At 44.1% G+C, this 61,374-nt stretch overlaps 1 protein-coding gene across 2 annotated transcripts; it reads right to left on the bottom strand.

The window, feature by feature from the left end:
* Positions 1 to 4,393: 4,393 nt before the first annotated feature.
* Positions 4,394 to 30,181, bottom strand: LOC112255939 (leucine-rich repeat transmembrane protein FLRT1). Of its 2 annotated transcripts, none has more exons than XM_042325951.1 (4): positions 30,088 to 30,181; positions 13,699 to 14,726; positions 6,440 to 7,327; positions 4,394 to 6,241 (listed from the first exon to the last, which is right to left on the bottom strand). In XM_042325951.1, the coding sequence occupies exons 3-4, from the start codon at positions 7,314 to 7,316 to the stop codon at positions 5,034 to 5,036; spliced, it is 2,085 nt and encodes a 694-aa protein (XP_042181885.1). In that variant the 5' UTR covers positions 7,317 to 7,327; positions 13,699 to 14,726; positions 30,088 to 30,181; the 3' UTR covers positions 4,394 to 5,033. The 2 variants fall into 2 exon arrangements, with proteins under 2 accessions (XP_042181885.1, XP_024284562.1); XM_024428794.2 differs by lacking the exon at positions 30,088 to 30,181 and adding an exon at positions 28,262 to 28,623.
* Between the last annotated feature and the right edge of the window lie 31,193 nt (positions 30,182 to 61,374).

Below are 61,374 nucleotides of genomic sequence, written 5' to 3'. Positions count from 1 at the left end.
GTTGTCATGTCCCCTTAGCAGAAAAACACCCCCAAAGCATAATGTTTTCACCTCCATGTTTGAAGGTGGGGATGGTGTTCTTGGGGTCATAGGCAGCATTCCTCCCCCTCCAAACACGGCGAGTTGAATTGATGCCAAAGAGCTCAATTTTGGTCTCATCTGACCACAACACTTTCACCCAGTTGTCCTCTGAATCATTCAGATGTTCATTGGCAAACTTCAGATGGACATGTATATGTGCTTTCTTCAGGGGGACCTTGCGGGCACTGCTGGATTACAGTCCTTCAAGGTGTAGTGTGTTACCAATTGTTTTCTTGGTGACTATGGTCCCAGCTGCCTTGAGATCATTGACAAGATCCTCCTGTGTAGTTCTGGGCTGATTCCTCACCGTTCTCATGATCATTGCAACTCCACAAGGTGAGATCTTGCATGGAGCCCCAGGCCGAGGGAGATTGACAGTTTTTTGTGTTTCTTCCATTTGCGAATAATCGCACCAACTGTTGTTACCTTCTCACCAAGCTGCTTGGCGATGGTCTTGTAGCCCATTCCAGCCTTGTGTAGGTCTACAATCTTGTCCCTGACATCCTTGGAGAGCTCTTTGGTCTTGGCCATGGTGGAGAGTTTGGAATCTGAATGATTGATTGCTTCTGTGGACAGGTGTCTTTGATACAGGTAACAAACTGAGATTAGGAGCACTCCCTTTAAGAGTGTGCTCCTAATCTCAGCTCGTTACCTGTATTAAAGACACCTGGGAGCCAGAAATCTTTCTGACTGAGAGGGGGTCAAATACTTATTTCCCTCATTAAAATGCAAATCAATTTATAACATTTTTGACATGCGTTTTTCTGGATTTTTTTGTTGTTATTCTGTCTCTCACTGTTCAAATGAACCTACCATTAAAATTATAGACTGATCATTTCTTTGTCAGTGGGCAAACATACAAAATCAGCAGGGGATCAAATACTTTTTTCCCTCACTGTACATCGCACAGTTCGGGCTTGATGTGATTTATCTCTAGAGAAATTGCGCATTGAGTTCACAGAAAAAAACGAACTAAATGGAATTCAAATAATTGAACCATTTTAAAAACCAAAAGATAACTGAAATGCCAGTTAATCGCTCTGCACTACATTGCCGAGATGGAAACAAGTAAGAATTTAGTTGGGAGTTGTATACCAGTGGCAGTCAGTGCTGTTCCAGATTAGGGAGCCTTGTTTCTTCTACAGGATATTGGATGACTGTCATTTATATTCCATTCACCCAGTTCAATGTAACAGTAATAGGTTTAGGCTGCTACATGATACTTTCATTTTCCCTGTACCCATCATGAGATCGCTACAACCTAGCCTACAAATGAACGTTTATAACGTAGGTCCAGAAACAAATTGGAGTAATCAAGGTGACAGACATTGACACATTCAATACCGTCTTGCCTGCATCTAGCTGATCTAGGATGTAATCATTAGTCCAAAGGTTGCAAACAAGAGGTTCTATTGGACAAATTCAGCTAGGTTTACACACACACACACACACACACACACACACACACACACACACACACACACACACACACACACTGTGTTTCACATACTGTTTGTCTGAGATAGACACTTACACCCTCCCTGGCTTGTTATATTGATTTGTGCTTACAGCATTAGTACTCACTTAGAATGGGAGGCATGTCCTCACGTTAACACACAGACAGACCATGTAGACCACACACACACACACACACACACACACACACACACACACACACACACACACACACACACACTCACACACACACACACGTCTCCAGAACATGTTGATACACACACATACACACACACATACACACACACACACACACGTCTCCAGAACATGTTGATACACACACACACACACACACACACACACACACACACACACACACACACACACACACACACACGCGCGTTTCCAGAACATGTTGATACACACACACAAATTGATAGGGAGTAGGTTCCTAAGGCTCGTAAATCTAGTCAGTAATAATAACACAGCTACTATGTATTCAGAGAGTATATTTAATAAACATCACTCTGCCTCATTATGTATTTATGTTGCTATTGATTCTTTCTAATATTCTGCCACTTTATTTGTATAATTTAACATAACCCACCACCGCCTCCCACTAAAACACATACAGGATAAAAACATTTTCACTTTTACCAATCCATTTTTATTTGCATTTAAAAACAAACAAACTGAACCAAACAAGCAGTTCTCACCGTTTAGATTTACAAGTAGGACTTTATTCTTTGTGAAAAGCTGAGAGTATTTAAAAGAAAGGTTTCTAAGACCGTAAAGAGGGCTCTAGGTCTTTTCCCAGTGGAGTTCTGGATTGGATAAAGACATAAGGCTAATGAAGTGTATCATGGTTTATTAAAACCTATAGTCTATACATAACTCACTCTAACAATCTCTTTCTCTTTTCCTTCTCTCCCTCCTTTTCCCATCACTCCCTTCATTCTACTCTCCATGCCTTGTTTCTCGCTATGCATCCTGTGTGTGTGTGTGTGTGTGTGTGATGTGTGTGTGTGTGTGTGTGTGTGTGTGTGTGTGTGTGTGTGTGTGTGTGTGTGTGTGTGTGTGTGTGTGTGTGTGTGTGTGTGTGTGTGTGTGTGTGTGTGTGTGTGTGTGTGTGTGTGTGTGTGTGTGTGTGTGTGTGTGTGTGTGTGAGTGTGATTAGAGTGCAGCGATGCACAGTGCTGCAGTTTGGTTCATCCCTGATTTCTACAGAACTCTCTGCCCCCTACCTGTGACCTGTCTGTCTATGATGTACATAGACAGACAGATAGATAGATACTACGGAGCTATATAATGGGGAGCTATCATATAGTATAATAGCTCCATATAATGGTAGTTATTACAGCTATTACAGCTTGCTGTGTTCAGATGTTTGTGGGCTGAATGGGTGCATCACTGTAAATGCAGGTCTTTTTCTACATCTTTCCTGATAGCAACCAATAGAAAATGCCTTTTACTTTGGGTTGGTTTACGTAATTTGATTGGAGACATTTCTCTACGATGACATGTGATAAGCAAAATACTCTATCCTTTCATACATTCCTACCCTTTTCACCGTTTCCCTCTTCCATTAGTTCTCTCTTTACTCTCCCTCTTCACTCTCCACCTTCTCTCCCCATCTCCTCTCTCCCTCTCTTCCTCAATTATTGTCTCTCTCTTAACCTCTTTTCTCTTCCTCTCTCTCTCTCTCCCTCTCTCTGCCTCTCTCTCTCTCCCTCTCTCTGCCTCTCTCTCTCTCTCTCTCTCTCTCTCTCTCTCTCTCTCTCTCTCTCTCTCTCTCTCTCTCTCTCTCTCTCTCTCTCTCTCTCTCTCTCTCTCTCTCTCTCTCTCTCTCTCTCTCTCTCTCTCTCTCTCTCTCTCATTAGAGTCCAGGGGCAGGCGGTGGTGGGCACTTCGCTGCAGTAGGAGCCCCTTATCTGCTGTTATCATAACTGTCACCTCCACTCAGCTGCAGTAGGAGCCCCTTATCTGCTGTTATCAGAACTGTCACCTCCACTCAGCTGCAGTAGGAGCCCCTTATCTGCTGTTATCAGAACTGTCACCTCCACTCAGCTGCAGTAGGAGCCCCTTATCTGCTGTTATCAGAACTGCCACCTCCACTCAGCTGCAGTAGGAGCCCCTTATCTGCTGTTATCAGAACTGTCACCTCCACTCAGCTGCAGTAGGAGCCCTTATCTGCTGTTATCAGAACTGTCACCTCCACTCAGCTGCAGTAGGAGCCGCTTATCTGCTGTTATCAGAACAGCTCCACTCAGCTGCAGTAGGAGCCCCTTATCTGCTGTTATCAGAACAGCTCCACTCAGCTAGAACAACATTTTCATCTCTCTCTCCCTCTCTCTTTCTCTCTATTTCTCTTCTCTCTCTCTCTTTCTCTCTCTCTCTGTATTTCTCTCTCTCCCACTTGTTCAACTTGTAGAGAAAGTAAAAAATCTACCTCTAAACTTTATCTCAACAAGTCAAAATACATTTCTATTTACTCCTCAGATACCCTAAAATGTCATCAAACTATAATATTTATTTCAGGAAAGAAGTATGTTCAATAGGAAACCAATTTTAGCAGGTGCGTAATGTCTTCACGGCGCGCGCAAACACGAATTTCCAAGACTATGTCCCTTTACTAAAACTGATAGTTTCTTATTTGTTTTTGAAGTTACAAGCCTGAAACCAAGGCTTCTAATCTCCTATATATATATATATATATATATATATATATATATATATATATATATATATATATATATATATATATATATATATATATATTTATATCTTTTTTTTTGTCTCTTCTATTTTTCTCTCTCTCTATTTCCCTCTCTCTATATATATATCTAGTTCTCTCTCTCTATAAATATCTCTCTCTATATATCTCTATCCATATCTCTCTCCCTCTCTCTATTTCTCTCTCTCTCTCATAGGAACATGTCTCTAAGATAGGAACATATATTTGTTTTGTCAGTCAGTGATACTGAGTTGTTGTTTGTAGGTTGTTAATGACTAGTTCCATCAAACCCTTACCTGTGTGTCTACACAGCGTAAACAGAAGTATTTAGTAGTATAGCCATCTACACAAGTGCTTCTTTCTGGTATATATTTGCCTATATCATCTACCTAGGCCTAAACCTCCACCTCAAACTACTAACATGGTTTTATGGAATAGAAGGAAGAGTGTAGTAGCTGTAAAGACCTCTAAACGTTTAAACATGAGTCATGGGTCAACATGGGTCAATACCCAGCATGGTACGACTTGACTGGCACTTCTGTCACCTAGCTAACATGTATGTCTGGTTGCCCTTTGGGGACACAGCACCCCAAGCCAGTCAGCTAAGTAACAGACCAATAAGATTCAGAGCAGAACTGAGGAGGCACAGAGGATACTTTGGAACCAAGAAGACCAACCAACCAACCAACCGCCTGCTAGAACCGTATCCTTAGAACAGCGTCCAAACGGTGGGGGTGGGAGAAGTGTGTCTTAGATGATGTCATCACGTGTAGGTGTAGTCTATATCCGGGATCATCCCTTGCTCCCGGTAACCCCGGTTGGTCCCGTAGCCCGCCGTGTGACCCAGTTGGGTGATGATGCCGTTGTGACTCTGGTTGCTCCGGTAGGTGCCGTTACCGTGCGATGAGGGGAAGATGGTGTGCACGTAGGTCACATCTTCCCCTCCTTTAGGTTGCAGGGGCTGATGGGTCATCATGGGCGTCATAGCCAAGCCGGGGTTCCTGATCTCCAGGATGGAGGTGTCCTTCTTAGTGCCCGACTCCACGTAGTCATCGTATGGCTTCCCCATTCCGACCCCGCGCTGTCCTTGGACCCCATAGGAGTCTGTTTCCCCGGAGACATACCCGGCGCGCTGGCCGTACCAGCAGAAGATACCGAAGATGAGTATGAGGGAGACCAGGGCCGTGGCTCCGCCAATGATCTCGGCCAGGGGGAGGGCTGCCATCTCTGTGTCTGAGTCATCACCCCCGTCTCCCCCCTCGGGGCGCAGAGCCTCCCCCGTCTCTATCTGAGCGCAGACGGGGGTCTGGTCTGTTGTGTCCTTTTCCTGCTGCTGTCCTCTCTGCAACCCTCCAGAGTGGGAGGAGGTGGAGCGCAGGGGGAGCAGGCAGACGAGGTAGTGTGATCGTGGCGTGAGCTGGGTTAGTAGGTACTGCTGTCTCTCCCCGGGGACCAGCGTCTCTGTGATGGAACCCAGAGCGGCGCTGCTGCCCAGCCTCAGCCACGACAGCCGGAAGGAGGGCGCTGGCTGTGGGCACAGCCACGTCACCTGCACGCTGTCCGCAGACAGGGGCTTCACCGTGAGTTCTAGAGCGTTGTGTGAGGCCTGCCCCCCCGCCTCTCCTCCTCCCGGTGGCATCACCAGGCCTGGCCGCATGGCCCTGAGGGTAAACATAGAGCCCTGGCTGGGGGGGGAGGTGGTGGTAGTACTAGAGACAGTGTTCACCCCTCCTGGTGGGCCTTCACACTGGTCCATGAGCCCAGAGAGGTCCCTGAGGGCCTGGCCTCGAACCACCTCCGGCCCGTGGCAGGTCAGGCCCCGTACTGTCACTGCTGCCCCTCGGCCATACAGCCAGGCGTGGAGCCAGAGCAGGTTGCAGCCACAGTACCAGGGGTTCCCCCGGAGCAGCAACAGCTCTAGGCCGTCCGTGTCCCTCAGCAGCCCCCGGGGCAGTGTGGTCAGGTTGTTCCCTGCAGGGATGGAAATGGAGTAGTTCACTACAGTTACTCTGCAATACACAGGCTGCCTTTTAGTCTACAGTGCAGAAACTCAGCAATGTAAAATCTTAGGATTTTAGCTATGGAAATTATGGGACAATGGAAACTCTGTTCCATTGCGTTTCCCCCTACTACCTCCCACCCCTCCAAATTCCACCCCCGGCTGGTTACCTGACAGGTCCAGCCTCTGCAGCCTCCTCATCCCGTCCAGGGTCCCCCGGGGCATGTGGATCAGCCCGTTGTCCTGCAGGTGCAGCCTTAGCAAGTGTGTGCTGGGAAGGTTGATGGGCGGGGCCTGCAGGGCATTGCGGACCAGCGACAGCTCCGTGAGGTTGGCCAGGCGGGAGAAGGTGTCATCGGCGATGCGGGTGTTGGCCAGGAGATTCCCGTCCAGGACCAGGCGTCTCAGTGAGGCCAGGCCCCGGAAGGCGTGGGTGGGGATGGTGTTGATGCGGTTGTCGTCTAACCTCAGCTCCTCTAAAGAAGCCGGGAGGCCGGCTGGAATGCTGGACAGGTGGTTCCGGGAGAGGAAGAGTAACCTCAGCCGCGGCGTGCCGGAGAAGGCCCGCTCCTGAATGCTCACCGTGGAGATGGAGTTGTCGTCCAGGTGTAGCCTCTCTAGCAACGGTAACCTGGCCAACACCGTGCGCGGCAACGTCCGAATGTTGTTGTCCTGCAGGTGTAGTTCCCGTAGCGACGGCGGCAGGTGTATAGGAAACTCGTCTAGTTGGTTGGCGTAAAGGTAGACCACACGGATGCTACTGCTGCGCTCTAATGATGGAGGCAGGCCGGAGTTGGCCAACCGGTTGCTCTGTAGGTAGAGAACAGTAGCTGTTAACGGTAGAGGAGGGATCATGCTCAGGCTCCGGTCGTTACAGTAGACAAAGCCTTCGTCACACCGGCACACCAACGGGCACAGGAAGTCTTCCTCGCCCTCCTCCATGGCAACTGCTGCCGCCGCCAACTCCAGCATCTCAGCCAGTAGAGTCAGGCACAGGAGGAGCAGGAAGAGCCAATCACGGAGCTCTGCCAGACTCTCGGCAGCCATAGTCCCAGCCTCTGTGTGAGAGAGAGAAAGAGAGAGAGAGGGAGAGAGAGAGTTCATGAGTTTCGAAAGTCCTTGTACTTCAGGAAAGAGAAAGAATGAGAGTTACAGGTCATTTCTATTCCAATGTCCTTCAAATTCTTATGTTGTGTAAATGTGTTTTCTTCTTCAAGTTTTACTGATGTGATGTTTTTTGGACAAAGAAAGTGCTTGAGATAGTGTATGAATAGTCCCTGGGCCCAACTTAAGTGAAGCTGGCAGGATAATATGGGTCACTCCTACCAACCAGAAGCTGTCAGGATAATATGGGTAGACCCGGCACCAGAACGAATCTGTTGGACCGGCATTTGATTTCCAGAGGCGGGCCCATTTTTGGACCTCCTATCTGTGCACTTACATGCATTTTTTAAATTGGTGTAATAGTAAAGACCATAGGCAGCTCATGAGCTTCAAGTTTGGGGAAGTTTACAATTTATCCTACCATTTCTACCGATCTGTGTGCCAGTTATGAATATTTATATATGCAAATTTTCGTGGAACAGTTTAATTTCAATAATAAAGTGTTTTGTTTCTCAAAATCGATGTCACGTGGTTAATCATAAAAATCTGAAGTAAAATGATACAAATCTAAAAGTTAAAATTTGACTATGGCGAGAGCACTAGCCCCTGCCACATGGACACATTGATACACTGTAGTCCATTGGCGAGCATAGAACTCAGAGATAGCCTATAGGCCAATGCAGCAGTAGGCCTATAACTTCCACCATCAAGTAAGTGTAATACAGTACATTCGGAAAGTATTCAGACCCCTTTCGTTACGTTACAGCCTTATTCTAAAATAGTTTCAATGTTTTTTTTCCCTCATCAATATACGCACAATACCCCATAATGACAAAGCAAAAACAGTTTTTTAGAAATGTTTGCTACATGTTACGTTCCCCAGTTTCTGTGTTATAGCTTGTGTATTTGAGTGTGTGTTTCAGGAGACGGTTTCCTGAATTCTCCTCAAGCAGCTGATTGGTCGACTCCATTGCTAATTGGAGAGCTGGCCCCGCCCCCTCGTCAAGACGCAGCTGTCTCCAATTACCCATTCCTTCTGAAGCTATATAAAAGCCAGTGTTCTGTTCAGAAGAGAGATCATTGCTGGGAGGAGATAGCAGAGAGATTGATTGTGATATAGATCATTGCTGAGAGAGGAGGTTGATGGCTGAGGGGTATAGCATGTTGGTCGTTAGTATGTACTATGTTAGTTGTTGTTGGTAGCAGCTTTGGTATGTTCTGTGTTTGTTGCTTTGTCAGAGCTTCTTTAATGGCCTGAGTTAGTTTTTTCTCAGTTTTATTGTGAAGTGGATTGCTTAATATTCTTTGTCATTTGTTCCCAGGGGGGAAGGGGAAGGCACCTTGGGAGTGCTTAGGCAAGAGGCCCGCGGGCATAAATATACCCGTAGTATATTCACTGTCTAGGCACACTAGGTAAGACCTGGGCGGACCACCCCCTGTATTTTGGTTAGGGCACCAGGTGGTGCTAAATTAGGTAAGTAGTGGTTAGGCAGGTTAGATAGGAGCTGGGGCTTTGATATTTACTTTGGTTCCATACAGACCCTTTTCCCCATATTACTGTGTAAAGGAATAAAGTCCTTGTAAACGGTACCATATTCTGCCTTTTGTCATCCTTACTTACGCCTACAGTCCAGATCCCTTTCCCTTCGCGGGGAGTTGAGTTGTAGCAGGGTGTTGCGTTTTCACACAGATTTTAGACGCTTTTCACTGACAGCAGCAACTCAGTCAGCCACGCACACTACCCAAATGACAGGCTTCCCACACGTCTGATTTGAAACAATCCGCAGCAACAAAAAAAATGATAGAAGCTAATGATCCTCTGTGGGTAAGTCGTGCTCCCTGGTGGAGTATTTTGAATGATTTCATTTAGAAAGGAGTAATTATATAATTTTGGCGAAACATCAATTTACTTTAGAGAAATCCTGCCAACTTTCCTTTCCAATTTGCAAGAGGCTGAAACCAAAGATCTGTATAATGACGAGATGCTCATGTCTCCGCCCTAACAATTGGAGTCTTTGTCGCAAAGATGGGAAGGCAGGCAACAAGATTATGTCTGCCTATTATTCCCATAGAAACGCATTGGGTTTATGCTGGACAGCTTTTGGTGAGAGTGAGCCCTCTCACTTCGCCTCTTCCCCTCTGCTTAAACTACTGTATATCACCAGAGAAAGCATCCGACCGAGCGAAACCACGCCCCTCTACATGTAGCCCATGTATCTGATGCTTTCTGGAAAGAAATAGTATGACAGGACATACATCAGATACATGGTCTACACAGTGAGTGAGGGACCGACATTGAGGGGAAGTGAAGAGTGTGAGAGGAACACAAAGAGATTGGAGAAAGTTTAACGAGAAGAACTGGAGAGAGAAAATGAGTGAAAGGATTTTAGATTTTTTTACCTGCTAGAGTCCATTGACACACCGGTGCGGTGAAAGGTGGCAGAGCTAGAGCGGTGTTTGTCAGACCATGAGACCTCCCATCTGCGGTGAAAGGTGGCAGAGCTAGAGCGGTGTTTGTCAGACCATGAGACCGCCCATCTGCGGTGAAAGGTGGCAGAGCTAGAGCGGTGTTTGTCAGACCATGAGACCTCCCATCTGCGGTGAAAGGTGGCAGAGCTAGAGCGGTGTTTGTCAGACCATGAGACCTCCCATCTGCGGTGAAAGGTGGCAGAGCTAGAGCGGTGTTTGTCAGACCATGAGACCGCCCATCTGCGGTGAAAGGTGGCAGAGCTAGAGCAGTGTTTGTCATACCATGAGACTCCCATCTGCGGTGAAAGGTGGCAGAGCTAGAGCGGTGTTTGTCAGACCATGAGACCGCCCATCTGCGGTGAAAGGTGGCAGAGCTAGAGCAGTGTTTGTCAGACCATGAGACCACCCATCTGCGGTGAAAGGTGGCAGAGCTAGAGCAGTGTTTGTCAGACCATGAGACCACCCATCTGCTCCCATCTGCGGTGAAAGGTGGCAGAGCTAGAGCAGTGTTTGTCAGACCATGAGACCGCCCATCTGCGGTGAAAGGTGGCAGAGCTAGAGCAGTGTTTTGTCAGGTGGCAGAGCTAGAGCAGTGTTTGTCAGACCATGAGACCTCCCATCTGCGGTGAAAGGTGGCAGAGCTAGAGCAGTGTTTGTCAGACCATGAGACTGCCCATCTGCGGTGAAAGGTGGCAGAGCTAGAGCAGTGTTTGTCAGACCATGAGACCTCCCATCTGCGGTGAAAGGTGGCAGAGCTAGAGCAGTGTTTGTCAGACCATGAGACCACCCATCTGCGGTGAAAGGTGGCAGAGCTAGAGCAGTGTTTGTCAGACCATGAGACCGCCCATCTGCGGTGAAAGGTGGCAGAGCTAGAGCAGTGTTTGTCAGACCATGAGACCCCCCATCTGCGGTGAAAGGTGGCAGAGCTAGAGCAGTGTTTGTCAGACCATGAGACTTCCCGATCGGTCTGAACGGTTTGACAAACTATTATGACCACTCTATTGAAAGGGGAGATACTCACGAACACGATGATGATATCCGTTTTGCTTTACGATCTCCACAAGTGTCACAGAACTTGTCTGGTACCGGTAGTTTTGTGCCTACCCAAAAAGGGTCTAAATATGTGTTTAAAAAAATCCGGAGCTTTCTTATATTTCCTAGATATAGGACAAGCACTTTTTGCCATTTATGAATGTGTTGTTATTCAATATGTTTCTCTTAGCTATAGTAGTAAAGGCCAAACTCAATATTTGATACAATTATTTTTGCATATATCCTTTGATACCTTAAGGGGTCCTAAAATTCCAAGTCAAATAGCTAAATGATGCACCTTCTAAAAGAAAAATCCATATGTCAGATTAGAACCCCCCCCCCCCCCCACACACACAACAGTTTAGACTTTGAAGAATTCTAATGATGAGAGAGAAACATTGGGGGGTCAGATTAGACTAGGTAATATCGGTGATGTTGATATTCTGTAAAACATCTTTCTCTCAATGCACTGTTGGTAACCCCAGTCAGAAATGACCCCCCCTGGAAACATTTGAATAAATCCACAATTGATTCGAATACAGTCTGTAGTTCGTTATTGAAGTCTGAGAGGCAACGTAACTGTGATTTGGGATTTGGAAAAACCACAAACATTCACTCACCACAAACTGACATGTACTGTATTATGCATGCTGTCTCTCAGTGTGTCTGTGTGTCTGCGGTTATTGTTCTCCAAATGTGGTATACATTATTCAGTGAAGATCTTCCGAATTCCCAATAAATAGTGAAGTTTGTGTTTTACATATCCATTAAAAACATTATTTTTTAACATTTATACATTCCTCGGTTTACATTTCTCTGCTTGTCCGTTGGTGTTGAATCTTTGAGAGCGCCATTCATTTACAATTCAGATAAACAAAAAGGAATGTCAGTGGCGTTTTAGAGTATTTATATGACACCAAGAAATGTGATGATACATTATTGTATACAGTGCAGTATATTCTAGGGGGTTCAGACTTGGACATGTGTTCTCCCATCCTCTGAAATGCTTGACATGATTTGACAGTACATTTGACAAACAAATGCTCTGCAGGCAAGATTTTCCTTTTGTTAAATTGTGTGTGTGTGTGTGTGTTCTCACTCTCAGGACAACATGCAAAATTGCCCCTCGGCTCCAGTCAAAATACATGCAAAGCAAACAAGAGATGGACAGACTGAGAGAAGGAGATGAGGCTGCCTCTGGCAATGGGTTGTGAGATAAAGAGTCAGCATTGAGCCAATTGGTTTTAAAAGGACCATCATTAACAATGATGTACTACTGCTGTGTATCTGGTGATGTCTTCATATGGACGTCCCGTCTCAGAGCCTTGTGGAGGAGTTTTGGCTGGATTATGATAATGATGGATAAAGTTCTATCCTGAATAAAGACTGGATCTTGATGTGTTTCAGAGTGGATCTATTTTTAGCCCAAAACAGATGACTTCTAAGGACTGCCTATGCCAGTGTTCACCCAACAGGGACAGATAGAAAGAGTGAGTGAGAGAGAAGAACATAAGGGAGAGTGTCAAGGTGGAGGATATTTTTGGGGGGGCGAGTCCCCACTATGAATATCAAATAGCATGTACCTTTCTGCGACACCCGCCTTCTTCCTTTCATGATCATACCTTTTGGATAAGGTGTGTGTCTCAGCGCCAGACTCGCCTTTACACATTTCCTCTCAATGATTTTACATTTTTCGTTCTTCCTTCTCTTTTCCCTGAGCCTTCTATCTTCCTGAGCTCATCTCTCTATCTGAGCATCTCTCTTCCTGAGCTCATCTCTCTATCTGAGCATCTCTCTTCCTGAGCTCATCTCTCTATCTGAGCATCTCTCTTCCTGAGCTCATCTCTCTATTTGAGCATCTCTCTTCCTGAGCTCATCTCTCTCTTCCTGAGCTCATCTCTCTATCTGAGCATCTCTCTTCCTGAGCTCATCTCTCTATCTGAGCATCTCTCTTCCTGAGCTCATCTCTCTTCCTGAGCTCATCTCTCTATCTGAGCTCCTCTCTTCCTGAGCTCATCTTTCTATCTGAGCATCTCTCTTCCTGAGCTCATCTTTCTGAGCTCATCTTTCTATCTGAGCATCTCTCTTCCTGAGCTCATCTCTCTATCTGAGCGTCTCTTCCTGAGCTCATCTTTCTATCTGAGCATCTCTCTTCCTGAGCTCATCTCTCTATTTGAGCCATCTCTCTTCCTGAGCTCATCTTTCTATCTGAGCATCTCTCTTCCTGAGCTCATCTCTCTATCTGAGCATCTCTCTTCCTGAGCTCATCTCTCTACCTTTACTCCATCTTTCATATCAACTCTTCCTCACTCTTGTGTTTGTGTACATAACTGTCCATGTAGTTATTTCTGCCATACCTCTCTCTCCACCCCCCCTCTCTCTCACTCTCCATCTCTTTCCAACCCCTCTCTCTCCATCTCTACCTCTCTCCTTGGATAATCTATTTCATCTGTACAGCTCCTCAGCCTTTTGTTTCTTTATTCACTCACTCCATTCCTTCACACTTAGATTGGATCAATCAGATTGGATCAATCAGATCCCAGCTCTCTCCTCCTCCAATCACCCTCTCCTCCCCTCCCTAGTGAGTTTGTTTTCATTTCTGTCGTTTAATTTGGATCCTATTCTTACTACCTCACTCACTACTGTTTTCTCTGAGGCATCGCTCTAAGCACTTCAAAACATTTTTTGAAATGACACAAACGATCTGTATTTCTCAGTAGAATATAGAGAAATTATATAGCAGTTTATGTTTTAAGATATTTCAGAGCAACATGTTGAACCTCAAATCTCTAAAGATGATGCTTGAGAAACCTGTTTAACTTACCCTCTCAATGCTGAGTCTCTCTTTGCCTTCTGTCTTCTTCTGTCTGTTCCACAGCTGAAGGGGCTGTTCGTGTGTGTGTGACAAGTCAGTGTGTGTGTGTGTGTGCGCGCGTACGTGTGTGTGTGTGTGACGACAGTTCCGGTCCACTCTGTCCGTAGTAGTTCAGAGGTTCAGTCAGTTCCCTTTGAGCCACCGTACTTCCTGTGGCATTGGTGAGCGATGAAGATGACGATGATGATGTTTGCAGCCTATAGGTTTCCAGGGAGCAGCATGGGAGAGGAGGAAGGCACAGGGAGCAGCATGGGAGAGGAGGAAGGCACAGGGAGCAGCATGGCCTAGCTAGCCTAACAGCCTACAGCCTCCAGCCCCATCCAGAGTAGCATCTGGCAACTCAGTCAGTATCCAGGAGAGTCAGTCTTCAAGGCCTCTCTGCTGGTTGGTTTATGTTGTCTTCATGTTGATTTACATATGTCCAGATGGTCATCCAGTCAGTCTGTGTGTGTCTGTATAGATTGAACCAGCTGGGGGGAATAGAGAACGTTACACACCTCAGAGATTAGAAGAGGTTAGAGAAGGTGGAGGAGGAGGAGGAGGAGGTGGTGGAGGAGGTGGTGGAGGAGGAGGAGGACAAGGAGGTGGTGGTGGGATGGGAGGTCACAGGAGTCTGGGCCACTTGTTATCCTTCACTTTGAGGATTATAATGAATAATCTCTTATTAAAGCCTATAGTGACACTGCTCGCTATCCACCCAGACACTTTTTCTCTCCTCAAATTTTCGGGGATTAGCGTCTCTAAAGTTGATATTGCTTGATAATTGGCCAGTGTGAACTGCTCAATTTCTGCTGCGGGCCACATGTGCGTGAGATCATTTTTACGTGTGTGTGTGTCGTGTGAGAATGTTTGTGTGTTGTCTGTGGATTTGTCAGCCTCAGTTCTTCAGCTTGTTGGTGGAAGGAGTGATGTCCTCCCTCTGTCTCAGTGGTACTTGCCCCAGCGGCACAGCCTGACTAGTCTGACGTAGTGCCCCCCTGTGGGGAGAACAGAGACGGCAGTTAGCTAGGACTCGCACGCACGCACACACACACACACACACACACACACACACACACACACACACACACACACACACACACACACACACACACACACACACACACACACACGTGTCCCAAATGGAACCCCAAGGCTCTGGTCAAAAGTAGTGCCCTACAGTATGTAGGGAATAGGGTGCCATTTGGGACACAATCATTCACTACTTTATCTATGAGTCAACTGTATAACAGCAGAGAAGGTTCCAGAAGAACCATAATAATGTGTTTGCTTAATACGAATGCTCAAGTCTAACCATGCTCAAGTTAATCTTCAAAGGATAGACACTCCAGCTTCAGTAACTCGACAGTTATGTTTGGCAAGGTTAAGAGTCTAGGAGTAAAGCACTGTTCTTCAGCCCTAGAAATGAGGATCCACAGGGACTTCAGGCTTTCATTCCAACTCAGTGTTAACACATCCAATAGAGTTATTCAACTACACAACAAGACTTCAATTTGTTGAATCGGTTATGCTAGTAATGGTCTGGAACAAAATCCTGCACACCCCAAGGACCAGAATTGAAACACACTAGACTGAAATGACTAGAAAGGGAATGTTACAGAGTCCAGACCCTGTGTGTACAAGTGTAGAGCTATTGTGTATGTGTGGTGAGGTAGTCTGTGTGTGTAGTGTAGCGTACTGTAGTGTAGTTTACTGTAGTGTACTGTGGTGTGGTGAGGTGTAATGCACTGTAGTGTAGTGTACTGTAGTGTACTGTAGTGTGGTGAGGTGAGATGGTTGTGTTTCTGTGCTCCTCACTCCCCATGCTGACACAGCCTATTTTCAGCCCTGGCTAGCTAACACTGTAGTGGTAGCTGTGGAATAGAATAGAATATAAAATAGAATGGTTCCTCTGTGTCTCATTGGCTGACAGCTCTAATGTTCTGACCACAATAACACTTAGAACAGCAGTTACACTGCACTACTGGAGATGGACTGGGTCTTCTATAGCAGTAACACAGATGGACTGGGTCTTCTACAGCAGTACAACAGATGGACTGGGTCTTCTACAGCAGTAACACAGATGGACTGGGTCTTCTATAGCAGTAACACAGATGGACTGGGTCTTCTACAGCAGTACAACAGATGGACTGGGTCTTCTACAGCAGTAACACAGATGGACTGGGTCTTCTACAGCAGTAACACAGATGGACTGGGTCTTCTACAGCAGTTCAACAGATGGACTGGGTCTTCTACAGCAGTAACACAGATGGACTGGGTCTTCTACAGCAGTAACACAGATGGACTGGGTCTTCTACAGCAGCAGTAAGCACAGATGGACTGGGTCTTCTAGCAGCAGTAACACAGATGGACTGGGTCTTCTACAGCAGCAGATGGAGTAACAGTAACAGATGGACTGGGTCTTCTACAGCAGTAACACAGATGGACTGGGTCTTCTACAGCAGTAACACAGATGGACTGGGTCTTCTACAGCAGTAACACAGATGGACTGGGTCTACAGCAGTCAGATGGAAGCAGTAACACAGATGGACTGGGTCTTCTACAGCAGTAACACAGATGGACTGGGTCTTCTACAGCAGTAACACAGATGGACTGGGTCTTCTACAGCAGTAACACAGATTGACTGGGTCTTCTACAGCAGTAACACAGATGGACTGGGTCTTCTACAGCAGTAACACAGATGGACTGGGTCTTCTGAAGCAGTAACACAGATGGACTGGGTCTTCTACAGCGGTAACACAGATGGACTAGGTCTTCTACAGCAGTAACACAGATGGACTGGGTCTTCTACAGCAGTAACACAGATGGACTAGGTGTGTTTTGGTAATATTTTATGGCCCACTATATTACCAGAACACTCACAGAGCAGCACTATAGGATATATATGGTACTCTGGTGTGCGTTCTGGTAATATTTGGCCCAATATTGAGGATTCTCCAGAGAACACTTCTATCTACCACCAATGAGTAGAAAAACATTCTCAATAGGTTTGATTAGAGCGCCAATGTGTGCTGTGCAACAAACATTCATTATAACCCGTGTGTGTGGTGTGTAGAAGAATGCAAATGATGTACATGTGCTGAGGTGAGCATTTTTTAAAATTGTTTGTCTGTGTGTCTCTTCTCTACTAGTGTGTGTGTGTGTGTGTGTGTGTGTGTGTGTGTGTGTGTGTGTGTGTGTTGAAACTGTTTAACCAACAACTCACGTAACCCCCCACACACACACACACACACTTCCCTCCAATTTTTAATTTACTGAGGGAGAGCTGGAAAGACTGAGGAAGAGTGGGTGATGGGGGAATGAGAGAGATAGAGTACACAGAGAGAGTGAGGGAATGCCAGAGCGGGGAGGGAGGGAGGGGGCAGATTTATGAACCCATTGGAATGTAATTTGGAGGCAGAAATGACTGTCAGCCTGAGCAAGGTTTAAACTCACTAAAGCCTGAATCCACGTCCACTGACGGGAATGTGTGTGTGTGCGTGTGTGTTTACAGGAACGCAGCCGTGTTTTATAGTAAATAGAAGTGGGTGGTAAATGTGACGGGGAGTGTAATACCACAGAGCATGGTTTGCTATGCAGATTGAACCTCTCACTGAATGACTGTGCTGTATAACCACCCTACCACTTCACGTATGAGTGTCACAACTACACAATATCTGGTGATGTAATACAGAATTTAACAGTTCACATTGCTCCCTGTGTTTCTCTGACTGCTCTGACCTGACTGTATGACATTACACACACAGACACAGTGAGGCCTGACAGACTGCAGAGGCCATGACCTGAGAGATCAGCCAAGGGTGTCCATTCATACAGAGAGGGATGAAGGGAGAGAGATGGATGAAAAGAGAAAGGGAAGAGGAAAACCAGGAGAGAGCTAAAGAGAATAAGAGGGTGTAAAAGCGAGAGAGAGGGATGTGACTAGCTTTTTAAAACAGTGACACACAGCAGCCATTTAGAGAATCCGTTTAGAGAGCGAGAGCAAGAGATACAGGCAACCTGACAGAACGAGATAGGGAGGGAGTAGGGCTAAAATACATAGAGAAGGAAAGGAGGGAAGGAGAGAAGAGGAGAAGAGAAGGGGAGAAAAGGCACCATACTGTATTTTCTTAGTATCACCTTTTCCTCCCTCTCTTTCTCTCTCTCTTTTCCTCTTTCTCTCTCTTTCTCCCTCTCTGACCCTCTCGAAACTTTCTCCCTCTCCGACCCTCTCTCTCTCTTTCTCTCTTTCTTTTTCTCACACACACACTCCTCACTCATGAATATACACCTCCTGTATTAGCCTTCTTCCAGGTGAAGTGTGTGATCAGCTCTAACAGCAGCCCTTTACTCAATGATAATCATTGATTAATCACCATATGCAATGGGACAACAAACCTATTTTACTCTCTAAAGCAATTCACCCCCTGTAGAGAGTAGACCCACACGTTCCTTCCTCTCCCTCTACTTCTCCATTGATGCCAGCCATCAAGGCTGAGCTGTCCCCTCACTACCCTCCTCTCATCCCTCTCTTCCTACCATCTCTTTCTCCTCTCGTATTAGACACTCTCCCTCTCCTTCTTCTCCTCCATCTCCCTTCCTTCATCTCTCCATCGCCGTTCCTAGAGATCTCTGTTCTCTCCCCCATTTGGGTAAATCCAGTCTCTTCCTCCTCTCCTTCTTCGAGTATCCACACTCTTTCTTCTCCCTTGATACCAGCCAGACATATAGGGTTATTTTGGTGGGTGTCTGCTGCATTGGGATGGACCAGAAATCGGCCCAGCATTAAAAAATGTAAATCATTTTTCTCCCCTCGAAGCCCTGATTATTAGCTGAAAAACTGTAATTCTGCACAAAAAAACTTTAATTTCGTATATTAATTTAGACTGGACCACTAGGCTACAAATGGACCAGGTCATCTGGCATTTGCCAGAATTGCCCTATGGCCAGTCTGTCCATGCGGCTGCTCCCTCCCTAGAGATTCCTGCTCCATCTCTAGAGATGTCCACCTTCCCCTTCTGGTAAATCCAGTCTCTCCCTCCTCTCCCTTTCATCCATTGATGCCTGCCAACCATCAGGGCTTTGGGTCATTTAGGTGGTTTTCTGCCCTACTGCTATGCTACTCCCTTCCTCCATCCCCTCCCTAGATCACTCCTCTCCTTTTAAATATGAGCGCTGTGAGTATGACAGTACTCAGCCTGACAGGGGAGAGTGGGAGTCCAGTACATTACATGAGAGAGGGAGAGACATAGAGAGGGGGGAGAGGGAGAGTTATATTGTTTGCCCTGCAGGAGTTGAACCATAGAGTTAGCCTGTACAGTGAAATGGACGAAAAGCCACTAGGAGTGTGTACTATTACATCTTTCAGATCCAAAGGCTCACAACATACATTTAGTCCTTTACGCTGATGTACAGTGCATTTGGAAAGTATTCAGACCCCTCCCCTTTTCCCACATTTTGTTACAATACAGCCCTTTTCTAAAATGGATTAAATAAAATAATGTTTTCATCAATCTACATATTAAATCAAATCAAATCAAATGTATTTATATAGCCCTTCGTACATCAGCTGATATCTCAAAGTGCTGTACAGAAACCCAGCCTAAAACCCCAAACAGCAAGCAATGCAGGTGTAGAAGCACGGTGGCTAGGAAAAAATACTCCCTCATGACAAAGTGAAAACTGTTTTATAGAAATTTTAGCAAATTTATATAAAATAAAAAACAGAAATAGCTTATTTACATAAGTATTCAGACCCTTTGCTATGAGACTCGAAATTGACCTCAGATACAACTTAATTGGAATCCACCTTTGGTAAATTACATTTTATTGGACATGATTTGGAAAGGCACACACCTCACTATATAAGGTCCCACAGGTTAGAGTGCATTTCAGAGCAAAAACCAAGGGATGAGGTTGAAGGAATTGTCGATAGATCTGGGCAAGGGCACCAAAACATTTATGCAGCATTGAAGATGCCCAAGAACACAGTGGCCTCCATCAATCTTAAATGGAAGAAGTGTGGAACCAAACTGAGCAATCCAGGGAGAAGGGCTTGGTCAGGGAGGTGACCAAGAACACGATGGTCACTCTGACTGAGCTCCAGAGTTCCTCTGTGGAGATGGGAGAACCTTCCAGAAGGACAACCATCTCTGCAGCACTCCACCAATCTGGCCTTTATAGTGGCCAGATAGATGGCACTCCTCAGTAAAAGGCACTTGACAGCCCGCTTGGGGTTGTCATGGACTCTCAGACCATGAGAAACAAGATTCTCTGGTCTGATGAAACCAAGATTGAACTCTTTGGCCTGAATGCCAAGTGTCACGTCTGAAGGAAACCTGGCACTATCCCTATGGAGAATCATGGTGGTGAAAGCATCATGCTGTGGGGATGTTTTTCAGCGGCAGGGACTGGGAGACTAGTCAGGATTGAGGGAAAGATGAACGTAGCAAAGTACAGAGAGATCCTTGATGAAAACCTGCTCCAGAGCGCCCAGGACCTCAGACTGGGAAACAGGTTCACCTTCCACAGGAAAACAACCCTAAGCACACAGCCAAGACAACGCAGAAGTGGCATCGGGACAAGTCTCTGAATGTCCTTGAGTGGCCCGGCCAGAGCCTGGACTTGAACCCAATCTCTGGAGAGACCTGAAAAAAGATTTGTAACAATGCTTCCCATCCAACCTGACAGAGCTTGAGAGGATCTGCAGAAACGAATGGGAGAAACTCCCCAAAACAGGTCTGCCAAGCTTGTAGCGTCATAACCAAGAAGACTCAAGGCTGTAATCGCTGCCAAAGGTGCTTCAACAAAGTACTGAGTAAAGGGTCTGAACACTTCTGTCAATGTGATATTTCAGTTTTTATTTGTAATAAATGTGCAAAAAAATTAAAAATCTGTTTTTGCTATGTCATTATGGGGTATTGTGTGTAGATTGATGAGGGGAAAAAACGATTTAATCCATTTTAGAATACGGCTGTAAGGTAACAAAATGTGGAAAAAGTCAAGGGGTCTGAATACTTTCCAAAAGCACTGCATATAATATAATCGCTTAGATTAACATTTTATTTTGCTTACAGCTATTTATCTGATATCTGACTTAAATACTAGGCTATAAGATCATTGAAAAAAAAAACAGAATTACTTAATAACTAGGCCTACAGGTAACTGCCAAAATAATGGAAACACTTGTGTAAATGAGGGATACAAAGTATATTGAAAGCAGGTGCTTCCACACATCCCATCACGCTCAAGGTCATGAATAAAAATGCTGGGCAGGCCATTATTTTGGCTACCGTAGCTACAGTACCAGTCAAAAGTTTGGACACACATACTCATTCAATGGTTTTTCTTTATTTTTACTATTTTCTACATTGTAGAATAATAGTGAAGACATCACAACTATGAAATAACACATATGAAATCATATAGTAAGCTAAAAAGTGTTAAACAAATCAAAATATATTTTAGATTCTTCAAGGTAGCCACCCTTTGCCTTGACGACAGTTTTCCACACTCTTGGCATTCTCTCAACCTGGAATGCTTTTTCAACAGTATTGAAGGAGTTCCCACATATGCTGAGCACTTGTTGGCTGCTTTTCCTTCACTCTGCGGTCCAACTCATCCTAAACCATCTCAATTGGGTTGAGGTCGGTGATTGTGTAGGCCGTCATCTGATGCAGCACTCCATCACTCTCATTCTTGGTCAAATAGCCCTTACAGAGATTGGAGATGTGTTGGGTCATTGTCCTGTTGAAAAACAAATGATCGTCCCACTAAGCGCAACCCAGATGGGATAGGCAATAAAGATGCAGAATGCTGGTTGACAGTTTCATTAGCAAAGCACCATCACACCTCCTCCTCCATGCTTCACGGTGGGAACCATACATGCGGAGATCATCCGTTCACCTACGCTGCATCCACAAAGACCTTGGAACCAAATATCGCAAATTTGGACTCATCCGACCAAAGGACAGATTTCCATCAGTCTAATGTCCATTGCTCATGTTTCTTTACACAAGCAAGTCTCTCCTTCTTATTGGTGTCCTTTAGTAGTGGTTTCTTTGAAGGCCTGATTCACACAGTCTCCTCTGAACAGTTGATGTTGAAATGTGTCTGTTACTTGAACACTGTGAAGCATTTATTTGGGCTGCAATTTCTGAGGCTGGTAACTCTAATGAACTTTTAACCTCTGAAGCAGAGGTAATTATTGGTCTTCCTTTCCTGTGGCGGTCCTAATGAGAGCCAGTTTCATCATAGAGCTTGATGGTTTTTGCGACTGCACTTGAAGAAACTTTAAAAGTTCTTTAAATGTTCCGTATTGACTGACCTTCATGTCTTAAAGTAATGATGGACTGTCGTTTCTCTTTGCTTATTTGAGCTGTTCTTGCCATAATATGGACTTGGTCTTTTACCAAATAGGGCGATCTTCTCTATACCACCCCTACCTTGTCTGTAACGTCTGCTTCACACCCTCAAATACTTAGATCCCCTGAACGCAGCTCACTCTCCAGATCCCAATCACCTGAATTCTAATGACCTGTTCACACACCTGTATGTCATTATCACACACTATTTAGTTCAGTTCTTTGCACCCCATCACTGTGAGGTATTGTTTGTTTTGTCTTTATTTAGTATGGTCAGGGCGTGAGTTGGGGTGGGCAGTCTATGTGTGTTTTTCTATGTTGGGGTTTTGAGTTCAGTCTAGTATGGTTCTCAATCAGAGGCATGTGTCGTTAGTGTCATACTTAGGTAGCCTGGGTTTCACTTTTGAGTTGTGGGTGTTTGTTTCCGTGTGAGTGTTTGTTGCCACACGGTACTGTTTCGGTTTTCGTTCATGTTCACATTTAATGTTTTGTATTTCATAGTCTTCAGTTTATATCTTAAAATAAACGTTATGGACACTTACCACGCTGCACATTGGTCCTCCGATTCTTCTCGCTACTCCTCCTCAGAAGAGGAGGAAGAATGCCGTTACAGTGATTTACTCCTCCCATGTATGATAGTTTTTGCCTGCCTCACTAACGACACCATTTGCCTATTCCCTGCCTGTACTTTAGCCTGCCTGTACTTTAGCCTGCCTGTACTTTAGCCTATCGGATTTCCTGTTATCAACCTATTGCCTGATCTCCCATACTACGTTACAAGCCTTTTCCCTGCCTTTACTGTTGCCCTTTTGGACCCCCTGTGTATGACCTTCTGCCTGCCCCTGGACCCTGCCTCTTGCTGTTTGACCTTCTGCCTGCCCCTGGACCCTGCTACCTCCCTCCTCCTGTGTTTGACCTTCTGCCTGTCCCTGGACCCTGCCTCCTCCTGTGTATGACCTTGCCCCTGCCTGCCCCTGGACCCTGCCTCCTCCTGTGTATGACCTTCTGCCTGCCCCTGGACCCTGCTACCTGCCTCCTCCTGTGTATGACCTTCTGCCTGCCCCTGGACCCTGCCTCCTCCTGTGTTTGACCTTCTGCCTGTCCCTGGACCCTGCCTCCTCCTGTGTATGACCTTCTGCCCTCCCCTGGACCCTGCTACCTGCCTCCTCCTGTGTATGACCTTCTGCCTGCCCCTGGACCCTGTCTCCTCCTGTGTATGACCTTCTGCCTGCCCCTGGACCCTGCCTCCTCCTGTGGTCCTTTGCAATAAAAACCTGCTGCGCCCTGCATTTGAAACCAGCTCTCTGTCTCCCTTCGTGTTCATTACATTGTCACAACAAACTGATTGGCTCAAATGCATTAAGAAGTAAAGAAATTCTAATAATTAACTTTAAAAAATGCATACCTGTTCATTAAAATGCATTCCAGTTGACTACCTCATGAAGCTGGTTGAGAGAATGCCAAGAGTAAGCAAAGCTGTCATCAAGGCAAAGGGTGGCTACTTTGAAGAATCTCAAATATAAAATATATTTTGATTTGTTTAACACTTTTTTGGTTACTACTTGATTCCATTTGTGTTATTAAATAGTGCTGATGTCTTCACTATTTTTCTACAATGTAAAAACCCTGGAATGAGTAGGTGCGTCCAAACTTTTGACTGGTACTGTATATAAATGCATTTATAAATGTCTACATTTGTTTTTGCCACGTTTATTATATTTCAAACACCTTACTGCATACCTTTATGTGAGCTAAACATACACAACAAACTATATATAATATTAAAACATTTTCTTTAATGTATAATTTTTAGAAAGTACTAATGTTACTGACCCCACCACAACAACAAAATACTTAAATATATGTATTTCGTCCTTGTAACATTTAAATTAAATACTGTAGAATTCCATTCATTCCTCTGCAGGACTGCTTTTCTGAGGAGTGCCAATATGGCGGTCTGTGGCTTCAAAGCCTCTCATTGGCCAAAACATAGCATTAGCAATCCAGGTTTTATGTACTTGATTGACCTCAACCTACTTGAACACTTATGGGAGATTCTGGAACGATGCCTGAAACAGCGTTTTCCAACACCAACAAAACATAAAATAATGGTAATTCCTCGTAGGACAATGGTGTTGCATCCCTCCACTAGAGTTCCAGACACTTGTAGAATCTATGCCAAGGTGCATTGAAGCTGTTCTGGCTCGTGGAGGTCCAACGCCCTATTAAGATGCTTTATGTTGGTGTTTCCTTAATTACAGCAAGCTCCATTGTGAATTATTTTGGTACCAGGTAGTAATGGAATTCTTGGAAGTGTTGAATTATTTGAAGGAAGTACCGTTGTTGCATTTTCCTATGAAATATCAGGTAAACAAACACTATCTACACTACTTGTTAACTTAAGCCCTAATAGAGTTTTGAACTTAGACACAGGCAACACAACACATACACACATACTGTACTGTACACGCACGCGCACACAGTCACACACCAGTGGAGGCTGCTGAGGGGAGGACGGCTTATTATAATGGTTGGAAGGGAGTCCATGTCTGATGTATTACGACGAGCACGTCCTCCCCAATTAAGGTGCCACCAAACTCCTGTATCACACACACACAGACAGACAGAAACACAGTGAATATGTTTTGCATAAATCGGTTGCCAATTCTGATCTGGAGGATCATCATCATCAGAAAAATTATTCCAGTCAGATTCTCACCCACATACTGTATGCACAAACACATACACACAATACACAATACTCACTACACACACGCACACACACACACACACACACACACACACAAACACACACACACACAAACACACACACACACACACATACACTGTATACACACACACCTCCATCTCACTGTCACACACGTAGCTAGCATGATGGCAGCCTATTAAATTTAATGCAGTGTTTTCGCAGCTCAAATAATTTACATCCTAACCCCACATCATTTCTCTATCTCTCTCTCCCTCTCTCTTTATCTCTCTCACTATCTCTGAATGATGCAGAGACTGGGAATAAACAGGCAATTTAAGTCCTGGACACCTCACTGCTCATATGCACACACACACCTCACTTACCCCTCCCAAGGCCCACACACAGACATCATCAGAGATACACACATAAACATTCAGAGCGGATATATGGAGGCAGTAAAGGTTACAGTTTGTATTCTGTTGAAATAAATTCAGTCCCTGAACTTTTCTCTGTGCCTCCTACTGCAGCAGCGTTGATCTGTTGTGCTGCTCCAAAAAATAGGGCTGCGTGTTTGTGTGTGTGTGCACTCAGATGGATCATAAAATTCCCCTCACTTGTGTAATGCATTCCTCTAGTATCTTTATTTTGAATAGGATCTATGTCAACTCAGAATGCCTCCTAGAGGTTGGGGCCCTATACAATGGTTTGTTGGTTTTGTTTTTATACAAAATGATCAGCAAACGTGTAAAATAATAACACACCGAGTTAGAAATTAAAGGTAAAACAGTATTGAATGGTGTAAGGATGATGTTATTGTTCATTTTTAATATGTTATATCTATATATGTTTTATTTTGAATTGATATTGAAGTCACAGTTAAATAAATTATCTGAAATCAAATAAGCCTAGTACAGCCTCGTAGAGCCCCTAGTAGAGCCCCAAGTAGAGCCCCTAGTACAGCCCCTAGTACAGCCTCTAGTAGAGCCCCTAGTAGAGCCCAGTAGAGCCCCTAGTAGAGCCTAGTAGAGCCCTAGTAGAGCCTAGTAGAGCCCCTAGTATAGCCCCAAGTAGAGCCCCTAGTAGAGCCCCAAGTACAGCACCAAGTACAGCCCCAAGTAGAGCCCCTAGTAGAGCCCCAAATTGAGCCCCTAGTAGAGCCCCAAGTAGAGCCCCAAGTAAAGTCCCTAGTAGAGCCCTAGTACAGCCTCTAGTAGAGCCCCTAGTACAGCCTAAGTAGAGCCCCAAGTAGAGCCCCTAGTAGAGACTCAAGAAGAGCCCCTAGTAGAGACTAGTAGAGACCCTAGTAGAGCCCTAGTAGAGCTCCTAGTAGAGCCCCTAGTAGAGCCCCTAGTAGAGCTCCTAGTAGAGCCCCTAGTAGTAGAGCCCTAGTAGAGCCCCAAGTAGAGCCTAGTAGAGCCCCTAGTAGAGCCCCAAATGGAGACTCTAGTAGTTCCCCTAGTAGAGACAAGTAGAGACCCTAGTAGAGCCCATATTAGAGCCTAGTAGAGCACCTAGTGGAGCCCCTAGTAGAGCCCCAAATGGAGACTCTAGTAGTTCCCCTAGTAGAGACAAGTAGAGACCCTAGTAGAGCCCATATTAGAGCCTAGTAGAGCACCTAGTGGAGCCCCTAGTGGAGCCCCTAGTAGAGCCCCTAGTATATCCTCCAGTGGAGCCCCTGGGCATTCTCTCCATTGTCAATGTGTAATGTTTTCCACATGGAAAGCCATGCATTATCTCTCCATCTCTCTCTCTCTCTCTCTCTCTGTATGTCTCTGTCTTTAATCTGATGTTCTGTAATGTTTAGGCACAGAGAATCTCCTTCTAATCTCAATATGGCCCTGTTTGCTCTGTCATAATCCTGTGTGTTTGCGTGTGCATGTGTTTTTAAAAGACATTAATCCCCAGTAAAACTGTATGACATCTGCCCTCTATGCTCTCTATGCCCTGTTGTGTTTGTGTGCTGAAATGAGTTCTGATGATGTAATATTTTGTTTATGTTATTGTGCTTGAGATGCTGTGCTGCACCATACGTTGCGTTTGAGTAAACAACTAAGTGCCCATACTGCGTGTGTGTGTGTTCACACACACATACAAAAAAACTTTAGATCCTATGGCCTGAGTAGTATAACATAAAACATGCACACACACAGTCTTGTATAACTAATCTTGTGGGGATACACAAGTCCAATTTAAAATCCTATTTTCCCTAACCATTACCCTAAACGTTACCCTAACCTTAAACCCAAAACCTTAACCCTAAAGCTAACCCTAACCCTAAAGCTACTAACACAAATTCTAACCTTAACACTAAACCCCCAGAAATAGCATTTGACCTTGTGGGGACTAACAAAATTTGTCAAATTTTTGTTTGTTAACTATTCTTGTTGGGATTTCTTGTGGACATCCACACATATCCAGAGTGTAACACACACACACACACACACACACACACACACATTGGCTTCATTATTTATCCAAATACAATGCGAAAAAATCAATATGCACCATACAAATAATAAACTAGTAAGAGTGCCCTTTATGTCCATGCAACTAGCTCTCACAGTCTCACGTCAGAATTAGACCATCCATCTTTCTCAAGTGTCAAATTTCTAAGTTGTTTCAAACATCAAAAGTGTTCATCTTAAGGTTAGGCATTAACTTCAAATGTTAAGATTTAGGATAGACTAAAAACAAAAATAGTAAAAATAACTTTCTATCGCTGGATTCGTCCATGCAACCTTTAGCACCAGAGGCAGACACTTAAGCTTGGGGTTAAGGTTAGGTATTAACTCTGAATGGCACCCGAGGCAGACACTTAAGTTTGGGGTTATGGTTAGGTATTAACTCTGAATGGCACCAGAGGCAGACACTTAAGCTTGGGGTTAAGGTTAGGTATTAACTCTGAATGGCACCAGAGGTAGACACTTAAGTTTGGGGTTAAGGTTAGGTATTAACTCTGATGGGCACTAGAGGTAGACACTTAAGTTTGGGGTTAAGGTTAGGTATTAACTCTGATGGGCACCAGAGGCAGACACTTAAGTTTGGGGTTAAGGTTAGGTATTAACTCTGATGGGCACTAGAGGTAGACACTTAAGTTTGGGGTTAAGGTTAGGTATTAACTCTAATGGGCACCAGAGGCAGACACTTCATCTTGGGGTTAAGGTTAGGTATTAACTCTGAATGGCACCAGAGGCAGACACTTATGCCCATCTGCACCGAAAACTTAACTGAAGATAACAGTGCTCCCTGTTGCCCCTAGTGGCCAATTTTACAACATCTCCCGAGATCCTCAGACATCAATGGACGTTGAATACTGACTTGTATCAAGGGTGACCTGGCTGGTCCTATTCCCCCTCTTATAAACCTGTTGTGTTCCGATATAACTTATCTTAAAATTAACCATTTAAAATCCATTTTGAATGTGTTTTTATACAGCCTGTAGCATATAGAATGATCCTACCTTTTTGATCCTACAGCCCAAGCTTATCGAGTCGATCGCGTTATCTGTCTCTCTCTCTCTCTTCTGTTTACAACGGTTAAAAACTGCCTCCAAAATGCTTCATCGCCGTGGAAACCGCCTTCGCAGCGCTGTTACATCTCCATCTCCATCTCCATCCCAGTGTGTCGCTCTCTCTCTCTGTGTGAGAGTGTGTGTGAGGGAAAGAGTCACTAACCTATTATAATAAGCGTTGCGCGCCGTTTCCCTTGCTCCCTGCGTGACTTTGTTCGAGAGCTCAGTGTCTGTGCCTTATTACAGAAGTACACTGTAGTCTATAACTTAACCCTGAACTTAGCCCGCTGTTACAATATAAGTTGTCAGATCACTGAAACTCGAAAGGCACATCTGTTTAAAAAAATGGCTATTGCGCGTATATGGTTACGCATATTAACTAACCTCGCCATAAAGTCATGTGGATCTATATGCTATAATGTCATTATATATTTGTATACGTTGAGTAAAGGGCGCCAGGTGTTGCCAGAGCCGGTGCTGTGATCCATGCGCGCGCTGACGCTCTGCATGTGTGATGGTGGTGCGCGCGGGGAGCTTCGAGCGCGCGAAGCTGATAGTCTTCTCTCTGTTCAGCTCCGTTACCGAATTCAGCAGGTCTTTACGGTTCAGACAGACTAGCCTTACCAAGAAATCCATAAAGTATTTTATTGACAAGTCCTCCATGTGCAACATAATGGGCTTGTTATATTATCCTTTAAATTCAGTTAATTATTCAGTTTGCGTGGTGCATAAATTACACCGTGCTTGAAATAACTCAAAGCCTTTTGGCAGAAAAATACACGTCAATATTTCCCTGTAAGAGGTATAGCCTTGGTTTATTCTACTATATAAGTGGTTCTCGTGCTACAATAGGCATATGACTGTTCAGTTGTATCTTTAAAATTACAGCAGGTTAATATTATGAAACTGTAGAGCAGATTCTCCTACTTTTGTCCAAGGAAAGTACAATCAAATGTATAGAATCCAATCAATGAGCAGAAGAAAAAGGAGAGGTTTGGTTGGAGAAAGAGGGGAACAAGAGGTGACAGGGAGGAGAGCGAAGAATGCATTAACATGTTGCACAGGGCATAAAAGAGAGGAGATGGAGAGAAACAAGAGGAGGTGGAGGAAAATAGTTCATAGATAATAGAGCAAATTGATTCTGGATACATTGTACAGATCTGTCGTTTTCATCAGCAGCAGAAACATCACCATAGTAATCATCCTCAGCATCACTGTTCAGTTCTGAAGCCAAGGCAGGATTAAGTCTTACGGTATATTCTAACCACAACCGTAGAGAAACACACAGCTGTTCCACACACACACACAGCCCTAACACACACACACACACACACACACACACAGCCCTAACACACACACACACACACACAGCCCTAACACACACACACACATACACACACACACAGCCCTAACACACACACACACATACACACACACACAGCCCTAACACACACACACACACAGCCCTAACACACCACACACACATACACACACACACAGCCCTAACACACAACACCACACACCACCAATTATATATATATTCTCATTGTCAGTCACAGCAAGATTTTCTTTTCATCTTTTCTGTCCATTTTCTTTCAAATGATATATATTCAACCCTGGTCTGTACATCCTTTCAGTGTGGAAAACCAAGTCTGGTACACATCACCTATTCCACTCCGCTCTGTGCCCTCTCTCTTTCTCTCTTATTGTCTCTCTCTGTCTCTCTCTCTCTCTCCATCTCTCTCTCTCTGTCCAGTCATAACCTCATTACTTACCTTTCCAGGAGAAGGTAGGCTACACTCCATCTTTTATTTTATTTTCCCAGAAATGTAGTGGCTCCTTATGCGTTTTCTCTAGCCTCCTCTCTCTCTCTCTCTCTCTCTCTCTCTCTCTCTCTCTCTCTCATCTCTCTGTTGGCCCTCCCTCCTTTTCTTTCTCTCTTGCTCGCTCACCTCCTCCTCTCTCTCTCTCTCTCTCTCCATCTCCTCTCTCTCCCTCTCCCTCTCCCTCTCCCTCTCCCTCTCTCTCTCTCTCTCCTTCTCACCCTCTGTTTTTTCTAACTCTTATTCTGTGTCACGTCCCTTTTAAAAAAAAATCAGTACTCTACATATCAGCAGACACTTTATTTAACTGTAACAGGAATCGAGTTTATCATCATATGAAACACTTGGAAAAAGTTCAATGTACAGCTATAATTCAGTATATTGGGTATATTCAGTATACTGAATATAGTAATATAGTAATTTCAGTATACTGAAATTATTGACACCCATGATAAAAATCAGCTAAAATGACTGTATAAAATAAATAATTCAAATACTCAGCTATACTGTATGCTAAAAAAAACGGGGAAATGATTGTATACTAATACAATTGCTCAGAGAAAGAGATTTTGTTAAAAAGTATTTCATTTTTTTCTAAAATAAGTTAGGGGTAAGAGTTATTGACACCCTGTTTTCAACACCTCACTGCCCATCTAAGTCTAAATTTAACTGCAATTGTATCTTCTTGCTTGGGCACTGAACCTTTTTTCTTAAATGTTTTCTGAGTTTGAGAACACATTGGGAGGGATCTTAGACCACTTCCTCTGTGCTAATGGCTTCAATTCAAACCACAGGTTTTCAATGGGGTTCAGGTCCGGAAACTGAGATGGCCAGTACAAAATGTTGATTTTGTGATGAGTTAACCATTTGTTTGTGTTTTGTATGTGTACTTGGGGTTATTGTCTTGCTGGAATATTCACATGTGGCCAAGTTTCAGCCTGAGGCTGACAGAGGCAACCAGGTTTTTGGCCAAAAATGTCTTGGTACTGGGTAAAGTTCATAAAGCCATTGACGTTAACAAGGCCCCCAGGACCAGTGTAAGCAAAATAGGGAAAGGGGGATACCTAGTCAGTTGCACAACTGAATGCATTCAACTGAAATGTGTCTTCCGCATTTAACCCAACCCCTCTGAATCAGAGAGGTGCGAGGCGCTGCCATAATCTACATCCACGTCTTTGGCGCCCGGGGAACAGTGGGTTAACTACCTTGCTCAGGAGAAGAACGACAGATTTTGACCTTGTCAGCTCGGGGATTCGATCCGCAACCTTTCGGTTACTGTCCCAACGCTCCTGCCCGCATGGCTACCTGCCCCCAAAATAGTCCCATAACATCAAAGATTCACCACCATATTTTACAGTAGGTATGGGGTTATTTTCTTCTCATGAATTCTAATTTCTTTGCCAAACCCAGCACTGGTAGGCGTGGCCAAAGAGTTCTATTTCCATGTCATCGGCTCCAATCAAAGTGACAATGTGGTTTAGTAGACTCCAGGCCTTTACTGTTGTTGGATGGACCCTTCTCTGTCTCACCAGTTGCTTTCCATCTCACATTCTCTCTCTTTATTTCTCTTTTTTTTCTCTGCTCATCCTTCTGTCTCACTTTCTGTTCTTCTCTCTCCTTTAACTGACTGAATTGGGAGAGCCACCTCCACAGGCTAAATACTTATTTTACCTCTTTCTGACACCATCTCTCTCTCTCCACCCCTCTCTCTCTGCCCCTCTCTCTCTCTCTCTCTCTCTCTCTCTCTCTCCACCCCTCTCTCTCTCTCTCTCTCTCTCCACCCCTCTCCCTCTCTCTCTCCACCCCCCTCTCTCTCTCTCTCCACCCCTCTCTCTCTCCACCCCTCTCTCTCTCCACCCCTCTCTCTCACCCCCTCTCTGCCCCCTCTCTCTCTCTCTCCACCCCTCTCTCTCACCCCTCTCTCTCTGCCCCTCTCTCTCTCTCTCTCCACCCCTCTTTCTCTCCACCCCTCTCTCTCTGCCCCTCTCTCTCTCTCTCTCCACCCCTCTTTCTCTCTGCCCATCGCTCTCTCTCCACCCCTCTTTTTCTCTGCCCATCGCTCTCTCTCCACCCCCTCTCTCTCTCTCTCTCCACCCCTCTCTCTCTGCCCCTCTCTCTCTGCCCCTCTCTCTCTCTCTCTCTCCACCCCCTCTCTCTCTCTCCACCCCTCTCTCTCTCCACCCCTCTCTCTCTCTGCCCCTCTCTCTCTCTCTCTCTCTCCACCCCTCTTTCTCTCTGCCCCTCTCTCTCTCCACCCCCCCTCTCTCTCTGCCCCCTCTCTCTCTCTCTCTCTCTCCACCCCTCTTTCTCTCTGCCCATCGCTCTCTCTCCACCCCCTCTCTCTCTGCCCCTCTCTCTCTCTCTCTCTCTCCACCCCTCTTTCTCTCTGCCCATCGCTCTCTCTCCACCCCTCTCTCTCTCTCTCCCCTCTCTTTCTCTCTCTGCCCCCCTCTCTCTCTCCTGCCCCTCTCTCTCTCTCTCTCTGCCCATCGCTCTCTCTCCACCCCTCCCTCTCTCCGCCCCTCTCTCTCTCTCTCCCCCATCTTTCACTCTCTCGGTCTCTCTCTAATTAAGTAGGTTTCGGTAACAAACCTTTGGGCTTTGGCGTTGCCATGGTTACCCAACATTCAATCTTGTTCGGCCCGCCTCTGTGTATGCGTGCCTGTGAGTCAGTGTATGTGCCTGTGGGTGAGTGTGCGGGTGAGTGTGTGTGCGTGGCTGTGCATGCACATGAGCATTTTTTGGCAGTGTCTCTTGCTGGGCTCTGCTTTCATGCTTTTGTCTTCCAGAGGGACAGACAGATGCTGCCATTCTGCCGCCTCTCCTCTCCTCCTCTCCTCTCCTCCTCTGAGATATAGAACATTTGTGGTCAACCTAACCCTCTTTCTGTCTCTCTGTCTCTGTGTTTGTCTCTCTCTCCCCGTCTCTCTCCCACTTTCGTGCTCTACCTATCCCTCTGTCTATCTCTCTCTCTCTCTCTCTCTCTCTTTCTCTTTGTATACAAGAGTAACAGACTTGTTTCTCTGTGCAGAAAGCGTCATCCATAATATGGTTCATGTAACACAGAGGGAGAAACCCAAGGTTTCTAGAAGACCAGCCTCTTCTTTCCTCTTCTCTCCCTGGCCATTTACCCGTGTTCCTCTGTATTTTCCTGTCTGAATGGATAGCTTTCCAGACGAGTTACACACTGAACCACTGTGCTGTGCTGCCCCTGGCTAGCTAGTGTGGTGCTGTGGTGTCCTCATATCGACCAGCCTGTCAGGTTAAAAGTTACTCAGTATTGGAGGATCATGATTCCTGGCAGCAGGGGGGGAACTGAAAATAACAGCATTTATTCCAATCGGCCTTGAAATCAACCGAGAGATGAGGGCTCATGATGGAGCTTGTGACATCACTGAGGTCTAAGGTCATATGTCAGAAGCAGAGCAGATGACGCAGTGGTCCAATCCCAGAGCTGTATACAGTATACAGTATAAGACCTTGAAGGTCTATTCTCAATTAAACTGAAAACATTATGTATACAATCCAGCCAGAAGGGATATTTGCATTATAAAGAATGATTTCCCATGATGTTTCTCTTCTCTGTTGTATCTTTCAGCCAACAAGACCCTGTTGGGAGGAGGAGGAGGTGAGTCCTTCTGTCGCTCTTTACTCTTTTATTTCTGTTCCCTTGTTCCTGGAAATAATACAGACCGCTGTGTGTGTGTGTGTGTGTGTGTGTGTGTGTGTGTGTGTGTGTGTGTGTGTGTGTGTGTGTTAGACCTGGGATAACTATGGTTTTCACTATGCTTTGTGGAAAGTAAATATTTTTGGGGGTGACTACAGCTGTTTGCATACAGATCACCAAAAATGACTACTTTTTAAAACTATTTGAATACAGATCTCAGAAATTAACTACTCTTTAAAACAATTTGAATATAGATCTGAGAAAGCAACTACTTTCCAAAAATATTTGAATTCAGATCTCAGGAAGTGACTACTTTTCAGAACCGATTGGATTGGCTGTCTTCAACTAATGGCAGGGCTGTATCTGGAACTGCATGTTGAAGATAGAAATAGAATGAACAGCAAACGCAATGTCCTACACTATTCCAATCTATCATATTTGATCTACACAATACATTTCTATCTGAATATTCTGTAACTATCCATTCTCCTGAATGTCTATTGCCACAGATGTACATAATCAAGTCAAACCAATCAACCAATTATATTTTGTACAGAGAAGTATAAATAAGTTGTGATGGTCAACTACTGTATGACTCTTTAAATATGCCACTGAAAAGGTTGAAAACTGCAATTCATTTAAGTACCCGAAAATACTTCAGAAAAAATCAAAGCCATTTGATTTTCACAAGAATAGACTGACGAGTTTCAGAAGAAAGTTCTTTGTTTCTGGCCATTTTGAGCCTGTAATCGAACCCAGAAATTCTGAAGCTCCAGATATTCAACTAGTCTGAAGACAGTTTTCTTGCTTCTTTAATCAGCACAACAGTTTTCAGCTATGCTAACATAATTGCAAAAGGGTTTTCTATTGATCAATTAGCCTTTTAAAATGATAAACTTGGATTAGCTAGCACAACTTGCCATTGGAACACAGGAGTGATGGTTGCTGATAATTGGCCTCTGTACGCCTATGTAGATATTCCATAAAAAATCTGCCATTTCCAGCTACAATAGTCATTTACAACATTAACAATGTATACACTGTATTTCTGATCAATTTTATGTTATTTTAATGGACAAAAAAACAGCTTTTCTTTCAAAAACAAGGACATTACTAAGTGAACCAAACGTTTGAACAGTAGTGTAGTCCCATTTAGTCCCATCTAACAGTTTTGCTATTGTAACAATCCCAAAATCACTACACATATATAAGAACTGGATGTCAAGTGTTACTGTATAACCTTATGTCACTCATTGGGAAAATAGATTTGTTAGTTACCTTGAAGCAGCAAAAATGGTGATTCCATGTCAAATCAAATCAAATGTATTTATAAAGCCCTTCTTACATCAGCGGATGTCACAAAGTGCTGTACAAAAACCCAGCCTAAAACCCCAAAACAGCAAGCAATGCAGGTGTAGAAGCACAGTGGCTAGGAAAAACTCCCTAGAAAGGCCAGAACCTAGGAAGAAACCTAGGGAGGAACCAGGCTATGAGGGGTGGCCAGTCCTGGCTGTGTCGGGTGGAGATTATAACAGAACATGGCCAAGATGTTCAAATGTTCATAGATGACAAGCAGGGTCAAATAATAATAATCACAGTGGTTTTCGAGGGTGCAACAGGTCAGCACCTCAGGAGTAAATGTCAGTTGACTTTTCATAGCCGATCATTCAGAGTATCTCTACCGCTCCTGCTGTCTCTAGAGTGTTGAAAACAGCAGGTCTGGGACAAGTAGCACATCTGGTGAACAGGTCAGGGTTCCATAGCCGCAGGCAGAACAGTTGAAACTGGAGCAGCAGCACGGACAGGTGGACTGGGGACAGCAAGGAGTCATCAGGCAGTCCTGAGGCATGGTCCTAGGGCTCAGGTCCTCCGAGAGAGAGAAAGAAAGAAAGAGGGAAAGAGAGAAAGAAAGAGAGAAAAAGAGAGAGAATTAGAGAGAGCATACTTAAATGCACACAGGACACCGGATAAGACAGGAGAAATACTCCAGATATAACAGACTGACCAGATATTTTACAGACTGACCCTAACCCCCCGACATATAAACTACTGCAGCATAAATACTGGAGGCTGAGACAGGAGGGGTCGGGAGACACTGTGGCCCCGTCAGGCAGGATATAACCTCACCCACTTTGCCAAAGCACAGCACCTCATGTATTTCATTCTAATCTGTAGGCTATATTAAGATGCATGTCTAACAGCCTTCCAGACCATGTGCTGATGATCAACTAACTGTGGTAGTTTTTGATTCTCAAACAAATATTTGTCAGCCATCAAATAAAAATATATTTTTGTTTTCAAATGACTTGCATATATTCAAATACTTTCAAATGTTATTTGTTTTTCTGAGACCTGTATTTGAATATCAAAGAAAATATTATTATTATTTGAAAAGTTGGTATTTTACAATAAACTACAAAATACAAATATTTTCTGCCCAGGTGAGTGTCTGTCTGTCTCTGTGTGGTCTTTCTCTCTGAATTCATGAGCGTGACAGAGAGCAAATGTTTTTGCAGGTGTATGTAGTTTGTGTGTGTTGGGTGTGTTATGTGTGCATGGTATGAGGTGTGTGTGTGTGTGTGTGTGTGTGTGTGTGTGTGTGTGTGTGTGTGTGTGTGTGTGTGTGTGTGTGTGTGCGTGCGTGCGTGCGTGTGTGTGCGTGCGTGTGTGTTTGCATCCAGCTTCCTGGTTAGTATCTTATGTGAGACTGCAGGTGAGAAGTCAATAGGATATAATTTAGGACTATGGGATGCTGTGTATATAAACAGTCATTTCTCAGTCGGTTGTTGAGTCAGTGCTCTGCGGCTCGCCCGCACGTGCGTGTGTGTGTGTGTGTGTGTGTGTGTGTGTGTGTGTGTGTGTGTGTGTGTGTGTGTGTGTGTGTGTGTGTGTGTGTGTGTGTGTGTGTGTGTGTGTGTGTGTGTGTGTGTGTGTGTGGTGTTGAGAGACTGAGGCTAATCGATACTAGTGATAAATCAGTACTACTAGTGCCCAGTCACTCAGACCCCCTCACCCCACATTTACAGTACGTCTCCTGTATTTTCCCTTCTTGACAAACACAACCGGCCTCCCGAAACGGCTGATGTAACGGTTCATATCCAAACTCCACCAACTAATTTTTTAACACCCCAGTCGTGTGTGTGTGTGTGTGTGTGTGTGTGTGTGTGTGTGTGTGTGTGTGTGTGTGTGTGTGTGTGTGTGTGTGTGTGTGTGTGTGTGTGTGTGTGTGTGTGTGTGTGTGTGTGTGTGTGTGTGTATCAACATGTTCTGGAGACGTGTGTGTGTGTGTGTGTGTGTATGTGTGTGTGTGTATGTGTGTGTATCAACATGTTCTGGAGACGTGTGTGTGTGTGTGTGTGTGTGTGTGTGTGTGTGTGTGTGTGTGTGTGTGTGTGTGTGTGTGTGTGTGTGTGTGTGTGTGTGTGTGTGTGTGTGTGTGTGTGTGTGTGTGTGGTGTTGAGAGACTGAGGCTAATCGATACTAGTGATAAATCAGTACTACTAGTGCCCAGTCACTCAGACCCCCCTCACCCCACATTTACAGTACGTCTCCTGTATTTTCCCTTCTTGACAAACACAACCGGCCTCCCGAAACGGCTGATGTAACGGTTCATATCCAAACTCCACCAACTAATTTTTTAACACCCCAGTCGTGTGTGTGTGTGTGTGTGTGTGTGTGTGTGTGTGTGTGTGTGTGTGTGTGTGTGTGTGTGTGTGTGTGTGTGTGTGTGTGTGTGTGTGTGTGTGTGTGTGTGTGTGTATCAACATGTTCTGGAGACGTGTGTGTGTGTGTGTGTGTATGTGTGTGTGTGTATGTGTGTGTATCAACATGTTCTGGAGACGTGTGTGTGTGTGTGTGTGTGTGTGTGTGTGTGTGTGTGTGTGTGTGTGTGTGTGTGTGTGTGTGTGTGTGTGTGTGTGTGTGTGTGTGTGTGTGTGTGTGTGTAGGTGTAGGTGTGTGTGTAGGTGTGTGTGTGTAGGTGTAGGTGTGTGTGTAGGTGTGTGTGTAGGTGTCTAGGTGTGTTTGTGTGTGTGTTAGGCACCCAGCAGGCCTAGCTGTGGTTAGTCTCTCCCAGGCAGGCTCCTCCTGCAGCTGCGTCTCCATGGCGATGTCTCAGGTGGCTACTCAGGGCACAACTTTCAGATTCTGCCTGTTTGGAAGAAAACAACTGAAAGCGAAGTGCTGCGAAATGTAATAAGGGATTACAGATTGGAATTAGCTATATGTAGCTACTGTCATTTATATGTATCCACTGTCATTTATATGCTACTGTAATTTACATTTAGCTACTGTAACTTATATGTAGATTCTGTAATTTATATGTATATACTGTAACTTAGTTGTATCTACTGTAAATTATATGTAGCTACTGTAATTTATATGCCGCTACAGTAACTTATATGTATCTACTGTAACCTATATGTAGCTACTGTAACATATATGCTAATGTAACTTATTTGTAGCTACTGTCACTTATATTTTACAGTAACTTATATGTATCTACTCTAACTTATATGTATCTACTGTAAGTTATATTCTACTACTGTAGCTAATATGCAGCTACTGTAACTTATATGCTACTATAACTTATAGGTATCTACTGTAACTAATATGCAGCTACTGTAACTTATATGCTACTGTAACTTATAGGTATCTACTGTAACTAATATGCAGCCACTGTAACTTATATGTATCTACAGTAACTTATATGCTACTGTAACTTATATGTTGCTACTGGAACACATATGTATCTACTGTAACGTATATGTAGCTACTGTAAATCATATGCTACTGTAACGTATATGTATCTACTGTATCTCATATGTAGCTACAGTGACTTATATGCTACTGTAACTTATATGTATCTACTTTAACATCTATGTATCAACTGTTACTTACATGTAGGAACTGTAACTGAAATGTAGCTACTGAAACTTATATGTAGCTACTGTAATGTATATGCTACTGTAACTATATGTATCTACTGTAACTTTTATGTAGACGCTGTAACCTTTGTGTAGCTACTGTAACTTATATGCTAATGTAACTTATATGTATCTACTGTAACTGATATGCATCTACAGTAAGCTATATGTATCTACTGTAACGTATATGTAGCTACAGTGACTTATATGTAGCTACTGTAAATTATATGCTACTGTAATTTATATGTATCTATTGTAACTTATATGTAGACGCTGTAACCTTTGTGTAGCTACTGTAACTTATATGCTAATGTGACTTATATGTATCTACTGAAACTGATATGCATCTACAGTAAGTTATATGTATCTACTGTAATTATATGTAGCTACAGTGACTTAAATACTACTGTAACTTATTTGTATCTACTGTAAGTTATATGCTGCTGTAATTATATGCTACTGTAATTTATATGTAGCTACTTTAACTTGTATGTAACTACTGTAACATATGTTCTACTATAACCTATATGCTACTGTAACTTATATGAAGCTACTATAACTTATATGCTAATGTAATTTATATGTATCTCACTGTAACTGATATGCATCTACGGTAAGTTATATGTATCTACTGTAACTTAGATGTAGCTACAGTGACTTAAATGCTACTGTAACTTCTTTATAGCTACTGTAAGTTATATGTAGCTACTGTAAATTATATGCTACTGTAATTATATGCTACTGTAACTTATATGTAGCTACTTGAACATGTATTTAGCTACTGTAATCTTTGTGTAGCAACTGTAACTTATATGCTAATGTAACTTACATGTATCTACTGTAACCTATATGCATCTATGATCAATTATATGTATCTACTGTAACTTATATGTAGCTACAGTGACTTTAATACTACTGTAACTTATTTGTAGCTACTGTAACTTATATGTAGCTACTGTAAATTATATGCTACTGTAATTATATGCTACTGTAACTTATATGTAGCTACTTTGACTTGTATGTAACTACTGTAACATATGTTCTACTATAACCTATATGCTACTGTAACTTGTATGTAGCTACAGTAACTTATATGCTACTGTAACTTATATGAAGCTACTGTAACGTATATGTATCTACTTTAACTTATATGCATCTACAGTAAGTTATATTGAGCTACTGTGAAAAATATGCTACTGTAACTGATATGTAGCTCCTGTAACTTACATGTATCTACAGTAACTTATATGCTACTGTAACATATATGTAGCTACTGTAACTTTTATGTAGCTGCTGTAACCTTTGTGTAGCGACTGTAACTTATATGCTAATGTATTTTATATTTATCTACTGTAACTTATATGCATCTATGATAAGTTATATGTATCTACTGTAACTTATACGTAGCTACAGTGACATACAGTGCCTTGCGAAAGTATTCGGCCCCCTTGAACTTTGCGACCTTTTGCCACATTTCAGGCTTCAAACATAAAGATATAAAACTGTATTTTTTTGTGAAGAATCAACAACAAGTGGGACACAATCATGAAGTGGAACGACATTTATTGGATATTTCAAACTTTTTTAACAAATCAAAAACTGAAAAATTGGGCGTGCAAAATTATTCAGCCCCCTTAAGTTAATACTTTGTAGCGTCACCTTTTGCTGCGATTACAGCTGTAAGTCGCTTGGGGTATGTCTCTATCAGTTTTGCACATCGAGAGACTGAAATTTTTTCCCATTCCTCCTTGCGAAACATCTCGAGCTCAGTGAGGTTGGATGGAGAGCATTTGTGAACAGCAGTTTTCAGTTCTTTCCACAGATTCTCGATTGGATTCAGGTCTGGACTTTGACTTGGCCATTCTAACACCTGGATATGTTTATTTTTGAACCATTCCATTGTAGATTTTGCTTTATGTTTTGGATCATTGTCTTGTTGGAAGACAAATCTCCGTCCCAGTCTCAGGTCTTTTGCAGACTCCATCAGGTTTTCTTCCAGAATGGTCCTGTATTTGGCTCCATCCATCTTCCCATCAATTTTAACCATCTTCCCTGTCCCTGCTGAAGAAAAGCAGGCCCAAACCATGATGCTGCCACCACCATGTTTGACAGTGGGGATGGTGTGTTCAGGGTGGTGAGCTGTGTTGCTTTTACGCCAAACATAACGTTTTGCATTGTTGCCAAAAAGTTCAATTTTGGTTTCATCTGACCAGAGCACCTTCTTCCACATGTTTGGTGTGTCTCCCAGGTGGCTTGTGGCAAACTTTAAACGACACTTTTTATGGATATCTTTAAGAAATGGCTTTCTTCTTGCCACTCTTCCATAAAGGCCAGATTTGTGCAATATACGACTGATTCTTGTCCTATGGACAGAGTCTCCCACCTCAGCTGTAGATCTCTGCAGTTCATCCAGAGTGATCATGGGCCTCTTGGCTGCATCTCTGATCAGTCTTCTCCTTGTATGAGCTGAAAGTTTAGAGGGACGGCCAGGTCTTGGTAGATTTGCAGTGATCTGATACTCCTTCCATTTCAATATTATCACTGGCACAGTGCTCCTTGGGATGTTTAAAGCTTGGGAAATCTTTTTGTATCCAAATCCGGCTTTAAACTTCTTCACAACAGTATCTCGGACCTGCCTGGTGTGTTCCTTGTTCTTCATGATGCTCTCTGCGCTTTTAACGGACCTCTGAGACTATCACAGTGCAGGTGCATTTATACGGAGACTTGATTACACACAGGTGGATTGTATTTATCATCATTAGTCATTTAGGTCAATATTGGATCATTCAGAGATCCTCACTGAACTTCTGGAGAGAGTTTGCTGCACTGAAAGTAAAGGGGCTGAATAATTTTGCACGCCCAATTTTTCAGTTTTTGATTTGTTAAAAAAGTTTGTAATATCCAATAAATGTCGTTCCACTTCATGATTGTGTCCCACTTGTTGTTGATTCTTCACAAAAAAATACAGTTTTATAACTTTATGCTTGAAGCCTGAAATGTGGCAAAAGGTCGCAAAGTTCAAGGGGGCCGAATACTTTCGCAAGGCACTGTATATGCTACTGTAATTTATATGTAGCTACTTTAACTTGTATGTAGCTACTGTAACTTATATTCCACTGTAACTTATTTGCTACTGTAACTAATATGTAGCTACTGTAACTTATATGTAGCTACAGTGATTTATATGCTACTGTAACTTATATGCTACTGTAACTTATTTGTATCTACTTTAACTTATATGCATCTACAGTAATTTATATTTAGCTACTGTAACTTACATGTATCTACTGTATCTACATGCTACTGTAATTTATATGTAGCTACTTTAAAGTATATGTATCGACTGCAACTTATATGTTACTGTTACTTATATGTATCTCCTGTTACTTATATGTAGCTACTGTTACTTATATGTAGCTACTGTTACTTATATGTATTTCCTGTTACTTATATGTATCTCCTGTTACTTATATGTAGCTAATGTAACTTATATGTGGCTAATGTAAATTAGAAGCTCCTGTAACTAATATGTAGCTATTGCAACTTATGTGTATCTACTGCAACCTATATGCAGCTACTGTAACTTCTATGTATCTACTGTAACTTATATGGTACTGTTACTAATATGCTCCTGTAATTTATTTTCCTTGTTAAACAAACTATGGTTTTGGCAGGTCAGTTAGGACATCTACTTTGTGCATGACACAAGTCATTTTTCCAACAATTGTTTACAGACAGATTATTTAAATTATAATTCACTGTATCACAATTCCAGTGGGTCAGAAGTGTACATACACTAAGTTGACTGGGCCTTTAAACAGCTTGGAATATTCCAGAAAATTATGTCATGGCTTTAGAAGCTTCTAATAGGCTAATTTACAGCATTTGAGTCAATTGGTGGAGTACCTGTGAATGTATTTCAAGGCCTACCTTCAAACTCAGTGCCTCTTTGCTTGACATCATGGGAAAATCAAAAGAAATCAGCCAAGACCTCAAAAAACTAAATGTAGATTTCCACTGGTTCATCCTTGGGAGCAATTTCCAAATGCCTGAAGGTACCATGTTCATCTGTACAAACAATAGTAGGCAATTATAAACACCATGTGACCACGCAGCCGTCATACCGCTCAGGAAAGAGACGCGTTCTGTCTCCCAGAGATGAACGTACTTTGGTGCCGAAAAGTGCAAATCAATCCCAAAACAACAGCAAAGGACCTTGTGAAGATGCTGGAGGAAACAGGTACAAAGGTATCTATATCCACAGTACAACGAGTCCAATATCAAAATAACCTGAAAGGCCGCTCAGCAAGGAAAAAGCCACTGCTCCAAAACCGGCATAAAATGCCAGACTACAGTTTGCAACTGTACATGGGGACAAAGATCGTACTTTTTGGAGAAATGTCCTCTGGTCTGATGAAAAAAATATGAAACTGTTTGGCCATAATGACCATCGTTTTGTTTCATAGGAAAAAGGGGAGGCTTGCAAGCCGAAGAACACCATCCCAACCGTGAAGAACAGGGGGTGGAAGCATCATTTTTTGGGGATGCTTTGCTGCAGGAGGGATTGGTGCACTTCAAAAAATAGATGACATCATGAGGAAAGAAAATTATGTGGATATATTGAAGCAACATCTCTAGACATCAGTCAGAAAATGGGTCTTCCAAACGGACAATGACCCCAAGCATAATTCTAAAGTTGTTGTAAAATGGCAACAAAGTCAAGGAAAGTCAAGGACAAAAAATTCAAGGTATTGGAGTGGCAATCACAAAGCCCTGACCTCAATCCTATAGAGAATTTGTGGGCAGCACTAAAAAAGTGTTGTGTACGAGCAAGGAGGCCTACAAACCTGACTCAGTTACACCAGCTCTGTCAGGAGCAACGGGCCAAAATTCACCCAATTTATTGTGGGAAGTTTGTGGAAGGCTACCCGAAATGTTTGACCCAAGTAGAACAATTTTAAGGCAATGCTACCAAATACTAATTGAGTGTATGTAAACTTCTGACCCACTGGAAATGTGATGAAAGAAATATACGCTGAAATATATAATTCTCTCTATTATTATTTCACATTCTTAAAATAAAGTGGTGGTCCTAACTGACCTAAGACAGAGATTTTTACAAGAATTAAATGTCAGGAGTTTTGAAAAACTGAGTTTAAATCTATTTGGCTATGGTATAGGTAAAGATGTCATATTCAGAAGCAAAGCCAAAATTCATGTAGAACTGACAATCTCTAAGGATACCAGCAGATATCTGGTTCCATTATCATCTTCTCACATTATGTATCAGCTTCTCTCATTGTGTATCAGCTTCTCTCATCGCGTATCAGCTTCTCTCATCGCGTATCAGCTTTTCTCATCGCGTATCAGCTCCTCTCATCGTGTATCAGCTTCTCTTATCGTGCATCAGCTCGAGATTCTCCTTTGCCCACAGAGGACATATTTTTTTATCCCATCCTCTCTATCACTGGCAATCTCTCTCTCTCTCTCTCTCTCTCGCTATTTCTCGACTCTCTCGCTCCCTCACTCTCTCTTTATCTCTCTCCCTCTCTCTCTCTTTCCATCTCTCTCTTTTCCCTTCTCCCTCTCCATCTCTCTGTCTCCACTCGTTTCTTTCTTTCTTTCTTTCTTTCTTTCTTTCTTTCTTTCTTTCTTTCTTTCTTTCTTTCTTTCTTTCTTTCTTTCTTTCTTTCTTTCTTTCTTTCTTTCTTTCTCTCTCTCTCTCTCTCTCTCTCTCTCTCTCCCTTCCCCCCACTCCCTCTGTCTATCTCCCATCTGTCTTTCCCTCGATTTCTTCTCCCTCTCTCTCTCTCTCTCCCCCCCCCCTCTCTCTCCTCTGCGGTTTGTAAAAGTAGGTGCTAATTAGGCAGGTACAGACTGGCAGGCCTCTAAAGAGAGAGAGGGGGGGTAGTGAGGGAGAGAGAGATGGAGGGAGAGAGGGGGGTATAGAGGGAGAGAGAGGGGTAGAGAGTAAAAGAGAGGGGTATAAAAGGAAAGAGGGGTAGAGAGGGAGAGAGATGAGTAAAGATAAACAAAGGGAAACATTTGAGGGAGCGAGGAAGGGACATAAAGACAGTGAGCAGGACGTGAAGAGAGAAGGGAAATGCTTTGTCCTGCCTACATCACATTGACAATAGGCCAGTGATTTTCAACTGTGTGTCCCACAGAGTAGCTACCAGGAGGCAGGCAGGCAGAGTGGGTAGCAGAGAAGAGATGTACTGTGTGTGTGTGTGTGTGTGTGTGTGTGTGTGTGTGTGTGCGTGCGTGCGTGCGTGCGTGCGTGCGTGTGTGCGTGCGTGCGTGTGTGCGTGCTGCAGTGGGCTGCTGGAGAACATAATAGAATGAGATTCATGTCAAAACACCTACATCTACATAATAATGTAGCCTTCACTCAGAGTCAATTCCGAGATAGTTTTTTTTCTTAAGCGAGTTTAGCAGATCAGCTAAAAATATGTTTTGTGCCTCTCAATGCCAGTCAGTGCTGTAGACAGTCTCCATATACAGTTTCCACATACAGCCTCCACATTTATTTAACTAATCAGTTCAGAACAAATCATTTTTTACGAAGGCCTAACCCTAACCCGGACGACACTGGGCCAATTGTGCGCCGCCCTGTGGGATTCCCAATCACGGCCGGTTGTGATACAGCCTGAAATGACTCACTTTACAGTCTCCACATACAGTCTCCATATACAGTCTTCACATACAGTCTCCATATCCAGTCTCCATATCCAGTCTCCATATACACTCTCCATATCCAGTCTCCATATCCAGTCTCCATATCTAGTCTTCATATCCAGTCTCCATATACAGTCTCCATATCCAGTCTCCATATACAGTCTTCATATCCAGTCTCCATATACAGTCTCCATATATACTCTCCATATCCAGTCTCCATATCCAGTCTCCATATCTAGTCTTCATATCCAGTCTCCATATCCAGTCTTCATATACTTATCCATATACAGTCTTCATATACAGTCTCCATATCCAGTCTCCATATACAGTCTTCATATACTTATCCATATCCAGTCTCCATATCCAGTCTCCATATACAGTCTTCATATACAGTCTCCATATCCAGTCTCCATATACAGTCTCCATATCCAGTCTCCATATACAGTCTTCATATCCAGTCTCCATATACAGTCTTCATATCCAGTCTCCATATACAGTCTCCATATACACTCTCCATATCCAGTCTCCATATCCAGTCTCCATATCCAGTCTCCATATCTAGTCTTCATATCCAGTCTCCATATACAGTCTTCATATACTTCTCCATATACAGTCTTCATATACAGTCTTCATATACAGTCTCCATATACAGTCTCCATTCCAGTCTCCATATACAGTCTCCATTCCAGTCTCCATATACAGTCTCCATTCCAGTCTCCATATACAGTCTCCATATCCAGTCTCCATATACAGTCTCCATATACAGTCTCCATATACAGTCTCCATATACAGTCTCCATATACAGTCTCCATTCCAGTCTCCATATACAGTCTCCATATCCAGTCTCCATATACAGTCTCCATATACAGTCTTCATATACAGTCTTCATATACAGTCTCCATATACAGTCTCCATTCCAGTCTCCATATACAGTCTCCATTCCAGTCTCCATATACAGTCTCCATTCCAGTCTCCATATACAGTCTCCATTACAGTCTCCATATACAGTCTCCATTCCAGTCTCCATATACAGTCTCCATATCCAGTCTCCATATACAGTCTCCATTCCAGTCTCCATATACACTCTCCGTATCCAGTCACCGTATGCAGTCTTCAGCACAAGAGAAATCACATTGAAAATAAGTATAAAAATAATAATGAATCAAATACACCTGTATTTGAACCCAGGTCTGCCCTAACACACACACTTACTATACTGCTGATGTTGTTTTTGTGTTGGCCGGACTGTACAGCGTCCACCGCCAGACCATCCTAAATGTTGCCACGGCAACTAGGCTGAAATAAATGATTGGCCCTCTCGCTAGGGGACTCTGGGAAAGCAATATGCTGGCGTTCTGCCCCATTAGTTTAACAGACAGTCTCTGGACCTATCACCGGTCAGCTGGCAAGGTTATCTGCTGCAACTTAGTATTCCATATGTACAAGAAGTAAAAGTACGTTTGTCGGTGTGTTTGTCTGCGAGTGTAATGATTTATGTGTGTGTCTATGTGTTTGTGTGCGTGTATATGTGTGTGTGTGCGAGTGTGCATGTTTGTGTGCATGCGTGCGCGTGTGTGTCGCTGAGTGTGTTTTGCTGAGAAGAGCAGCCTCCCAGCCAGGTAAGCATAGAGACAATTATCACCTCCTGCTCCTCTAGCTGACAGTGTTTAATGATAAGGGAGGTTGTAGGGAGATGACACCAACGCTATCCTGGCAGGTCCCTGAAGCCAACACTCTCACACCCCTCCTCTCTCATGCTCCGCTCACACCCCTCCTCTCTCATGCTCCGCTCACACCCCTCCTCTCTCATGCTCCGCTCACACCCCTCCTCTCTTCTCTTGTTTCCTCTCATCCCCTGTTGTTTCTTCTTGTTTCTTCTCTTTAACTCTATTCTTCTCCAACCTTTCTCTCTTTTCTCTCCAATTTTTTCCTCTCCTTATTCTGATTTCTCCCTCTCTAAATGACTGCCCCCGTCTTTGAGTTTTCTTCTCTCATCGCTGTTTTTTTCTCTCTGTCCTCACATCTCTCCTGTCATGCTCTCTGCCACTCTCATCTTCTTTCATTTCTCATGTCTCTCTCTTCTCTGTCATCTGCTCTCCTCAAGAAGAACAACGAAGGATAAAGAAGAATATGAAAATGAAAGAAACAGCATGTAGGCTCACACGTTTCCTTTCACTGTTCTCATGAATAGGGGTTGAACTGCCTGTCCTCCAGGAATCGGCTGAACAATAAATCAAATGGCCACCGGACTATTTATATTGACCCCCCCCATTTGTTTTATACATTGCTGATACTCGCTGTTTATTATCTATGCATAGTCACTTCACCCCTACCTACATGTACAAATGACCTCAGCTAACCTGTACCTCCGCACACTGACTCGGTACCGGTACCCCTTGTATACAGCATCGTTATTTTATTGTGTTACTTTTTATAATTTTTTTTATTTAGTTTATTTGTTAACTATTTTCTTAAGTCTTCATGAACTGCACTGTTAATTAATGGCTTCAAAGTAGGTATTTCATGGTAAGGTCTACACTTGTATTTGGCGCATGTGACAAATGAGTTTGATTTGATTTGACATCTTCAGTGTTCTCATGAAAAGGGGTTGAACTGCCAGCCCTCCAGGACATATACAGCACCCGGTGTCACAGGAAGGCCAAGAAGATCATCAAGGACCTCAACCACCCAAGCCACAGCCTGTTAAACCCGCTTTCATCCAGAAGGCGTGAGCAGTACAGGTACATTAGAGCTGGGACTGTGCCTTTATACAGCTTGGAAAATTCCAGAAAATGATGTCATGGCTTTAGAAGCTTCTGATAGGCTAATTGACATCATTTGAAACAATAGGAGGTGCACCTGTGGATGTATTTCAAGGCCTACCTTCAAACTCAGTGCCTCTGCTTCACATCATGGGAAAATCGAAAGAAATCCAAAAAGAGAAAAAGACCGCCGCAAGTCTGGTTCATCTTTGGGAGCAATTTCCAAATGCCTGAAGGTATCACGTTCATCTGTACAAACAATAGTACGCAAGTATAAACACCATGGGACCACGCAGCCGTCATACCGCTCAGGAAGTTGACGCGTTCTGTCTCCTAGAGATGATGTACTTTGGTGCGAAAAGTGCAAATCAATCCCAGATCAACAGCAAGGGCACCTTGAAAAGATGCTGGAGGAAACAGGTACAAAAGTATCTACATCCACAGTATAATAAGTCCTATATCGGCAAAACCTGAAAGGCTAATCAGCAAGGAAGAAGTCACTGCTCCAACACCGCCATAAAAAAAGCCAGACTATGATATGCAACTGCACATGGGGACAAAGATCATACTTTTTGGAGATATGTCCTCTGGTCCGATGAAACAAAAATATAACTTTTGGGACATAATGACCATTTTTATGTTTAGAGAAAAAAGGGAGAGGCTTGCAAGCCAAAGAACCCCATCCCAACCGTGAAGCACGGGAGTGGCAGCATCATATTGTGGGGGTGCTTTGCTACAGGAGGGACTGGTGCACTTCACAAAATAGATGGCATTATGAGGAAAGACAATTATGTGGATAATCTCAAGACATCAGTGTGCAACATGTGCAACATCTCAAGACATCAGCCAGGAAGTTAAAGCTTGATCATAAATGGGTCTTCCAAATTGACAATGACCCCAAGCACACTTCTAAAGTTGTGGCAAAATGACTTAAGGACAACAAAGTCAAGGTATTGTAGTGGCCATCACAAAGCCCTGACCTCAATCCCATAGAAATTTGTGGATAGAACTGAAAAGCGTGTGCGAGCAAGGAGGCCTACTAACCTGACTCAGTTACACCAGTGCATTTCTGTTTAGTATTCTCACTTGTCACATTGAATGACAACAGTCAGTCATTCCAGAGCTGCAGAGAGATATTGTCTTTGTATTTTGGGGTTGTCTTTGTATGGCTGTGAGATATATTGTCTTTGTTTCTTGGTGTTGTCTTCGTACTGTATCTTGTTGTTGTCTTTGTATGGCTGTGAGATATATTGTCTTTGTTTCTTGGTGTTGTCTTTGTACTATATCTTGCTGTTGTCCTTGTATGGCTGTGAGTGCATCGACAACGTCGTCTCCAAAGTGACACTACGTACATACTCCAACCAGAAGCCATGGATTACAGGCAACATCTGCACTGAGTTAAAGGGTGGAGTTGCTGCTTTCAAGGAGCGGGACTCTAACCCGGAAGCTTATAAGAAATCCCACTATGCCCTCCGACGAACCATCAAACAGGCAAAGCGTCAATACAGTACTAAGATCAAATCGTACGACACCGGCTCCGACAATTGTCGGATGTGGCAGGGCTTGCAAACTATTACAGACTACAAAGGGAAATACAGCCGAGAGCTGCCCAGTGACACAAGCCTACCAGACAAGCTAAATTGCTTCTATGCTTGCTTCCGGATGGCTGTGTGACCACGCTGTCCATAGCCAATGTGAGTAAAACTCCGAGCATCCTCTGACCAACTGGCAAGTGTCATCACTGACATTTTCAACCTCTCCCTGTCTGAGTATGTAATACCAACATGTTTCAAGCAGACCACTATAGTCTCTGTGCCCAAGAACACTAAGGTAACCTGCCTAAATTACTACTGACCCGTAGCACTCACATCTGTAGCCATGAAGTGCTTTGAAAGGCTGGTCATGGCTCACATCAACACCATTATCCTAGAAACCCTAGACCCACTCCAATGTTCATACCTCCCCAACAGATCCACAGATGATGCCATCTCTATTGCACTCCACACTGCCCTTTCACACTTGGACAGAAGGAACACCTATGTGAGAATGCTATTTATTGACAGCAGCTCCGCGTTCAACACCATAGTGCCCTCAAAGCTCATCACTAAGCTAAGGACCCTGGGACTAAATACCTCCCTCTGCAACTGGATCCTGGACTTCCTGACGGGCCACCCCAGATGGTAAGAGTAGGTAACAACCCAACCACCACGCCGATCCTAAACATGGGGGCCCCTCAGGGGTGCATGCTCAGTCCCCTCCTGTAGTCCCTGTTCACTCAAGACGGCCAGGAATGACTCCAACACCATCATTAAGTTTGCCGAGAATTAAGTTTGCCTGATCACCAACAATGACTAGCCAGCGTATAGGGAGGAGGTCAGAGACCTGGCCATGTGGTGCAAGGACAACAACCTCTCCCTCAAAGTGATCAAGACTAAGGAGATTATTGAGGACTACAGGAAAAGGAGGACCGAGCACGCACCCATTCTCATCGACGGGGCTGAAGTGGAGCAGGTTGAGAACTTCAAGTTCCTTGGTGTTCACATCACCAACAAACTTACATGGTCCAAGCACACCAAGACAGTCGTGAAGAAGGCACGACAAAACTTATTCACCCTCAGGAGACCGAAAAGATTTGGCATGGGTCCTCAGATCTTCAAAAGGTTCTACAGCTGCACCATCGAGCGCTGGTTGCATCACTGCTTAGTATGGCATCTGCTCCGCCTCCGACTGCAAGGCACTACAGAGGGTAGTGCGTACGGCCCAGTACATCACTGAGGCCAAGCTTCCTGCCATCTAGGACCACTATACCAGGCCATGTCAGAGGAAGGCCCTAAAAATTGTCAAAGACTCCAGCTACCCTAGTCATAGACTGTTCTCTCTGCTACCGCACGGCAGAGTACTTGCATAGCCCCCCCTCTTTCACACTGCTTCTACTTTCTGTTATTATCTATGCATAAGTCACTTTATTAACTCTACCCACATGTATATATTACCTCAATTACCTCGACTGACTTGTGCCCCCGTACATTGACTCTGTACAGGTACCCCCTGTATGTAGCCTCGCTATTGTTATTTTCCTGCTGCTCTTTAATTATTTGTTACTTTATTTCTTATTTTTTAAAGTGTTTTTCTTAAACCTGCATTGTTTGTTAAGGGCTTGTATGGAAGCATTTCACTGTAAGTTCTACACCTGTTGTATTCAGTGTATGTAACAAATACAATTTGATTTGATTTATATGGCTGTGAGAGATATTGTCTTTGTATCTTGTTGTTGTCTTTGTATGGCTGTGAGAGATATTGTCTTTGTATCTTGGTGTTGTCTTTGTATGGCTGTGAGAGATATTGTCTTTGTATGGCTGTGAGAGATATTGTCTTTGTATCTTGGTGTTGTCTTTGTATGGCTGTGAGAGATATTGTCTTTGTATCTTGTTGTTGTCTTTGTATGGCTGTGAGAGATATTGTCTTTGTATCTTGGTGTTGTCTTTGTATGGCTGTGAGAGATATTGTCTTTGTATCTTGTTGTTGTCTTTGTATGGCTGTGAGAGATATTGTCTTTGTATCTTGGTGTTGTCTTTGTATGGCTGTGAGAGATATTGTCTTTGTATCTTGTTGTTGTCTTTGTATGGCTGTGAGAGATATTGTCTTTGTATCTTGTTGTTGTCTTTGTATGGCTATGAGAGATATTGTCTTTATATCTTGGTGTTGTCTTTGTATGGCTGTGAGAGATATTGTCTTTGTATCTTGTTGTTGTCTTTGTATGGCTGTGAGAGATATTGTCTTTGTATCTTGTTGTTGTCTTTGTATGGCTGTGAGAGATATTGTCTTTATATCTTGGTGTTGTCTTTGTATGGCTGTGAGAGATATTGTCTTTGTATCTTGTTGTTGTCTTTGTATGGCTGTGAGAGATATTGTCTTTATATCTTGGTGTTGTCTTTGTATGGCTGTGAGAGATATTGTCTTTGTATCTTGTTGTTGTCTTTGTATGGCTGTGAGAGATATTGTCTTTATATCTTGGTGTTGTCTTTGTATGGCTGTGAGACGTATTGTCTTTATATCTTGGTGTTGTCTTTGAATCGTCAAATCGTCTCTGTAGGTCTGTGAGTTGAAACAGTCGTGTCTGTACTCTGTAGTCTGATAAATGCCGGTTTGTGAGCTGTAGCAGGTGTTTCTAGCTGTCTGGTATATAAGCAAGGATCATAGAGACTACATGTTTCATACACCCCCACAAAACCTTAGACTGAAGATTGTGACAACACAAATACACACACCACAGACACACACACACACACACCACAGACACACCAAACACACACCACACACGCACACCAGAGACACAGAACACAAACACACACCACAGACACACCAAACACACATCACAGAAACACACCACAGACACACACCACACACACACCACAGACACACCAAACACACACCACACACACAGACACACCAAACACACACCACACACACACACCACAGACACAGAACACAAACACACACCACAGACACACCAAACACACACCACAGACACACACCACACACACGTGAAACAAACAAACCACACACACTCACATACCTCTCTGTCAAATACAGGGTCAAACATAAGGAACTAGAAATGTAAAAAATGACCTTGCTATGATCTTCTTCCTCTCCCATCTCTCTTTATTCTCTAACTGTATCCTTATCTGACTGTCTTCCTTCCTTCCATCAAACTATTTATACATCTATGGCTCTCTCTCTCCCTTCCTCTCATCTCTCCTCCATCCCACCCTCTCTCCTTTCTCCTCTCTTCGTCTTGTTATAACACTTGTTCTCTATTTCAGAGTGTAGGTGGGGGTGACTAGCTGTCTGGTGCGCGTCACCTCCAGTTCTATTCACACAGCAGCACTGTAACTAAATGCTGCTTCTCTATCCCCTCGGGGGACCTAGACAGTCCGTGTGTGTGTGTCTCTTTCTTTCTCAGACAGTCAGTCAGCCATCGTACCCTGTCTTCCACCTTCACAGTCACAGGGCGATAATGTATGACACAGTGGCAGTGCAGGGCGATAATGTATGACACAGTGGCAGTGCAGGGCGATAATGTATGACACAGTGGCAGTACACGGCGATAATGTATGGCACAGTGGCAGTACACGGCGATAATGTATGACACAGTGGCAGTGCACGACGATAATGTATGACAGTGGCAGTGGCGATAATGTATGACACAGTGGCAGTACACGGCAATAATGTATGACACAGTGGCAGTGCAGGGCGATAATGTATGACACAGTGGCAGTGCAGGGCTATAATGTATGACACAGTGGCAGTGCAGGGCAATAATGTATGACACAGTGGTAGTGCAGGGTGATAATGTATGACACAGTGGCAGTGCAGGGTGATAATGTATGACACAGTGGCAGTGCAGGGTGATAATGTATGACACAGTGGCAGTGCAGGGCTATAATGTATGACACAGTGGCAGTGCAGGGTGATAATGTATGACACAGTGGCAGTGCAGGGCGATAATAAGCGATGTTCCAGGAAGGAGATCTAACCCAACACACTGAACTCACACACACACCACAGTCCCAGTCCCATAAGAAGCAGAGTTGTTAGAGATGTAATGAGGGGTGCTGTGCACTAATGATTGTTAGTTCAATGATCATGGGAAGGAGATTCAAAATAGTCTCCTAAATCAAAGAATAATTTACCTCGATTTAGATAACGTCAACTGACATGGCTCATCAGTAGTGAAGGGTGCTACAGTGGGAGCTGGTGTGTGTGTGTGTGTGTTTGTTTGTATGCATGTAAATGATATCTCTCACCCCTCTTTTCACATTAGCAATTAACAATGCACAGGCAATTGTCAATTCACTTCACACCTCATTTACAATTTTTTTTTGACAGTTTATACAAATTGTACAAATATTCACTCTTCACTTCTCTCTCCTCCCTCTCTCCTCCCTCTCTCCTCAGTGATCCACTGCACGGCAGGCCCCCTCCTGAGGACCGAGTGTGCTGAACTGCGAGGGTGGGAGGTGGGAGAGGCTAGGATTACAGGGGGCTACGGCCTGCTTGCAAAGTGTGAGTCCATGGGGAGATGACATCACAGCTATACAAGGGTGGTCTTATAAAATACTAGATTGTAGACAATATGGCCTGTAACACACAGTGACTTATAACACCAACTTCCCTTTATCCAGCTTTCCAACAAACATAGATAATTGATACAGGTTACAGTTGAAGTCAGAAGTTTACATACACCTTAGCCAAATACTTTTCAACTCAGTTTATCACAATTCCTGACATTTAATCCTAGTAAAGATTCCCTGTTTTAGGTCAGTTAGGATCACCACTTTACTTTAAGAATGTGAAATGACAGAACAATAGAGAGAATTATTTATTTCAGCTTTTATTTCTTTCATCACATTCCCAGTGGGTCAGAAGTTTACATACACTCAATTAGTACTTGGTAGCATTGCCTTTAAATTGTTTCACTTGGGTCAAATGTTTAGGGTAGCCTTCCACAAGCTTCCCACAATAAGTTGGGTGAATTTTGGCCCATTCCTTGTGACAGAGCTTTTTCAGTTCCGCCAACACATTTTCTATGGGATTCAGGTCAGGGCTTTGTGACGGCCACTCCAATACCTTGACTTTGTTGCCATTTTGCCACAACTTTGGAAGTATGCTTGGGGTCATTATCCATTTGGAAGACCCATTTGCGACCAAGTTTTAACTTCCTGATTGATGTCTTGAGATGTTGCTTCAATACATCCACATAATTGTCTTTCCTCATGATGTCATCTATTTTGTGAAGTGCACCAGTCCCTCCTGCAGCAAAGCACCTCCACAACATGATGCTGCCACCCCCAGGGTTCACGTTTGGGATGGTGTTCTTAGGCTTGCAAGTCTCCCGCTTTTCCTCCAAACATAACGATGGTCATTATGGCCAAACAGTTCTATTTTTTTTTCATCAGACCAGAGGACATATCTCAAAAAATACGATCTTTGTCCCCACGTGCAGTTGCAAACCGTAGTCTGACTTTTTTATGGCGGTTTTGGAGCAGTGGCTTCTTCCTTGCTGAGCGTCCTTTCAGGTTATGTCGATATAGGATTCATTTTACTGTGGATATAGATACTTTTGTACCTGTTTCCTCCAGCATCTTCACAAGGTCCTTTGCTGTTGTTCTGGGATTGATTTGCAAAATTTCGCACCAAAGTACGTTCATCTCTAGGAGACAGAACGCGTCTCTTTCCTGAGCGGTATGAAGGCTGCGTGGGCCCATGGTGTTTATACTTGCGTACTATTGTTTATACAGATGAATGTGGTACCTTCAGGCGTTTGGAAATTGCTCCCAAGGATGAACCAGACTTGTGGAGGTCTACAATGATGTCAAGCAAAGCGGCACTGAGTTTGAAGGTAGGCCTTGAAATACATTCACAGGTACAACTACAATTGACTCAAATTATGTCAATTGGCGTATCAGAAGCTTTTAAAGCCATGACATAATTTTCTGGAATTTTCCAAGCTGTTTAAAGGCCCAGTCAACTTAATGTATGTACACTTCTGACCCACTGGAATTGTGATACAGTGAATTGTAAGTGAAATAATCTGTCTGTAAACAATTGTTGGAAAAATAACTTGTGTCATGCACAAAGTAGATGTCCTAACCGAATTGCCAAAACCATAGTTTGTTAACAAATGTGTGGAGTGGTTGAAAAACTAGTTTTAATGACTCCAGTCAAAGTGTATGTAAACTTCCGACTTCAACTGTATATCCTACAGAGTGAATTATAACATATGATTCAATGCATATAGGATTATACGGTGGGTGCCTTCAGAAAGGATTCATACCTCTTCACTTATTCCACATCTTGTTTTTAAAGTCTGAATTTAATATGGATAATTTAAATTTAACAATCGCACCAATCTACAAACAATACCTCATAATGACAATGTGAAAACATGTTTTTAGAAATGTTTGCAAATGTATTGAAAATGAAATATAGGAATAGTTCATTTACATAAGTATTCATAGACCTTTGGCGGTGATTACAGCTGTGAGTCTTTCTGGGTCAGTCTCTATGAGCTTTCTACACCTAGTTTGTGCAACATTTGCCCATTATTGTTTTCAAAAATCTTCAAGCCCTGTCAAATTGGTTGTTGATCATTGCTAGGCAGCCTTTTTCAAGTCTTGCCATAGGTTTTCAAGCAGATTTAAGTCAAAACTGTAACTCGGACACTCAGGAACGTTCACTGTCTTCTTTGAAAGCAACTCCAGTGTAGATTTGGCCTTTTGTTTTAGGTTATTATCTTGCTGAAAGTTGAATCATCTTCCAGTGTCTGGTAAAAGCAGACTGAACCTAGTTTTCCTCTAGGATTTTTCCTGTGCTTAGATCCATCCGTTTCTTTTTTATCCTGAAAAACTCCCCAGTCCCTAACAATTACAAGCATACCCATAACATGATGCAGCCACCACCATGCTTGAAAATATGGAGAGTGGTACTTAGTAATGTGTTGGATTGTATTTGCCCCAAACATAACACTTTATATTCATGACAATAAAGCTAATTGCTTTGCCACATTTTTTCTGTATTACTTTAGTGCCTTATTGCAAACAGGATGCATGCTTTGGAATATTTTTTATTCTGTACAGGCTTCCTTCTTTTCCTTCTGTCAATTAGGTTATTATTGTGGAGCAACTACAATGTTGTTGATCCATCAGTTTTCTCCTGTCACAGCCATTAAACTATAAATGTTTTTAAAGTCACCATTGGCAACATGGTGAAATCCTTGAGTTGTTTCCTTCCTCTCCGGCAACTGAGTTAGGAAGGACACCTGTATCTTTGTAGTGACTGGGTGTACATGTCACACCCTGACCATAGTTTGCTTTGTATGTTCTATGTTTTGTTTGGTCAGGGTGTGATCTGAGTGGGCATTCTATGTTGGATGTCTTGTTTGTCTGTTTCTGTGTTTGGGCCTGATATGGTTCTCAATCAGAGGCAGGTGTTAGTCATTGTCTCTGATTGGGAGCCATATTTAGGTAGCCTGTTTTGTGTTGGGTTTTGTGGGTGATTGTTCCTGTCTTTGTGTTTGTTGCACCAGATAGGGCTGTTTCGGTTTTTCACATTTCTTGTTTTTGTATATTGTTCTATTTTCATCTTTATTAAAGATGTATCAAAATAACCACGCTGCGTTTTGGTCCGCCTCTCCTTCCCAGGAAGAATCCCGTAACAGAATCACCCACCACAACAGGACCAAGCGGCGTGGTGACAGGCAGCAGAAGCAGGAGCAGCGCAAGGATGAATGTAAAGGTTTGCTACACATGGGAGGAGATCATGGCGGGAAAGGATCGCCTTCCATGGGAACAGGTGGAGGCTGCTAGGAGAGCAGAGGCAGCCGGAGAGAGGAGGCGGCGATATGAGGGAACACGGCTGGCAAGGAAGCCAGAGGGGCAGCCCCAAAAATGTATTGGGGGGCGGCACACAGGAAGTATGCCGAAGCCAGGTAGGAGACCTGCGCCAACTTCCTGTGCTTACCGGAGGGCGAGAGAGACCGGGCAGGCATCGTGTTATGCGGTGGAGCGCATGGTGTCCCCAGTGCGGGTACATAGCCCGGTGCGGTACATACCAGCTCCGCGTATCGGCCGGGCTAGAGTGAGCATCGAACCAAGTGCCATGATGCCGGCTCTACGCATCTGGTCTCCAGTGAGTCTCCTTGGGCCGGCTTACATGGCACCAGCCTTGCGCACGGTGTCCCCGGTTCGCCTGCATAGCCCAGGCGGGCTATTCCACCTCGCCGCACTGGCAGGGCGACCGGGAGCAATCAACCAGGTAAGATTGGGCAGGCTCGGTGCTCAAGAGCTCCAGTGCGCCTGCACGGTCCGGTCTATCCGGTACCACCTCCACGCATCAGCCCTCCGGTGGCAGCTCCCCGCACTCGCCCTGAGGTGCATGTCCTCGGCCCAGTACCACCAGTGCCGGCACCACGCACCAGGCCTACAGTGCGCCTCGCCTGTCCAGCGCTGCTGGAGTCTCCCGCCTGTCCAGCGCTGCCGGAGTCTCCCGCCTGTCCAGCGCTGCCGGAGTCTCCCGCCTGTCCAGCGCTACCGGAGTCTCCCGCCTGCCCAGCGCTGCCGGAGTCTCCCTCCTCTCCAGCGCTGCCAGAGACTCCCGCCTGTACGGCGTTACCGGAGCCTTCCTCCTCTCCAGCGCTGCCAGAGTCTCCCGCCTGTCCGGCGCTGCCAGAGCTTCTGCCCCTCAGTCCAGAGGCACCAGAGCTCCTCTGTCCAGCGCTGCCGGAGCCTTCCTCCTCTCCAGCGCTGCCGGAGTCTCAAGTCTGCCCAGCGCCGCCTGAGCTACCTGTCTGCCCAGCGCCATCAGAGTCTCCCGTCTGTCCTGAACCGCCAGTGCCACCAGTCTGCAAGGAGCCACCAGTCTGCAAGGAGCCGCCAGTGCCGCCAGTCTGCAAGGAGCCGCCAGTCTGCCAGGAGCCGCCAGTGCCGCCAGTCTGCCAGGAGCCGCCAGTGCCGACAGTCTGCCAGGATCCGCCAGTGCCGCCAGTCTGCCAGGATCCGCCAGTGCCGCCAGTCAGCCAGGATCCGCCAGTGCCGCCAGTCAGCCAGGATCCGCCAGTGCCGCCAGTCAGCCATGATCTGCCAGTGCCGCCATTCAGCCAGGATCTGCCAGAGCCGCCAGTCAGCCAGGATCTGCCAGAGTCGTCAGTCTGTCCCGAGCTGCCCCTCTGTCCCGAGCTGCCCCTCTGTCCCGAGCTGCCCCTCTGTCCCGAGCTGCCCCTCTGTCCCGAGCTGCCCCTCTGTCCCGAGCTGCCCCTCAGTCCAGTGGGTTCATTTAGAAGGGTCGCCATGGTTAGGAGGCCACGGAAGCGGACAATGGGGCAGACTAAGACTATGGTGAAGTGGGGGCCACGTCCAGTACCAGAGCCGCCACCGTGGACAGATTCCCACCCAGACCCTCCCCAATAGGTTCAGGTTTTGCGGCCGGAGTCAGCACCTTGGGGAGGGGGGGGGGGTACTGTCACACCCTGACCATAGTTTGCTTTGTATGCTCTATGTTTTGTTTGGTCAGGGTGTGATCTGAGTGGGCATTCTATGTTGGATGTCTTGTTTGTCTGTTTCTGTGTTTGGGCCTGATATGGTTCTCAATCAGAGGCAGGTGTTAGTCATTGTCTCTGATTGGGAGCCATATTTAGGTAGCCTGTTTTGTGTTGGGTTTTGTGGGTGATTGTTCCTATCTTTGTGTTTGTTGCACCAGATAGGGCTGTTTCCAGTTTTTCACGTTTCTTGTTTTGTATATTGTTCTATTTTCATCTTTATTAAAGATGTATCAAAATAACCACGCTGCGTTTTGGTCCGCCTCTCCTTCCCAGGAAGAATCCCGTAACAGTACACCATCCAAAGTGGAATTAATAACTTCACCATGATCAAAGGGATATTCAATGTCTGGGGGGGGTGACCAATCTACCAATAGGTGTCATTCTTTGCGAGGAATTGCTCGACTGAGGAACCTTACAGATAATTGTATGTGTGGTGTACAGATGAGGAGAGGTAATCATTCAAAAAACATATTAAACACTATTATTGCACACAGTCCATGCAACTTATTATGTGACTTGTTAAGCACATTTTTACTCCTGAACTTATTTAGGCTTGTCATAACAAAGGGGTTGAATACTTATTGACTCAAGACAATTCAGCTTTTCATTTTTTATTAATTTGAAAAACATAATTCCACTTTGCCATTATGGGGTATTGTGAGTAAGCCAGTGAAAAAAATCTCAATTAAATCAATTTTAAATTCAGGGCTGTAACACAACAACATGTGGAAAAAGTCAAGGTCTGTGAATACCTTCTGAAGGCACTGTATATCCCTACCCTCAATCTCTCTTTCCTCTCTCCCTCTGTCATCATTCACTCCCTCCTTCCATTGTTCTCCTTCTTTCTGCTCCCTCTCCCTCTCTTCTCACTCTCCCTCTCTGCTCCCTCCCACTCTCTGCTCCCTCCCCCTCTCTGCTCCCTCCCCCTCTCTTCTCCCTCTCCCTCTCCCTCTCTGCTCCCTCCCACTCTCTGCTCCCTCCCCCTCTCTTATCCCTCCCCCTCTCTGCTCCCTCCCCCTCTCTGCTCTCTCCCCCTCTCTCCTCCCTCTCCCTCCCTCACTTCCTCCCCTCTCCTGGTGTGGCTGCAGTAATTATGTGGTTGGTCTGAATGTGTTTACAAATCCATACACTCTTTAATGTATTTAGGTAGCTGTAACGCCCCCCCCTTATGTGTGTGGGTGTCTTTGTGTGTGAGTGTGTGTGTCTTTGTGTGTGTGTGTCTTTGTCTCTCTGCTTGTGGTTGTCCTTGGTTGGATGCGTGTATGGTAGAGTTTGTTTTTTTGTTAAACTAAACTTCACAGTTGGAGAAAGAGTATAGAAGAAGACCAAAAGACTGAGAAGATGGAGAGAGGAGAAAGAGAGGGAATAGATGAGAGGAGGGTGGAAGGAAGGGGTGAGCGAAAATGGAGGGAGGGAGTAAAGAGTGAGTGAAAACGAAGTGTGGGAGACTTGACTGTAGGAAATTAGAACGAGATTAGATGTTATCAGCAGTGCAACATTGTCTCACTTTATCAGTGTGTGTTTAAGTGTGTGTGTCTGTGTGCTTGTATGAATGTGTGTGTCTGCATTTGTGTGTTTAAGCGTGTGTTTGCGTACTTGAGTGTGATGGCGTGAGTTTATGTGTCTGGTTGTGACTAGGACAGTGTCTCAGCCTGTCAATGATTCTCCCCCCAGAGGGACAATCAACAGCTCAGTGTCCAACAGAGAGACCACCAACAGCTCATTTCTACTTCATCCTCCCCTCATAGAGAAAATCAAAAGGTCAGATATTCTCCCCCAAGAGAGACTATCAAAAGCTCAGTTCAACTTTATTCTCCAACCACAGAGACTATCAACAGCTCAGATATATTCTCCCCTCAGAGAGACTATCAACAGCTCAGTTCTACTTCATTCTCACTCAGAGAAACTATCAACAGCTCAGTTCTACTTCATTCACCCAACACAAAGACAATCAACAGCTCAGTTCGACTTCGTTCTCCACCCACAGAGAGACTATCAAACAGCTCAGATCTCCTTTATTCACCCAACACAGAGACAATCAACAGCTCAGTTCAACTTCATTCTCTACCCACAGAGAGACTATCAACAGCTCAGATATATTCTCCCCCC

Source organism: Oncorhynchus tshawytscha, linkage group LG08 (genome assembly GCF_018296145.1).
Source record: "Oncorhynchus tshawytscha isolate Ot180627B linkage group LG08, Otsh_v2.0, whole genome shotgun sequence".
NCBI lineage: Eukaryota > Metazoa > Chordata > Actinopteri > Salmoniformes > Salmonidae > Oncorhynchus > Oncorhynchus tshawytscha.
The sequence above is the reverse complement of the archived record's forward strand: the minus strand, read 5'-3'. Positions and strand labels throughout refer to the sequence as shown.

Bases quoted from the DNA above. Each gene is read 5' to 3' on its own strand.
- LOC112255939 (XM_042325951.1), bottom strand. From the start codon at position 7,316: ATGGCTGCCGAGAGTCTGGCAGAGCTCCGTGATTGGCTCTTCCTGCTC. The intron at 6,242-6,439 runs GTAACCAGCCGG...CCATCCCTGCAG, and splicing joins GCAGAGGCTGGACCTGTCAG to GGAACAACCTGACCACACTG.